The sequence below is a fragment of the Etheostoma spectabile genome, chromosome 12 (assembly GCF_008692095.1).
Source record: "Etheostoma spectabile isolate EspeVRDwgs_2016 chromosome 12, UIUC_Espe_1.0, whole genome shotgun sequence".
NCBI classification, from domain to species: Eukaryota; Metazoa; Chordata; class Actinopteri; order Perciformes; family Percidae; genus Etheostoma; species Etheostoma spectabile.
Window position 1 is genome coordinate 10,359,612 of NC_045744.1, and position 72,089 is coordinate 10,431,700.

Consider the following 72,089-nt stretch of genomic DNA (forward strand, 5'->3'; position numbering starts at 1 on the left):
TTTCTTTTGCCATTTTTGTTTTATTTTATCAGGGAGTACAGAGTTGACCTCTATTTCATCAAATATCAAAATAAAAGAATAGTATATGTGTGTAAATTAAACAAAAATATAGTGGAGATATCCCTTTTATAAATAACAGTTTTCCCCACGCCCATTCACATGAGACATTGCTAATACTGATAAAAACAAGGAGAACATGCTTCATATTTCTCAATGGGACACAAGTGCTGACCTTTCAGATTCATTTACAACTCTCTGACCACCTCAGACTTACAGGGTTTTTTTCTTTACTTGTCTTTGGTCGTAACTATTGATGTTGTTCAAAGCATTGTTACTTAAAAAAAAAGCTTCCAGTGTTTTTATGGTGTTTCACGACAATGTGCAGACTGTATATTCTTGTTTTGCCGATGTTCAGTTGATGTGGCTCATGTTTAGTCTCAAGATAAAATTAGTAATTGAAAGCAGATGTTAAGTTGTTAGCTTTAGAATATGTAAACACATTGCAGCATAATAACTACATTCACTCAGATGCAAGTGCATTCTTACCCAGACATCAGTAACATTAAAACACTAAAAAAACCTCATTCACACAACAATGTTAGTTTTCAGATACTTATAATGTTGAGAATAATGCATGCTGTTGAGTGTCTGATCATGTAAGTTGCTCACAAATGTCCCTTTTGTGTGGCAAAAACAAGTAATGATTAAACATTGACGAAAATGTGACACTTTCAGTGTTTGCCCCGTAGACTTAAAAGCATTGGCCGTGCTGTACTATTCTCAACAAATGTAACTATTTGGAACACAGAAAAAAAATCACCAATATGGTGTTTGTCAATTGGCCAACAGTTCTCCTTTCCTACGTCAGTACATGAAAACGCTTTCGTCATCGCTGGAGATATAAACAGGGTTGTCATCATCACCATCATCACTGTTAATATGATGACGATTTGTGATGTCAACATCTACTCAATCCATTCAGTTGATTAGGCAGCGACTGGCTCTTTTTGGCACAAAACACAAATCTGCTACGTTTGCCACTGGAGTCCAAGGACCAATCAGACAGCTCTTCAGTCTCTCATGTCTTGTAGATAAGTTGCTGTATTTGTTCCTCTGCCTACTGAAGTCATTTTGGTGAGAAAAGGTGAGAACCAGACGTCCTTATTTGCAGGTGTGCACGTCGTAGACCCTCACACACTCCTGACAGCTGACGTAGCAGCACCAGTGGAAAATACAGTGACACTTCTCCTTTCTCTTCTCAGTCCTGGTGTTGTGGCCTCTGCCGCAGCAGAGGAGGTCACACCCGTCTATGCCATGGGATGTCAGATTGCAGATGCGATCGCGGGTACCAAAGGAGCCGGTCTCTGGATTGGGGTCACAGAAATTGGGTGAGCTTTCATAGTAAACCAGGTCGCGCTCTGTGGGGGGTTTGAAGTAGTTGTACTTGGGTCTCAGGGTCTCCACCCATCCACGCGACTCCTTATGTTTCTCCACCACCATCTCTGATGCGCTGTCATACTTATCCTTCATGTAGTCGCCAATAACTCGGAAGTCAGGCTGAGACCACCAGCATGTCTTGACCTCACAGCTGCCTGACAGTCCATGGCACTTACACTTCAGGAACATGTTGTCATCAAGGGACTAAAGATAACAAAATCTAAGTGTTAATCAAACATCTGAAAGTAGAAAAACTGCTACAACACAATCCGCAAAAGAGCTTCTTTTTCTCACCATTCTTCCTGCCTCATTGTTTTGGCGGTTCATGGCTGAACGTGCATCTGGGCGATTCTCTCGCGCATCAGCAAACTCCCGGGACACCATGCTCCCAAACTTCACATCCTCACTGCAGCCACCCCACTTCCATCCCTCACCAGGGGGGGGCTTGTGGCGTGTGTCACATCCACAGATGGTTGCTGAACCCTCAGCGCAGGCACGAGTCACTGCAAATGCCACTCCCGCAGAGGCAATAGCATGGACAAATGCTGACTCTCGAGTGGCTGGAAAGAGAAGTTCAGAAATCTGTAAGACATGGAGCATTGGAAAAATACTCGTAGGCAACATCCTGCAGAGTAAGAAATAAATTTCTAATGATTATTTTCTGGATTAAATAGAAACATTGTCCTATAATTGCTAGAGAATGTAGGTCACTACCTGATTATATGGATAGCTCCTTGTTTTTGGTTTTGTATGATTGCATAAGCAAATGTTTCTCAATCCAAGCTAGCAACAACAACAAATAAACTATACATACTTTAGAGTTCATTACTTTTGTTGACTTCATGTGTTTCGGTTGTATACACCAAGGTGTATCAGAGTGTTTGTTCATTCAGCTCAGACATCAATCGTCCTGTCTCTGAATAAAGCCAGCAAGGCCTCAGTGCCTCTGTCTGACATAGCTAACTGATGACTCAGAGGGATCAGGATCTTCCAGAGAGATGAGAGGAAGAGACAGGCCTGACAGGCCTATAATTAAGAGACTCAATTAAGCTTCTGAAAGGTTAGGAAACAAATCATAGACACAACAATAAGATGAGACTGCAGTGTCCAGAAATGCAATCCCAAACAACATTTTTTCAGTTATAGGAGGGAAGAAGACTTATTATTTTGCGTTAGCATTTAACAAAATTCATTATGGCAGGACTTTTGCCTTGAATATATGTGATTGTATGATCTTGCACAATCACAAGAAAAGATCCAGAGAGAACAAGAAAAATAAAGTAAAAACACCAGGTGTACATATAAAAATGAACAAACAAAAGAAGAGTGAAGAAATTGACAGAGAGGGTTAAAGATCAATAGGGAAATTTGGGATTGTGTGTGTGCATGTGTGTGTGATAGGGTTAGGGTTATAAAGAAGCAGTCCATGCTTCTGTCCAAAGAAGAAGAATGACAGGGAAAGAAAGAAACGAAAGAAGGGAGGAGTATAAAGCTAAAGGGAGTAGAAACTCCTCCCTTACAACAGGTTCCAACCAGTTTAAGGACTAAAGGGCATTTGAAACAATGATGCAAGAGAAAAAGGCATACTGACATCCTTACCACCCACTTATATCGCTATTGTATACCCTCAAGGTTACTAATGTTCACGATACATCTGAACCTCTGCTCTCTTTCCTAGAGTCACACTTACTGCATCCACCACAGATTTCACTTGGATATTGTATTATTTTCTTTACAATCAAGATAGCAAAGGGCTGTAAGATGTCTAAAGTGATTAATTACATATCCCCAAATATTCTCTAAAACCAACAAAGTAAAAGCTACAAGTGAGTTCAAATGAATGCATGTGGTGTTTATCTTACATCCATCTAAAATGTCAAGATGTCTACAAAATGAATTGCATTTATGGATAACAAGGATGATAAGAAATTCTGTATCATCAGCATAGAAACATAATTTTATTTAGTGCATCACAAAACGTTTGTCATTATTTATAAAAAGTGGGAAGATATGTTGACCTTAACCCTCTGGGTAACTTGTTCGAAAACGTGGCCTTATGGGTGACTGGCTATAAGGCTTTGGAGCATAAAGGGGTGGAGGAGTTCAAATGGGAGAGGAAAAGAGGATTATCTCGAGTTAAAATTACCAAAAGAGAAGGGCCGGGGAATATTTATTATGTCTGTGTGTGTGTGGGTGGATCAGCTAAGGACAAATAAAACATGTCTCTTAGGGCCACCACACTCTATTAAAGTGACTTGATTTTCAAAGAAATGCAGCTCCCTCTTTAAAAAGGAACAGCAGAGGATGTACTTTTTAACCGGAAGTTTAACCTGCCAAAGACAATGATGTGGCACTTCTACTCTGCCATCATTGGGTCCATCCTCTCCTCCTCCATCACCTTGTGGTACGCTGTTGCCACCACCAAGACTGCAGCATATCATCTGTTTTGCTGGGAAGGTAATTGGCTGCAATGTGCCGTCTCTCCAGGACCTGAACGTCTCCAGGACCCTGAGGCGGGCAGAAAAATTTGTGGCTGATCCCTTCCACCCCTGACACAAACTTTTTGATACACTCCTCTCTGGCAGGAACCTGCGGTCTATCAGGACCAAAACCTCATGCCACAAAAACAGTTTCTTCCACTCAGCAGTCAACCTCATTAACAAGGCCCGGATCCCTCTTAACCTCCACCCCTATTTACTACATGTTACATTAACGACCATCCTGGACTATAACTACCCTGACCCTTCTCCATTGACAAGTGTTAATTTCCTTGAAGGCGGGCACTCTGTTGAAGTTTAAAACTACTGGATCTGCCCAGAGCCACTCTGGATCTGCCATAACCAATCACAAACGTTTGGTTGTGATATTGGCTTAGCATCGCTAACGTTAGCCTTGGCTAACTCCTTCACCGTTGTTGGAGCGAGCTGGAAAATCAAACTTTTAGGAAGGAGGGCCACAACATCATGGCCACCAACAAAACTCAGCAAAGATCATCTTTCTCCGCCCGCATCTTTCTCCACCTCCATTAGTACGAAACTCACCGAAGGTTACCATCGTTCTCTGCCACTCCCTCTGTTCGGTGATTGGACCGCCAAATATTTGGCCGGAGAAAACCTGCGAATATACCGCAAACCCAGACGGAGTACTGAAGGAAAATGAAAATTGAGCGGAAGTTCTTAGGAGAGCGGAGCCAGGCTAGACTGCAACCTGTCCACTGCACAATATGTACTAAATTCTTTGCACATCCCCCCGCATCTCCATGCATCTTACATATAACCATACACCGTTCTTTTCCCATTGTTAAGCAGTTATATATATTTGTTTATTTATGTTATTGTTTCTTTAAAATGTCTTGTATATTTCCTTTTTATGTGTAAATGTTCATTTGTGCACTATCCGCAAAGCCAAATTCTTTCCAAGTCTTACTTACTTGGCAATAAATCTTTTTCTGATTCTGATTTTGATTTCCAAGGAATATTTTCCCCTGGTGTGGGGTTGAAGCATTTACACAAAAGTTATATAAGTGTTCCAATTTTGAAATATTATTGAGAATGTCTATGTATCATACTTTGTGTTTCATACGACACGGGCTACACACCTGTAATAACACTTCCTTTACCTGGAAAGCTCTTACAGTAGTTGCTCTGCTTTACTTGATTTAATGACCAATTTATGGTATTTTAGGACCCTCTTACTCAGACAATGCTCCTCCACCAAACTTTGCCAGACCCTGGCAGGCCAAGTGGTCCCTACAACCTGCTGGGGGGTTGAATCCCCTATTGTGCTGCCACTGTCACGCTGTGTTAGTCCCACAATGGCCCCAGATATTTTATATGAAATTTGCCCTGGCCAGTGATTAGTGGGGACCAAGTTAAGTCATAGCAACAGAGAACTATGCATTGGCTGAACCCTGCTTGTCGGCAGACGGGGAAATCCCTATTCAAATGGTTTAATAAAACAATCTAAAGGGCGTGTGAATTGGGAAAAGCACTTTTTCTTCTGCTTAATCTCATGGTTGCAAAGATATTGTGCTCTGAGCAGTGCCCAGCAGGGAGTGGGGCTAAGGTCCCCCCATCAACTCCATTTACCACACCCCTTCTTTCTTTCTAGCCTAGAGTTAATGATATACTGGTGTGCTAGTTTCCCTCCCCCAGCATGGAGAGACATGCGTCTCATGAGAAGCATGGACCTCTTAGCTCATCCTAAATAGTTACACCTTCTCATCCTCAGGTCATAGGTCGTAACCTACATCCCCTGACCTTTTCCCAGTTAGTTTAGTTGAGACTTAATGATTTAGGTTAATTTGTTAGGTGGATTTCCTGGTATACAGACTTTGCAGAGGCAGAGGTGCCTACAGGGAATGGTTAGATAAGTCAGTATTGAACTTTGCAATACATTCCAAATGCTTTATATATTACGTAATAGGAGTGTCCTGTAAACCTTACGTGGATTTAATGGTTTCAAGTAGAATACTGGTGATGCATGTCTATACCTGTGTGGGGTGGTGACACCTGCACAATTGTGACTGTCCGCTTTTCGTATCAAAGTTGCCCTCACTCATTTTATCATATGACTCATAAACTGGAGCCTGATCATACCCATATAGTTGGTAGGTGCTCTGGAAACACAAAGAATGCAGGAATGGTGCTGGAATGAGTTCTGCAGACTAAGTACACCTGCACAGCTCTGTATTAGCTTTCATCACAGGCAGATTCCAGCAGTGCATGTTTTGACACTTTAGTTAATGTAAATTAATGATTGCTGACGCAGACATAGCCTAGAGGTAGGGATTGTGATTTGGGGTGTGGAGTGAGAGAAAAACATTGAGAGACAATCAGGCCATGTAAAAGGGAGAAAGAACATGCACATAGAAGAAGTATGTAAGAATTTTAAAGGCAGGAGAAACTTAACTCTTCTATGTTTTGGTGCATGAGGTTGAGTATGCGTGACAGTCTGTATTTAGATAGATGAGTGTTTGTGTGTGGTCAAGCCAATGTATAGTCCCAATTTGTATAAGCATGTTTATGCATAAAAATTTGAAAGCAGGTTGCGTAAGTGACCAAAGCATTTTTCCACAAGTAGAAACTAAAAAAGGTTTTCCATTATATTAAACTGTAGTCTCAACTCAATTCACAGAATGCCTTCTCTCTTTAATGGTAGTTTTCTTTCATTCTTCTAGTACTTATGCAGTTTTTAATCCACCTCTGTAAAACAAACTTTTAATGTCCTCAGTGAAGGTGAGGAGGACATGGGCAGTCATGGACTAACTGATAGGAACTAAGCCCCTGAAGCCTATAAAGGCACCTACTCTTCCTTTCAGCTTTGGCTCCCAAAAAGACAGGAGGAAACCGACACAAAACAGTCTGATTCACAGACAAACAGACACCAGTGAGGACAATGGCCCTGTTGCACAGACAAACACCAGCATCAATCAAATCCAATGAAATGGAAGCCCTCTCCTACTAAGCCCTATCAAAGGCCTGTGAGCCCAAGTCACTTTCATTGGCCTCTGACAAAGGCACTTAATCCAGCCACTTTGACCTCTCACATTATTAAGGGCCTCAGTGACCTTAATCCAATCAAAATGATTTACTAAAGCCCAGTAGCTTCAGGCCTGGGAGGGAAGGCAATGGGAGAGCTGTGGTGGCATTTTGCACCACAATAGGGCTCGGATTGAGAACCCCATCGTTAGCCACCTACTTGAGTTCAAGCCTCTTCTATTAACTGGCTCAGGAGTTTATTAAAAGCAATTGCCCTACGTAACCTACGACCGTCTTTGTTTCCATCAATCTTCTGTAAACTATGTGACAGGTTTAGATCCCCAACCTTCCCTATGTTTTGCGCTCATTCTTCATTTCTGAGCCTGTAACTCATTTTAGATTTAGCAAGACGTAGCACAGATGGAAAAAAGAAAACCCAGAAAAGAGCATCTTGGGACACCATATTTGGTCCACACCATTCTTGGACATTTTTCAGGTGGAAACAGCTGTGCTGGCTCTGCTTGGAGGTAAAAAAAATATCTACCTACCAGCACAGTGGGGATTTCTGCAGCCTGAGCCCATTTGTAGATCAAAATTGACACACAATTGAAAGTCTCAATATATCCTCACAGAATCTAATTGAAAAAATGTATTTTGAAATACTCCATAACTCAGTTTGCAGTGTTGTGCAAGGCACTTCAGAGGATTGTACAGAAGAACAATCCCAGGGGATTCCCTCCTGAAGAAAACTCCAACAAGACAGAACTCACTCGTCTCTATTGTGTACATTATTTCATGCATAAAGGCTGCTCAGAGCTTGTTCAGTCTACAGACTATTTAAACAAGGGTTTGAATGAGCATAATGAATGATGCACACAGGGAGTGCAGCTCTTCCAATGCAAATATAAGACGGAGAGAATATAGAATTGTTAATGGAAGAGTAAATCAGCATAGTGATACAATAAGTATCTTTCATTTTTTTCAGTGAAGTCTTTTTGCAGGTGGTTTAAAGAACTAATAACTTCTAAGAACTTAACTAGAAACTTAGAAACATAATTTGAGGCTGGTAGGGTCAGACAGCATCACCAAAGTAAAAGTATTTTTGGTGAAACATTACATGCAGTCACTCAAAGCATTATATTTTCCTTCCAAGACTATCTTCACAAAACTAGGTCTTGCCAATTCATTTGTTGTGGTTGTTCTGTAGAATATACACATTTTGGTTATGTGTGTCATATTTTTCCTGGTTATGTAGATTCTTGACAGCCGCTTACTTTGAAATTGGGCAAGTACAACTTTTGCAAATGATCTTTCAAAAGCTGGTTTAAAAAAGGTAAATATCGTTGACAGCTTTGACGTCTGTTTATCACAAATGAGCCAAGTAAACCACTCGGATGGTGCCAAAGTAAAAACACCAGTAATCTTTTGGGGGAGTTGAAACACAAATATCGGCTACCTGCGTTTTAGTTTTTTTGCATGAAAAAAGGCTGCACATGTGAACTATGATGATGTTAAAGAAAGCACACTGCACATGTTATTAAGTCCACATGGATGTGTTTGTGTGTGTAAAATTACCTTTATCTAACACTGGCCCAAAAATGGCCAGATTGTCATTGACCGTGGTGCAGTTCCAGCGTCGGCCTCGGAACTGGTGCTGGCACTCCTGGATGCCAATCTTCACACCCTCGGCCACACTGGGCATGATTTCCACGTAGTTCCGGCAGAAACGCAGCTGCTTAGGCACCAGACCCGGGATGCTGCCACAGAGGATGGGTTGAGTGCCCAGTGATGAGTACTGGTGGCCCACTGCTAGTGACCTTCAAGGTGAGAGGAAGTCACATTGTCAGTACATTTTCATGATTGCAGTTTATCTGTCTGTCTTTGTCCATTTACTTAACAACACAGAGGTAGAGTTGGTTGTTCCTCAACCACAAGATTGGCGGATCAATCCCTGACTCCTCCTGTCTGCATGTTGAAGTGTCCTTACACTAGACACTAAACCCCGAGATGTTACCTGGGCCCTATGTGGCTGTCCACTGCTCTTAATGTTTAGGATTCTGGAGACTGACCTTCATTACATTGTACTGTACTATTGTATGTGACGTATAAAAGGTTTCTTAAGTGGCAGACTAATTTCCCTCTGCAGGTGCAGTGTAATTCTATGTCTGAGTTTGATTGTGTGTGTTTATTTGCTGTATTAGATGCCACCATTAGGCATCCATTCTTTATCCCTTCAACTACCCTCTCTGCAGACACCTGCCCTTTGTGTGTATTGAAATTGTAGCCCTGCTACCTAGAAGCAGCCAGTGTTGCTGTGTAAGATGAAAGTCCACAATGCATCTCGAGGTCTTCATAGACCTTAAGCTGACAACTTGGAAAACTACACCTTGTTATTAACTGTCCGCACACTTAACAGGCCTTTGGCTTAGGGTAATAAGAGTGCAAACCCTACATTGAAACTTCAGAGAGTGTATTAAGTGTAACACAGAACCCAACCCCCTTCTTTTCCTTTGAGGAAGATATTCTGGGATACAACAAGTGCAAACTTGGTTCACTGATTACATCTCTCTGTCTTGTTCTATGTTGCTTTCTCTAGGTCTTTCTGTCTTTCTTTTCTGTGTCCTCTCAATTAGGACTTTTAGTAAGTAGTAATCATTGAAATGGGATATCCATTGGATCATTGCAGAGTATGTAATTTAATCAATTTTGCGGTACTGTGCTTTTACATGACCATTTATTGGAATTTCCACATCACATAAAGCCTTATTGGCTCACACTAAAGATGGATAATTAGCTTGATTTGTTACGCTCTTTATTAAAAGGATTTATATGTTGTGCATGACCCGCTGACCTGAGTTGCTCATTTTTTATTGAAACATCACCAAAATCAATATTTTAACTACTTCATAATTTAATAGCACAGTTCCTATTATCTTTGACAAGCTTGTTGGAATTCCAGTCTACATGTCACCTAAACTGTCTATTAAAGAGTGAACACTGGCAGCAGTAATCTGCTGATCCGCCCCTCAGTGATGTGGGCTTGATAACAGTTACTATGGCTGTTGCACATAGGCAAAGCCAGAGCAGTTGTGTAGTCTTTTGCCACTCAGTTAGCTCGCTGTCTGTTGACCCGTTCACTGTTGTTCAAGGACTAATCGCTGATCACATCAAGATTACCAAAAGTCCTGACATTGGCCTCAGGCTGCTTTCTTTAAAAACACACAGCTCAAGAAAAGATCTCCTCAGCCACCTGACCCCTGCCTGACCATGATGGCAGCAAAACATGTTGACCTTGAATACCTCAATTATAAGTTGAATTTAAAAGGCTAATTTAATTTAATTTTTAATATTACACTTTAATGTTGTCTGTTGTCAAGGTGTGTGTAAGCCATACACTGACCTGTTGAGTAAACCCCTGTTATTTCCCTTGAGCAAATGTCAAAGTTATGTGTCACACTGGTTCAAACAAAATTTCTCGCCTAATTTCAACAGACTAGACCACTATAGTTAATCATAAATGAAACATCCAGTAAGCGAGCAATGGCAAGTTGAGTCCAGAGGAAATCACATTTGCCTACAGTTTGTTTGCAACATCCATCAGTAAACAAGGGCACTCCGATTACACACTAACCTCTCTTTGGCCTTTGTCAGTCCGTACACCCTGAAGCACATCTTTCCCTGCAGAAACCTGAGTAGACATCGCAAACTGGTGCAGACTTTTTGTTTGCCTCTGACATGCACAACAAACACTCAGAAAACCGTGTACAACAATCCATCAGAGGTTCATCGTTGTGAGGTGCTTAGTAGGACTGAAGGAGGTGAAAACAAGAGCTGCAGGCCTGCAAATTCTTTTTAAAGATAGTAGTCCCCTGTCAGTCTGGTCTTTAACCTCCTCTGCTTCTTTTTGCTCTACAGGGAATAAATGTGGTGTCTCTGAGGTGTTCTGGGGCGCTTTCATCAACTCCATCATTGACAAAGATTTTTTGCATTAGTGAATGAGCACAAAACGTGTCTGAACAGCAAAATTAAGGTCATGTACAAGTTTCCTCTTTGATCAAGAGTCTATAATGAGCCTAACTACTCATCAGGACTACACCTGTGAGGGTCTTTTTGGGTGCATTTCTGCAAGGTAGTATTCCTAAACCCTGCCAAATAAAACCACCATGAATCAATGTGCTTCAGTTGCTCCACTCATGAGCGTCTCTGTGTCTGTCTCAATGGGGCTGAGTGATCCATGCCACCTCTTACTGTGTTAGGAAATGGCCTAAAAGTGGAGGCAGGGCTTGTTCCACCAAGGATGATTTATGATTTTGGTTTTAAGGAGCTGTTGCATAAAGACCAGAACTGTTAGATAGCTCTAACAAATATTTAAAACTTAAATACTGACGTTGCCTGGATTTTAAGCATCTATTGAATGCTTTTGCCGTTGTTTTTTTTCATAATTTCACCAGAAAAATCCATTTATCCACCTCACACCTGATGCCCTGCAAAGAAAGGGCAAGTGTAAGGGGTCATACAAGAAGATTCACTAATGCTATTATTAATATATGTTGTCAAATGAACACTTTATTGTAAACTGACTTGCAAATAAATATATAAGTATATATCATATTCAATTTTTGTCTCAGTACCGACTTTCCCACTCTCATCTAACTGCATCCAGCATAGGTTTAATGCATATTTCAGCAAGCCCAAGCAGGGTACCTTAGAATTACCACTTTACTTGTGGGCCCTGGGGCCTTGGAGCCGACTTTGACATCAAGAGAATATGTTTGGGAAAAGGAATGTGCGGCAAGCTTTCTCCTCCAGGTATTTATCTTCTAAGGTGGGGTGGACTGGGGAAGGGGGCGGCGGGGTGGCGGGTGCAGCTAGGCTATGTCATGGCAGGTCGAGTAGAGACAGACAAGAACCTGTCTTAGTGCATATCCCTATCCCCAGAGACTACTGTGGCACAGAAGTTGAATGTGATGCAGCTCCGATGGCCACTTGAAGCAGAGTCTGTCAGCAAAACATCACCGGTAGTTTTTCACATAAGTGAAAGCTCATGGTAGCTGACATGCTGCAGTATTGAGCGCAATCCAAAAGGAACCACGCTATTTGACTTGGGATGAGTTGCTATGAAACAAAAAACACAGCAGTAGTCCTGCATGAACCCCCCATTAGTATTACGTCAAGAATGTTCAACTTAAGGTGACTTCATGTGCTACATCTGCAGATTGTTTGCATTAGTAGGAGTGATACAGCAAATTTGCTGCCGTAATGTTTACCTGCCACTCTTTTGCTTCTGTAGTTACACTCTTTAATCAAAGACCTGACCCATCCTCCAAAATCAAACCATGAACACATAAGCTAGACTTGGTGTAGTTTTGTCATGACTGAATGGAAACCTACCTTCCATTGTGTCATTTGTAACAAGCTCCACAAAAAAATAAATGGAAAAAAAGAAGCTCTTATGGAGATTGAAATTCAAGGCCAGTGTGCATGTGTGTCAATCAGCAGAGCTATAAAATGGCTCACACACACAGGCATCAACAAAAAAGGAGCAAAAAATATCAGATATCATGATAAAACACAAAATCTTAGTGAACATCAAGTTGGTAGAGCGTCCTGTGTGACTGTATAAACTAACTTTCAGTTTTTTTCCCCACCCACTGTTATATCAGGATTTCCTTCCAGCTGTGCGTGTAATTAGTTTCACATCAGTATTACCACCGTTAACTACATTAAGAGAAGTAGTGGGAACACCCAATAACTAAGCAAAACCAAATACAGAAAGATTTAAAAAAAATATAAAACACACATCAGTTGTTAGTTTAGTGTTAACAAGACATTTGTGATGGATGTGTGTCGCTGATGGATCAAGCATGAACACTGTGAAACCAGACAGCAGCTTCTAAAAATGAGACAATACATTTATACAAAAATACAATGTGAAAAAATAGTCTCAGTTAGTGATGTTTGTCAGTTTCTTAAATATGAAGAATTATAGGTTGCTTTATAATTGATTTACATTCTCATTAGTGCATGTTGTGCAGTGGCTATGTGCTACCTTGGGTGATTAAAATTAGAAAGAAGATAATGCAACAAAAGCATCAGTTTTGATTTTTTAGGACTTTCAGACAGCGAATAAATTGATGGAAAAAACAGTGTTGTATTCGAGACGTCCATGATGTTCATTAAGGAAAAGGTTGCTATCACACTGCAAACTGTGAATTTGATTATTAAGCCCACAGTTATGTTTCATTAAAAGAAAAAGAGGATACCAACTCTGAAAAAATGAAATGATTATATTTCCAATAATGTAGCCTACTGATTATCCTCATGACATTGCCAACGTGCAGCAAATTACATATGCACATACAACATGTTTTATCAGTTTGTCCCAGACATTAAGGTCAAACCCAGGGCAAGATTTCATATTTTTTCTGTGCCATTTGGGCCCTATATGAGTGGACACACACACACACACACACACACACACACACACACACACACACACACACACACACACACACACCACCACACCAACACACGCACGCACGCACGCACGCACGCACGCACGCACACACAAACACACATTCAAGCGCGCGCGCACACCCAAACTTTGCACCTGCTGCACTATGAAAACGGAAATTGCTCCGTTAAATTGCGTCGTTAATATTGCAAACATCGGGCATCATGGCATTAAAAAATAAACATAAAATTCTATGTAATTATGCTGTTTCGTTTGTTTTCTGCAAGTCCGTTTTCTGCTATATTTTTCAATTTAAAAACGTCATTACTTTTCTTCTCGTCTGGTTGTTAAGCCATCTTTTGCAACTCATTGCTCTAAACAGCTTCACCATCAGTGCAGCTAAATGTTCCGCTGCTGCGAGAAATGAAATTAGAATCATAAGCACTCAAACTGACACACAAGCGGATCATCAGATACTTCACAACGTTTCAAAAGATTCGTTCCGGCATATGGCCTAATGAAAATAAAACTTACCACCAGATGGGATAACTTGCCATGACATGCGTAAGCCCACAGAGCAACAGGAAACATCCAAGGTATATCATCCTTAAAGTTTCGCTAAAACTTCTCAGAAAGCCTACATGCGCGCTCATACGCTCACTGCGATTTTACAAAGATAAAAGAAAACGAATCTGCACGGCTGGATTTTAATTTCTATCCTCCAAAAAACACTGAGGGATAATCTATTTTACGCGACTAGCCTACTCGTGGCAGAACTCGGGAGCCAAATATTAAAAGTTAAAAGCTGCTTGCTTTTTTTTTTTTTTAGGACCCAATCAGCAGGTATTGCCAAAGGGGGGATTCTGATGATATGTTTCCTCTGTTGCCTAGTCAGGCAGTTTGAACTCAGACAACGAGCCAATTTTAAGATGTGTTTTAGTGCTCATTGAGAATTGGTCGCATTAGCATGCAGTGTGTGTGATATATAATGTTGTTTAAAGGAGAGAGGGAGGGTCTGAGGGGTTTTAAATAGACATCGGAACCCCTGTGGATTGCGTAGCTATAACAACCTGTCCGGATTTCACTCCCTGGCTTGAGGCTTCTAAAATGCAGAAATAAATATGTGTGAATTGCTTGAGACCATTATAGGCTCCCGTCCTTATTTGTACCTGCTTGCCATAAAATTAGAAATTGAGAAGTTTTTTTCTACGGACTGATGGATTCACGATGAACTGAATAAAACGGGATAATTGACAAATTGCTATCGGATTTTTCTGAAGAAATCCTTACTTATTTGGCCATCTATTGCATGTATTTATTTATTCTTTAATATGTGAAATAAAAACAAAAATAGTCTGGCTGTCACTATACTGTTTGCTCTTTTAAAATATGCTGAGATTATAAAATGGCAAAAATCATTACGCATCCAGGTTCAGATAAAAGGGCATATTTTGAGCATTACTTAAGGAAGGAAACGTTTTTTTTACCCACGTGGTATTACTTCCTGCACTGTTTATAACTGTTCACAGCTTGAAGAGCCTGACTTAAAAGCTGCCTGGATGATGAGCTGCCAGTCTGTTTGTTCCAACGAAAATATTCGATCGAATTGGCCGCACCACTGAGTTTAAATGGCAGTCGTCTGTTTCTCTTTCTCAATGTCAAGTGGCTGTTGATAGGTGATCTAATGGGAGGCATCTCCATTTACAGGCACTGATGCATACATGACGATAACAAGAAAAAACCTAGTCCTCCTTGTGCAACATCAGTGACTGTGTGAGACAATTTTTGAACACTTTCCCTGTTAATTTCATTATTTTTAGTCAACACGTGTTGTTGTTTAGTATACCATATAACAGGCTAATAATAATAATAATAATAATAATACATCAACAACAACAACAACAACAACAACAACTACTACTACTACTACTACTACTACTACTATTAATATTACTACTACTACTACTACTAATACTAATAAAAGTGTATTTAATACATTTTTATTTTACATACAATGATATAAAATTCAATTAGGTTTTAATAAGATTTAGTGTACGTTTCTGGCTTGGTGTGTATGAAAAATGTCACCCCAAGGCAGCCAATAACAGCAAAAAAAAAAAAAAAACAGTTAACGTCCAATGAAATTAAATGTGGATATTAATGAAGCTGCATTGACTGTTGTTTTTTCACATTGCTGTTTAACACAGTCAGCAGAAGCATGCAGAAGGACATGCATTCTTAACTTATGTTAATGTCAGACAGCTGTCAATCAGCCCAATGGTAGACTTTGTATTTGTAGGTTAAAACAACTGTAACCAATTTTCTACCATCAAAACAGAAACAAATTTTATTCTAATTTTTAATTTAAATATTGTGGTTTATTTGGTCGGATTCTGTTCTGTGAGCTTTTGAGTTTTGTTTACTTCACCCGTTCGAGTTAATTTGGATATCTTCATATTTATGCGACATTTAGTCAAACAGTTCAGTCAAACCTGTTATTGTTGTCATTGTCTAGTTTCCAAAAAGTGTTCACATGCTTAACTTTAATGACTCGCTTGGAGGAGACAAAACATGGTGCACACGCCTCGAAGCCTAAAGATGGTAGCGCCATCTAGTGGAGATTGTTATACACTGCAACCCTGGCAAAGACAAAAAAGACAAAAAGACAAACCGACTGAAGTTAAAACTCTCATGTGACAGTGATACATAAGACTGAGGCACGCCACCTACTGTATATGCCTGCTTTATCATCCAGTAGTGGAATGTAACTAAGTAAATTTATTCAAGTTCTGTACTTTGGTGAAATGTTAAAGGTATTTCATAGGAATATATTTTACTTTTTTTCATCACATTTATTTGACAGCAATAATTACTTGTTACTTTGCAGATTTTACATGGAAAACCTATGACCACTATATGAAATATAATGCATTGTTGCAGATTATACAAAGAAGTTTTCATTATGTCTTAAAATAACTCCCCAAATCGGCTACACTATTAAAAGGCTGCTCAAAGGTTTATGCATAGATAATAATAATCCAATACAGCAGTTTATCATCTACCATGGCAGGGAAAGTACAGTCAGTACAGATGACAATACTTCCCAGATTTCTTTGTTTACCCCAATGCCTGCCAGTCTTCACACCCAAGTCATTTTTTAAGTTGGTCAACCAATCTATTACCTCGTTTATTTGGGAGAATAAGGTTCCAAGGGTTAACAAGGTCATTTTCCAAAGAGATTGCGAGGTGGTTAGATTAGGCCCTCCAAGTTTTATCCATTACTATTGGGCATCCAATATATAAAAGAAATCATTTTGGCTCCATCAACCAGGTACACTCTGGTGTCTACTTGAGGCACAGTTTTGTCTCTCTCTAGATTGATATCCAATCCTGTTGTATTGTCCACTCTCGAAATTTTCAATCAATTTTGTTGTCACTATAAGCTAACATCAGTGTCGGTTCTGGGCCCTTTTTATAAGAACCATCTTTCCCCCCCTTCTACACTTGTTTCAACATTCAGACAATGGAGTTTGAGTGGTCTCATATCTATATCTCATTTCTATATATAGATAAGATATTTGACAGTTTTGATAATCTGTGTAGCTGGTATAACCTTCCTTGTAGTTTTTTAGGTATCTACAGATTTGTCACTTTGTTAAGAGTGAATTTGTTTGTTTTCATGATCTCACTGCCGTCACAGTGTTGGACAAACTTACTCTCACCCCTGTGTAAAGGACAACTCTCCCTACTATATTCTCAGCTGAGGTCTCTTGGTGATCAAAGCCTAAACACAATTAAAAGCATATGGGATGAGCTTGGTATAGACCTGCCTGAGGAATATTGGGCAAAGGCACTGAAAACAGTCAATTCTTCATCTTCGTGTGGTAGATTGGGGCTCATACAGCTTAAGGTTTTACATAGCGTGCATTTAAGCAAGGCAAGACTTAACAACATATACCCATGGACAGACGCTATAGCTGCTTTTTCTCCATTCAACCTAGTGCATTCTTTCTGGTCCTGCCCCCAACTTTCAGGCTACTGGACAATAGTTTTTAAAACACTTAGCAAGGTTCTTCGAGTGATACTGGAGTCCTGTCCACTTATAGCAATATTTGGTGTGGCAGATGAAATCCTGAGTTAAATTCAAACCAGTCAGACATCATTGCATTCACATCACTTTTGACCTGTGGAGAATTTTGTTGGTTTGGAAATCTTCTTCTTCCCCATCAGCTTCTGCTTGCCGGAAAGATGTAATGTTTTGGTTTTGGTTGACACATTTTAAATAACTACTGAATTTGAGCCACCTAATATGTTAGACACATGTGGGCCTATGCTTTGAAAGAATATTGATGCATAGCTGTGAGAATGTACATTCATAACAGAAATGTTTACTTTTTTTGTGAACATACTAGCTGCCAGGAAGTGTATGGGGAGGGTGGGTGAGGTTCTTGTTCCTATTTACAAAAGAGGAAAACTGGAGGAAAATGTACTTTTTGATATATTGTGCAATTCCTTCAATAAAATAATAACAATAATCTTATACAGTACGTGGTAATATTTAAAAACACAACTCTGACATTATGCATTATGAGTACTTTTGATTTACTTTAATTTAGGTAATACCACTTTTAATTTGACTTTGAATCCAATACTTTTACTGGTAGTGGAGTGTTGTTTTTACATTTTGGTATTCCTACTTTTACTCAGCCTAAATGTAAGGCATCATTTCCATACATAGAGTTAATACTTGGAGTGTTGCACAGAGGAGCCAGAGAGTTTGGGCAGCTGCAAAGGGGGAAATCTGGAAGTTATAGAAAAGCTATGAAATGAGCTTTTTTCTCCCCAGTAGCTGTCAGCACTGGCACTGAGGCCAAGGCAGCAAGGGTGTTAAATGCATGTGAAAAATGTGATGCCTGTTCAGCATATGGCTACTGACTGTAGATCATTTAATACAACAAGAGATTTAATAAGTGCTAAAAGGGGTGTAAAACATGTTTAACTTCTGTATACAATAAAATCAATCAAGTTTTTGTTTTTTATGAAATGGTCACACAGTGAATACACTTTTACAAATGAAAGTATTCAGCAAACTACTGGTTTATGTTCAATTCATCTCCATCAACACGTTTGTCACCATGTTGTCTCTGCAGTCCATCCATTCAGGTTTTTCCCCAGAGCAAACAGAAGGACATCATGGCACCTACGTGTGCCCATGTTGACCTCACTGCGATGAGGTCATTAAGCAAAGGGCCTTAAGGAGCGAGTCATGTTCGACATGTGAGTCTTGTCATTGCTCTGCATCACAGGCCTCAGTCAGACTCCCTCTGTTTGACAAAACACAGCTACACCTACATCATCAAATACACAAATATTGAAATAATCATATTTTCATTACTTCACTGACTTTTCCATGAATATTTTCCTGAGGTGCCACAAAGCCGTTAATGCTCATTTGTACATTCACGTGTGTAAATAGGACGCAACATACAAATACAATTTTTAATTTAACCACAGCAATAATTTAAGATCTTTGTTGTGTACAATTGTGACAGCACCACTAGATGTCAGCATTGTAATGGAATTACAATGTCCATTGTAAATATTGACCTTTCAAATAGGAAAAAACTGGTAAATACTACCTGTCAAAAGTTTGTGGTCACTTACAAATCTCCATACCACTCAATTATAGACAGAGTATCAGCTGATCAGAGTGGGTGGCTGATATTTAATGCACCTACATTGCCCATTATCAGCAACCACTTATCCAATGTTCCAAAGGCACATTCTGTTTACTAATCGGATATCATTTAAAAAAAAAAAAAAAAAAACTAACTTGAAAAACATTGGAGAACCCTTTTGCAATTATGTAAGCACATAATGTAATTTGAAAACTGCTGCCCTTGTTAAAAAAAACAATGCAACAAATCTCAGCTGGTATTCTGTCTACAATAAAGTGGAATGGAAATTTATAAGTGACCCTTTGTGAGTACCTAAATTGTTATCCCTCAGAATGCATTATTCAATCTAATCTGCTCTGCTGCTAAATGCTAATTTTTTGTAGATGTTCATCAAAAACAAACGTAGATGTTCAGTAAGAGACAGAGAAAAGATGAATTAAAGCAGGCCAACAGGACTTAATTTTTAATTGTCTTTGAAATACAACCTTTCCAAGGGAAAGAGAGGAGAGTTGAGTGCCTGAATAAGTTACACACCCCACAAACTCACACCTGGAAAAAACTCATCACTTTACCCTGTACTCCTTCGTTGTTCTCCAGACATGGGAACCAAAGCAAAGTGTCTGCCTCTGCTTTGACTTTATCTTCAGGATGGGCATTACCACAAGTGTTGACGTCCCTATCTCGCCTGCTCGCCTCTTGGTAATACAGGGTGTAAAACAGCTTCTGATAAGAAAAGTCATGGGAGACAAATCTAATATAAACAATCTTCATAGTCCCGGAGGTCAGATTAGTTGCTTATAAGCTCAGAATACACCTACACATGTCATGTAATGTACGTTACAGTATCATGAGGATAGATAGATATCAGTTCAACTACGGATGGTTGGCAAAATGGTTTGATGAGTGTGATGTCAATCTATTGCTGTCACAGTCACCAGATCTCCATCCAGTTAATATGGATTTGATAACCCTATTCCCTCACCGTCTTGAGAAGCTTTGATAGATTGATGTATAGAGAGTTGCATTAATCCAATTGAGACAAAAGTATAAATTACAGTGCTTTGCAGATACCAACATTTAATTTTGGAAAAGCAGGATGCAAGATTGGACACATGATGATCATTAAATGTTATGCCTATTATGAAATGTGATCCTGAGCTTTCGCGACATTTAAAAACTTGCCAGTTATCGGAGTTTAACTGAAAGAAGTTATGAAATTATTTAAATCAAAAGAGGGGTAGAACTACAATCATCTGCATACAAATATGCTTTTGAAATATTTTACCAACAGCCACCATGTAGAATAAAGCTTGACTTAAACTTCTGCGTAAAATCCACGCTGTGGCTACATTCCTAGGTAGGTAGCCTGACGTGCACCTCTCAAACTACATGCCGCGGTGACGCACGTCACTCGGCTGTGGCTTGGTATTGTAGCATTTCCCCCTGCTCATTTCCTGGTTCTCCCTCTCCATAAACAACATGAAATCAGGGAGAGGGTTTTCTTTTCCTGCAACAGATTTTTGATAGTGGTCAGAAAGCACAAGGGAAGACACTTTTTTTCAATCACTAATCCTATGGAGTCAGTACTTGCTCCAAAGTTAATTGCTGTCACTCTTTCACTCTCTTTATCACCCCCCCCCCCCCCCACACACCACACACCCACACACACACACACACACACACACACATGCCGGCCCTGCAGAGATTGACACACACATCAACGCACGCAAGTATAAACTTCAGAACACTTACGTAGGCTACGGCCAAAAAGCTTTTAGGAGCCTTAAGAAGAGTAAAGTACTGAGGACTGATCCCTGTGGTACTCCATGAGTGTAACTGAGGATTTATAGTCCCCCATAGCCACACAAAAAAATGTCCTTTTGATCTAAAACAGTATCCAATATACCTTACCAGTACTTAAGACCTTAGTTTAAAATCAATTGTGCAACTCTATCAAAAGCTGAAGAAAAGATCCAAAAGCAAAATCATTCTATCTGTCAACATTTGTAGCCTGTTAAGTCTCACTTAGTCTATAACTAAAGTCTTGTAGGTCACAAGGTTTTTCCTTAGAGGGACTCAGATAGTTGTGTTAATGCTGAGGTCACACATTAAGCACGCAGGATGAAGCTCAGGCCAGAAAACAAGAAGAGGCAACACAGTTTTAATTATAGGAACAGCCCTGTGTGTCATATTGGGGAGCAGTGTTTTTTATCAACTGATGAGAGAGAGAGAGAGAGAGGATGTCTCCACCTTGATCCAGTCTCTTCTTCTTCTCTGGTCTTTTCCACACAGTGACACTTTGCTCTGGGTCATCCAAGGTTGCAATCAGCTGAGAAGGAGGCTGCACAGACTGCAGCTGTTCAGCTGGACCCTGTCTTGTTTCATTAACGCTAAGTAAAGCAGATCATACCATTCCATCAACACCACCTGCTGGTCAAGAGCACGACCCATTAACTACAGTATATGTCTACCATATCGTCTGTCTTCACACAGCAACCTGTACTTTCCTGGCTCCAACTCTCCACATGTCACTACCTTTACTGTTGAGACATGTTGTGTCATTGTAGATGCTTTCTCCGGTGAGATGAGGTAAACCTGGATAAATGTCCGTGTTTGTTCAAGGGCAAATATAAAACTACAATTCTGTAAACTCCATAAACACCACTTAAGCCAATGAGTGGATTGTATGTTGCAGTTTTGCCAGTGAAATCCTCAGACTCTGGTTTGACATTAATGTCAGATATTAATATAATTGTCTGCAGGACAGCAAAGCTGTTAGTCGCCTACGAGACGAGTTATTAAAATGAACCAAAATATGCTTGCAGAACGAAAAATGTTCTAAAGTCACACCAAACTAAATTAAGTTTCGTCCCACAGTTACACAGCAGCAGCAACGGCTTAGATGTGCCTACTTAAACACTTTCAAGAATGGACAAGCCGCCACATGCTCACATATAATTTGGCTCAAGTGTGTCATAACATGTCACTAGAAAATGTGCATGGACCAAATGTTACATGCTACAAATGAAGCACCAGGATTAAGTTCCACTATAGTGTTTTTGATAGCAAGGTGCTCTTTCTTTAAACATCAGCTACTGGTTTCTGCCCAGAAGGTAAATACCAGAGACAACAATTCTTGTATCATCTAAGCTCTAAGGACACCTTTAAGTGATATCTTTTCTAAATTAAGTTACTTTTTAAATGGGAATTGTGGAAATTATGTTGGTTCTTGTTCTCTTTAAACTTCTTTAAAATGTGTTCATTAGTAATTGATTTATTTTCTCTTAGGGATGCAAACAAGCCAACATAGGAGGTGGCTGCACTTTTACTAAGAATTTTAAAGACAACAGCTACCTCTCCAGCCCCTAAGGACAGGCTTTCCTGAATCCTGAGAACTGCTGCAAATGGTGCACCTTGAAACAGCAGAGTAGCGCAGACGCACCGTCAGCCTCCAAACCTAAGCCACAAATTATGTCTGGTAAATGGAAAAGATCATGTGGCCCTTCAGCGGAGTAGGGGTGGTGAGAACAAGGAGTTTGGTGGTAACTGGGTTGGGATTGGACGGATACGATTTACATTCCTCTCCAGGGATGTGATATCAAGATAGACAAGGTCAGACCAAGGCTAATACATCAGACTGAGGAGAGGGAGGTGGAATTTAATCTTTGCTCTTTATTCAAAATGACTTTTTCATGTAGAATACAATACAATATTTTATGTTAACTTTGTATGTTGCATAATTTTTAACGAGATACAATCTGTCTTGCATTATATTAATTACCTACATCTTTCTAGATCTCTTTATTTGCCTAATTTATATGGACATACAGCAGATGCTTTGCACACAGTGTTTGTCAAACATATGGTACATTGACATTTTTTAAATGCATTTTTGGAGATTTTCTTCAGGAGTTCTTTTCAAGGAAATAACTCAAACTCCATCAAAGTCCCATAGCACATTCCATCTCATTTGAATAGCTGGTGCAGACTTACCTCAATGCCCAGAGGAACCTCATCGTAATTGCAAAAGAAATGTAATACTACAGGCTAACACTCTAATCTGAACTGAGTATTCTAGTCACACTTGGAGCTGAAACAAAGTTGACTTCTTCTACACTGTTACTTAAGGGGCGACTTTCTCATGGATATCTGACACAACTATTTTCAGAAAGATCCATAGAAAATTATCTAAAATGCATTTTGGTCAGATATATATGCATTTTAGCTTCTAAAAGAGACGTAGAGGAGGTATCTCCAACAGCAGGCAGGGGGAAATATCCTGACTGCCTAAAGAGATTAGTGTCCATTACCAAACAAATTTCTGCTACCACCTACAACACTTATGACAGCCCTGAGTTCAACCCTCATAGGAGCCCTGTTAGAAAAAACAAGCTTTTGTCCTCATGGCCATGTTCCCTCGACACCAGAATGAAACAAGCTCTGTTTTCTTGGTTGCTGGGTCTGAGAAGAGGGGGCGAGTGTGTTTTAAGAAGGGTGTGGGAATCAATTATCCCACTCAAGAGACATGCAGGACCAGTGGGTAGTGCTTGGGATTAGTGTCCATTCTTGTCATGTACTGACAAACCCTCCCGCTGATCTTCTTAAAACCAGGTGTTATTAAGAAGCATGGCCCTTACTGGGGGCCTGTAGGCTTTTGAATAACTGCCCTTTAGGATTGACAGACAAGCTTATAATGTTAAAAAAGTGCATTCCTGTGCTTTCAGTGCTCACCTGTGTGAATTATATTGAGCATGAGATTAACATTTAGTGAAATCATGCAAACAACAAATTCATAAGTCTAAGTAAGTTATAAGCGGTGACTGCTTTGAATCCTGTTATACAAGTACATATTTTCTTCTTTTGTGAAAAAGCAGTATTTTTTGAAAATTTTAAGGCAATAGTTTGACATTTTGGGAAATATTTGCTTTGAAGCTACAGCCAGACGTCAATTATCTTAGCTTAGCTTAGCACAAAGAAAGTAATTAGTGTGAAATAGCTTGGCTCTGTTTGAACAAAACAAATTACGGCTACCAGCATCTCTAAAGATTCAAGATTCAATAGTTCATTGCCATGCAACTAAGTTGCTAGGAATTTGGTGCAGTTTGCTCATTACAAAAAAAAAACAGAAAGCATTCATAGCGGGACAGTCATTAAATCAAAAACACATGTAAACACATATAGCGCCCCCATCCCATCCATAGATGCTTACCATTATATCCACAATAAAAATGTAAAATAATATGTTTAAAGAAGTAAAGTGCCAGTGCTGAAGAGCCGCTTACATCTCAGTCAAGAGTTATAAAGTGTTGTTTCCATGAGGTGATTGAGACAGTGTGTACAGTTAAAGTGCAAAGCTAAAGATATTTATAAAGCTAAAGATATGTCTTGTATGTTTAAGTGTAAAAGTGTAAAGTGTAAAAATGTAAATTTGCCATTTAACTTTGAGCAGTTGGGGGGGGGCCAGGAAGTAAAGAAACAGTCCCACCCATAACCCGCAACAACATATTCTCATGAACTGGTTTGTATTATATCATATGAAAATGTTTGCGCAACAATTCGTATAAAATCCTACGAAATTACGCAACTGGTCACATAAGTTAACTTTAGCGGTGTTTACAGTAAAATTTAGCTGAGAAAAAAGTTACTGTGAGCCAGGTACCAGTCATCATGAGGTGCCGGTTGTTTCAGATGATGTTGCAGTTGAGTTTAGCTGAGGCAAAAAGACCATCATGCAATGACGACAATTAAGTTTAGGCACCAAAATGACTAGTTGAGGGGCCCTTAAGTAGTACTCTTGGGACACAAACCCGCGTTTCCTGGGTGAAAGTTGTGTATTATGCCTGGGAGAACTCCGCTTTCCTGCTTGAAAGCCCTGTGTTCCATGACCCAACCAAACATCTCAACCTCCTCCCTACATGGACCAGAGCGGTCTCATAGGTCTCATACAGCAGCAGTCAAAGTGGTGCGTGTAGCAATAAATATGTGCAATACATATATGTATTGCTATATGCTATATGTACAAATTGTTCGTGAAAAAAGCCTGTGACATGACATAAGGCTACACATGCAAATGCACAGAATGATTTTAGGCCTTCAGGTGCTCGTGTTTGCTTCTCAGAAATTAGGCCTGGCCTCTTCATTCATGACAGGGTGACAAATGAGGGAATTGTTTGTCATTTTGGGAATTGTACTTATTCTCTTTTTTGCTGAGAATTATGAGAGAAGATTGATAACACTCTCATATTTGTCTGTTAAATATGACACTTTAGCCAGCAGTTGAGCTTATCTAAACATAAAAAATTACTAGCCAGGCTCTGTAACTATTTCTGCTTACCAGCTCTCTAATTTAACATGGTTTATCTTGTTTGTCTAATCTGTACATACAACCTACTGTGAAAAAAAAAAAACTTCAGGAAATCACTGCACCTAGCCAAGAAATTGGCTTACACATAAATTCCTGTCTAAAACCCCAAGATGAACTTTATACACTTTTTTGTTTTTGTACAGATTAATCAAATGAGTGTAAGGTAACCGGCTGCTGGCTGTGGACCTACACTTAATGAACACATTTTCCAAAATGTCAAACTTTGGCTTTAAAATAGCCTTCCACAACGCAACAAGTCAACCTGTCATGTTCACTCTTGCTCGGATATCATTATGCAAAAGCAGAATAACAGGGGATCTGTTGATGGGAGCGCTCATGAGAGATCCAGTTTCATGTGAAACACGCAACTGTGAATTATCAAGTTTGCTCACTTTAATCTCTAATTTGAGGTGCTATTTTGTTTACACACAGTAAGTAGAAACTTGGCTCTGTGAAGCCACTTGGCCCATCTGTGACTGTTTGTGATCTGCGGTGAACGGGCTCGATATTGTTTGAGATTGGGAATGAATAGACTTCATCCCGAATCCTGGAAGGAGCGCTCCCCAGGTGTAGCTGAAAAAACCTGGACCCTTCCCAATTTCAGATACTGTACCTCTCTCTCTTTACGTGCCAAAAATCAAGGTGTGTGTGGACACAAAAGATGTCAGGTGGTAGCTGAGCCACTGAAAGGTGTTTACACAAGAGTTAAGTAGGGTTGTCCCTAACTAAAACATTCTCAGCTGGCAAACAGTCAGTGGATATGATTTACAAATCAAGAGGTCAGCAACAACAAACCTACTGCTTCTAGAAGATATTGTTGTCATGCCAGTAAAGAAGTTTTAGGTAATTAATTTCATTCAATCATCTAGTCTGTTTTGAAATAATACATTAAAATGGTAGTATCAACCTTAGTTTTAGTTACATTTATTGGTGAAATAATCTACTGTTTCAAGCTCACTGTATATAATATGTTAATGTATGTATTTTCCAGTCATGTACCTTTATCTATTGCAATCTACTCAATCTAATACAAGTGAGGGAACAGGGTTTGCATGTTAGGGAATCTTTTCTGTGACAATAACTAAATATTTTGGTAATCTTCAAATCTTCTGCAATCAAATGCGTAGGAAGAGTAAATATTTTTCAAGAGCTGGCGTGCCAAAGCGTTCCGATTACTTGCCAGAATGATTGATAGTTTGCCAATTGATTTATGCTCTTAATATGATATTATGCAAAGTGATTAAAGGTTTTGTCTTCAGCTCTTGCGAAATCGCCTACAGTTATATTTGCGGATACATTTGCTGTCTTCATTATGAACTGCGGATGAACTCATGGTTTAGGAGAAGTGATCGCTGTGTCTCGCAAAAAGGCAAGACCAGACTGATATTTAACTTCAACAGACAATCTTTAACCAAAAATCCACCAAACATGGAGCCTTTTCTGGCAAATGATGTATTTTTGACTGATAAAATCAACACAGGTATGTATATGGGGAATATGAGTGAATTATTTTACAATTCAATGTCTGGAGCAAAACTTACAAATCTAGACAATTTGGACTATGAAACCCCGACATGCAAGGAAGCAGTGGTAGAAAAAAGTTAGAAGGTAATTTACTTAAGCAAACATAGCAATACTACAAAGTAAAAAATGCTCCACAACAAGTACAAATCCTGCATTTGAAACCTTATTTGAGTAGCTATTTAAGCAGAATGCAGTATCAAAGTATCAAAAGCAAAAGTACTTGTTATGCAACAAAAAGTACAATATAGAAAGTAGTACAAGCACATGGAAATAGTTCACTCCATATCCTACTAAATATGTCAAAGCTCAGATTTAAAAGTTCATTCTTGTTCTTGGAAACAGTAGTTGACAAAACTATTTTTACATTAGATTAGATAAAAACTTTGTTCATCCCACAATGGAGAAAATCACTTATTACAGCAGCAATAAGGTCCACTTGTGTAAATGCTTGAGTATTTGTTCTGGAGCTTTCAATCGTATCACAGGATCTTCCTCAGCAGATGGTGTTGCCCTGGTGGTGAGCTTGTTTGGCCAGATAGCCTATGTCAAAACTGTACTAAAGTGCAGTACTTAATAGGGAAATGAACTTACTTAGTTACTTTCCACTACTGCACAAAAATAAGATAACATAAGATGCAACTTTATCTCTTCAGAAAATTGTTCATTTTGTAGTAAGAATTACAGTTTTAACATTTTCTTTTTTTTTTTAGCCAATAAGGACTTCACATCCATACAGTGCAGGACATGGGCTGCATTTTCCTGCTTGTGCTGGATTATACAAATGCAGGGTTTGCCTTTCTGGAAATAAACTGTCACTGACTGATGATAAACAAGTATTTGATCACATACAGGCCAGCTGAGACTGACCTCAGTCTGCACAAACACTGACGGTATGGTGCTTGAAACGCCCACAGAGGAGAAACTGCCATGCCAATCATAAATGAACCCAACTGAGAAGATGTGTCTGTCTGGAACCTGAGAGCGAATTGTGAATCAATTCAGCCCTCTGTAGTATGTATTGCCAAATTACTCACTCTCTCTCTCTCTCTCTCTCTCTCTCTCTCTCCTCTCTCTCTCCTCTCTCTCTCTCTCTCTCTGCTGATGGGAGGAGCGCAGCGCAGCTCCTCTCTGTATAAGAAGTGTTGGACGTTCAACAAGGGATTTTACACAGCTACTCAGGAGAAACGAAATGATCTGCCCTGGAGCCGCAGCAAAATGCTGGATGGACACCTACTCCTGGGATGGTTATCGTTCACTGTCATAGTGTTTCTTCTCAACTTGCCTGGACCAACTGCAGCATATTTCGGGTAAGGACTGACAGACACAGCCAGCAGACCCATGATGCTGCTTTCATTGATTTGATTGGTTCCTGAAATACAAAGCAGGTAACAACTTTGTTCCTACTTTAAACGTAGGCTACTAAAACTTTTTTTTAACGCAATTTTATCTGGAGCAAAAACAACATTTGATTTGTTCTATGAGTTGTTGCATTGATATCCACGGGTCAGTGAGATGTCATTTGGCGGCGGTTGAGCAGCGCTCAGCGGCCTCGCAGCTGGAGGCTGCAACAGGTTGTCTGCACATGATTTGGCCTCACTAAAGCTTCTGACAATTTAAAAAGAAATGTGACAAGCAGGGTCAGCTCTTAGCAAGCCCATAAACACAGCATCTATTATAGGAAAATGCTGTAATGTTGGCCAAGGAGAGTTCACCCCATTCTTACCCTGACAATTGAGCCAGCGCCCACTGTAAAGTAACCCCTGGCACGTTTGAATGGCAGGTAGCGGTCGAGTGATTATTTTGTTGAAACACTTGTAAAATCATATCGACTCTGAAAACAGCCGCGGAGCGAAAGGTGAGTGTTTATGCCTCAGACTCCACAGCTGGTAACAATAAAGCAATCTGACTGACTGAACTGGTGGCCGAAATGTCTGCTCAGCTTGCACAGAAAATTCCCCCATCCAGCATAAACATCACACAACTCTGGCAGGGTTTTTTTTTTTCTTCCTGCTGCCTGCATCAACTTTAAACAACACTTGGAACACGTGTTAGGAAATTAATCAGACAAATTAAGCTTTTCATGAATCATGTCCTATAGACAATAATGTTTAATTTACAAAAAGGTGCATATTTCAAAGTAATTCCCAGGGAACGCCTTGGATTATAGGTGTAGCCCACTGTGACCTCCACTTCAGAGTGCCTACTAAGGCACTGAACTCCAGTTTGCATACTCACAGGAACTGCACTCATAGCTTTTTCTTAAGTTACAGAAGAGCATTAACCCCACAGGGAAGCCAAGGTTGTTCAAATGAGGTCAGCATGTCAGGTGGAAGAGCAGCCATGTTTCACCTGCAACTGAAGAGTTTTTATCCAACACATAATCTTTAAAAACTGACAGAACAAAATGTACCAAGGTGGCACGTCACACTAAAGAGAAGCAAGATCTGGGCGCTTTTCCATAGTATCTAATATCTGTGTTGATGGGTGTTGTTAGTGCTCCCCTTGGCTGCAAACAGTGCAGACGTGCACAGAGACAAATGTCGACTGTAGACTGTGGAGACACTTGAAGCCTCTCAGCAGAGTCAAATGTATAGTTCTGTAGACATGGGTGTTGTGCAGGATCCAGGAGTGTTAGATGATCTGGGAACAGGAAGTGTCCCCTCAGGGCCCGTTAGACTCGTGTGATAGACCTGTCTACCTGTTGAAGTGAGTTTTAGCTTCTCCTAGGTGTATAGGCTATCGTCTCAAGGTAAGGTATGTGGGTATAAAATAATAAGTTATGTCGGTGTAGTAGTAATTTTGGGAGTACCAAGTCATTTTTGAGATATCAAACTGTCTGAATAAAACTTATTGTTGTGATTTACAGACAGTTTTTCACATGCCTGGTTAAATATTGTTCTCTTGGTTGCTGGACCTTAGAGTACTCATGTAAGTGATGTAAACATGCTGTATGACATCTGTAATAGCTCTGTATGATGGAAATATCTTGGCCCTTCTCAGTACGTCATTATCTGTAATGCTCATGAACATATCAAGTATTTTGTCTTTGGTTTCAGCTCCAAAGTTGCATAAAAAATACAAATGTAACCCTGCACTCTGTTTCTGTCTCCCTCCCTTGGCAGGCAGTATGTATTAAGGCTGACGTGCCAAATTGGCACTCACATCAACCTTAATGGTCCTAATGGCAATGCATATTTACTTATTCAGTTAGTACTTGTTTTCAATTCCCTCTGTCAGTCTGTTTTTTATCTGTGGCCTGTGTAGTGCAGCGAGACATGTGGTATTACGATACTGCAGATTTATTATTCCACGGCTCAGTGAGGAGGGAATATGAATGAGCGTCAGTGAAGTATTTAGCCCTGCAGCTGAGGAACATGAAACATACTAAAAAAAACCTGCACAGGTGACACAGATACAAAATGTGACTGCCCTGTGTCCAACTTCCCAGAAACTCAACACAGGTGACACTCCAGCACAGTCTAGCTCGGCTTTGACTGTGGGACACACTAGGACAAACCTGTTCAAATAAATATTCCATGAGCACGAGGCATCCTAGGGCCTCTTGAGTACTGATTTACTCAAAATAGAGGGTCAATGTTGCATACCCAATTTCCAGAGTGCGGTGGAGCGTAAGTGTAACATAAACACAATCTCTCCTGCCCATAGTCTGCGCAGTCGAGGGTGGGGTGGGATTCCTGGCGTAGTCAAGCACCCGCTTAAATTGTCATCCTTTGCCACAAGAATGTGAGCACTCATTTTCTTTTCCTCAGCCTGTTGTGGCAGGTGCTGGTTCTGCTTAATCCGTTATCATTAGAGTTTGAATCAGAGATGTATGCTGAGCTTTCATTACTTGATTTGATAGGTTGCAGCACCTTGATGAAATATTGTGTAAACTGTCAGAGAAGGAAGTAATTTGTTTGCGCAGTTGACCCTGTCAGGGCTCAGAGGGCTCTCTGAGACGACTGTTGGTTTAAATTTGAGTTTTTGCAAAAGGCATGCCATTCAGTGGTCTTGTAAACTGCGCTGAATGCGAGTCCTAACACTGAGTCAAGAGTTTGTTTTTATTTAGTTCATGTGCGACATATACAGGAAGGCAGCCCACAGTCATGCAACTGGGATTAACCAATCACAGAGGCACCGCAGCATTCGGAAGAAGCAAATATAGTGGTTGCCTTTGCTTGCTGTTTAATCACTGCAATATCCTTAAACACTCTATCGTCATTTAGTTCCTGAACGGAGCTGATGCAGAAGGCATTATTGTTTTCAGCGCTCCATCAAGTGAGGCAGAATGCCAAAAACAACAGGATAACAAATGGGATGTGTGTAAATTTACTGTGGAGGAGGGATTTTTTCAGTTTGCAGCTGTAAAAGGTTTTTATCACTGTGTTGAATTAGTTCCTGGTGTGTATCAAACGGTGTGTGCTTTCAATTTTAAAGAAGCCACATTTCTTTCACACAGAAATGTTACAAGTTGTTTTTGAAAAGGCTCCATGTGAGTTTTCTTTGGTTCCCTTCTCTTTCTTCCCTTCCGTTTTTTGGTTTGCCTGCCTCATGTGCGTGCCGGCATCCCTGCGGTGGTTTGTGGGGAGCTGCTGGGTGATTACCACTCATTAGAAGCAGCAGAGTTAGTGTGGGCTCAGGGTGGTGATGCCTGGCAGACAGTGGTGGCGGGCGTCTCATTACCCGGCCTTAAGGACTGATTAGCCCTGACGCGCAGCAGGGCGGGGAGCACCGTTGATAGAGGGATTTCCCAACTTCATAGGATATCCTGTGGCTACAGCCACACCTCAAAGGGTATCACTTTACTGTGAGCCAAGAAGATAGGATTCTCTCAGCACTGGCGCTGTGACCATGTAGCGTGGTGAGATCATGCAAACCTGGAGGCTTAGATAACAGACTGCATGGCCTCTGAAAAGAGAGAGCTTTGTTTTCTTTTTATTTCTCTTTGATAAATCTGGATTTGAGCTAGGCTGTGCTTTGAGTGCTCTGCTCTGTAACGTCCCTGTGGAAAGGCCTGCTATGCCAGTGGATGCCACAGGGCGGTGCAGCGCCTTCTGGGAGTGCGCAACCATGGTCCTCAATCAGCACTTTGTAACCTTTTTGTGTAACAGTAGGAGAGGGGGAAATGATAAAAACATAAAATGTAAAGGCAGCCAAGTCTGGGAAAAAATAATTTAGGAAAAGGAAATAGTTCTACTCATGCTTAGTTGTGGTCAACCTGCATGACATGTACAATGTGTCTTTCAACTAACAAAGCAAAAAATCCCCTTTCTGCACAGAATATCATGTCTTCTCTAAACTAAATAATGCATTGTCTTACTGTTTATTTAACAGGTTGAATTGTCAAAATTTGCAGAGTAGTACACACCTTTTTGTTATGGAGGTTTCGGTGGTGTTTGTAGTGGGTTGTCATGGGGCTCATGCTGTATTACAACATGGTTGTTATGAATATTTTTTAAGATTGTATGGTTTGGTTAGGCTTTTAAAATTTGTTTGGCCTGCTCACATCACACTTACAGTTCTGGTGTCAGCAGCATGCCGGGGAGACCGCAGCTAAGACATATTTGATTTTAAAAGGACTGTCCCAACAGTCAGCTGTGCACTTCATTGGTGGATAGTGAGAAGATATGGGAAGGAAAGTCTTATTGGTAACGCATGATTATCTTTGCAGATGGAGCTGGAGACATGGGCAATTTGCAAAACAGGAAAACTAATATAAACTCAAGATACTTTTAGTGGTCAGTCATTGAGGAGATGCTGCTAGTTAGTGTGACCACTATGTCCTGTGTTTTCCATCCTTGACCACAAGTGTTTTCTCTGCCTGGTTTGTGGGGATAAAAGAGACACGGCACTTTATATACCTGCCAAGATAAGTAGATTGACAAACCCTAAATAAGGCTTTGGCCTTTTAGAGATATCTCTGCAATTGCCATGTCTAACATTGTTTTATTATTATTTTTACTCAATTTAATTTTCACAATTTAATGTCATGCACCTATTTGCAAGATTAATAATTTAACAAAGGATGAAAGGAATTTGTCCATATCATTTCAAACAGCAGGGTTAGACTTTCACTGCACTTTATCAGGACGTACATCTTGCATAAACACAATCATTTAGAAGCCTGACCTGACATGCACTCAGATACTTGACTCAAATGGTGTGTTTGCAAAGTGGGTGTTAGTACATAGACTAAGGTTTGCCCTAAAAGACATATTTATTCATAAAGCCTGAGCTTTAGTTTGAGAATGGACACAGTCAGACGTACATGAATGGGCCTCGGCATGGCAGGCAAACTGTGCTGTGATTAACCCTGAAGTAGATTAGTTCACATTAAAATGGTCCATTTGCATGACTTTCAACTGGTTGCTGCTGCTTTAATCATCAGTCAGTTGTCAAGAGTCAAACCTTTTCACTCCAGGCGATAAATTAACTGTGTGGACATGCACAAACACTCATGCTTCTGGGTAATATTTGTCAGGCGAGGAAAATTAACAACACTTTCCGTCTTTAACTTTGAAATCACTGTCATGATGCAAAATTAATTCCAGTCCAGACAATAAAGTACCATACTGTATTGTACAACAAGTGTTCAAACTTCAATATTTCAGATTAAAAACAATAGCATGATGCATTTTTGGTTTAGCATGTGGGTTCTGTGGGCCTTTAGGAACAAAAGTAATCATTCAGTAGTAAGAGCAAATAACCGTTAATTAACTCAGCCACTTGTAATTACTGAGGCATGACTGAATCAAAACAGCAACTGTTTTGTTTTGGATTGTGCGGTTTGACTTTGCATGCTCGGTTTATTCACAGTAGTGCTTTTGCCCAGTATAAAAGGAATGAACAAACCTGATATTTCCAGTCTCTGCACACTTAAATGTAAATATCTTCTCTATAGGTTATAGTCAAACTGTTTTGCTCTCTCACTAAATTACCATAGTCAGAACCTTGTGTCTGCATGTGCAAAGCGGTGAAAGCCAAATACAGTATGTGTGCTTGAACGTGTTTGGTGCGTCGGTGCGCTGGTACAGGGCTGCTCTGTGCCATGGTGTAGGCTAGAACAGGGGAGTCATGCGGACACTGCTGCGCGCCCAATCTGTGCCAGTCACACAGTGACTATAACTGAGCTGCTGACCTTAGAAGCCTTGAGTTCTCACATAGCAGTTAAACCTCTTACCATGCCCCACGCTCCCATTCCCAAACCTGGTCCTGTAGTCCTACTGCTCAGCTACCAGCGCATGCATTCACGGCTGTGGATTAAAAAATTAGGCTGAGCAGTAACGTTTCCCCCTTTTTTTTTATGAATTAAAAGACAGATATTTTTCTGGTTTAACTTTTTGTGTGGCGTGTCTGGCTTATGACCAGAAGGGACAGCAGATGATATAACATTGGGTCATATCCTGTTAAGTCATACAATATAGTTGCCACCCCCCCCCCCCCCCCCACACACACACACACACATTGTGAATAGCAGTGCTTCTATGTTGCATGACATCCCCACTACTCTGAAAGGCTCATTACTCAACTAATAATTACTTACTAAGACCCAGGACAGTACCACTTGGTTTTCAAAGTCGTTTTGTCATGTTACTGTACTGTGTCAACGCCAGATTGTTAGGAGTAGTCACAACAAGCACTGCTTTTCAACCTGTGACTAATCTTATCTTAGCCTCTTAGATAAGCGTTTACTCTTTCCTCTATCTCTGGTTTTAAGGACTTGGGGAATGAATTGTGTTGAGGAGAAAATATCTGAGTTCAGTGCAGAATTTCGTCTCTTCTGAACTTCTTGGAGGTGGACAATAGCCTGGAGACTCCTTGTACCAGAGAGTCATTTGACACTGATTCATGGGTTTCTTCAATTATTCAAGTTTAAGCTGTGGAGCACATTGTCAGCTATAGTTAGAGTGGGCCAGAGGGAAAACACCACACACATACACATTCCTACAACCTCTGGCATGGCTTGGGCTGTGATACACCAGATGGGACTTGGGCAGGGTGGTCTGAAGTTCATCCAACATTTCTGAGAAAAGCACACACTTCCCCCCTCCCCAAAAGGAGCATTTTAAACACCGTGAAGGCAGAAGGAAAAAGTTAAAAAAAGAAGAAGAGAAAAGTAGATCAGCACTGGCAAGTTTAATTTCCTACAAAAACTCAAAGTTTGATTTTTTAAAAATATGCACAGATTAATCTCAGGTGAGCGCGGTAGTTTGTCTTCATGACAGCTGAACTGTTCCTGACACATGTTCATGTCTGTCATTGTCTTGTGTAGGTTACGTTTGTAGACATCGGTGGTTTGGTCTACAGGAGGCTTTGTTTGAGCCAACAGCTGGGCGGAATGATTGGCATTCGTTTGGAGTAATTGACCAATGGGAATAGGGGAAGTTCAGAGAAGAGGGGAAAAAAGAGGAGAAGGAGGAGGGGGGTAAATTGTGATCTACGAGACACCAGACCACACAACCTGCAAGTTCAGGCTGATGGAGAAACTGCGGCTTTTGTGCTTTTTCTGCCTGAGCTCGTTCAGCCACAACTGGCTCTTGTAGGTGTTGACTTAAGGTAGTAAGTGCCTGCACGCATTTGCACACGCACGCACGCATGCACACACACACACACACTCACACAAACATACACACACCGACGTGTTTATGGTAAGGACATACACAAATGTAGCCAGCACATGTTAGCCTCGTGGAGTGAAGATGGAACTCTTTTCCATTTTCATTTGGGTAAAAACTTGGTATTTTCAAACATTTTTAGAGACTTTATTCAACATTTGAAACACCAAAAAGAGTTTTCCCTTTGGAAATTATTGACCTTGACATTGTTTTAGTACATGCTTAGAATCTTTAGGATTGGTTCACAGAAGATTGAGTATCACAATCACAGTACATCAATAAGAATGTAGAAGGGACAGCTGCCATTTCTGTTAAAGCCATTTATTGTTAGTATGCACACATTAAGAGCGATAGGAGATGATGAGGCTTGATGGTTTTTATTTTTATTTTTATCATGCACAGGGGGCCCTCACATGCTGCTTCATGTGGCTGCCAGCCAGAACAAAGGAAATGGGCGGGACTTATAGAGTAGACTATTGATTAGGAGTGAGTGACGTCAGGTGGGAATAGACCCTTAATTAGAAGTGAATGAAGTCAGGTGAGAATGGATGGATCCATGTCATGGAAGTAGGCAGAGGGTTACTTAATAGAAAAACTATATATATATATATATATATATATATATATATATATACACAAAACAATTATTTTGTTGTTAAGGAAAGAAGGGGACATTTTACAGTTAAAAAAAACTCATTACTCTCTGTTGGACATACGTTGTAATGGTGACACTGTTTGTAAATACCTTAAACATATTTTTGGGCATTTCCGTACTTCAGTTTCTTAACTTGGTTTATACAGTATATTGTCCCGTTTTATAGTCCAGCTGTGAATAGTTTTTTTTTTATTACTTATCAACTGTACATCTTTTTATTTTAAAAAGCTGGAACCAATATTTGAATGCACGAATGAATTATTTGCACTGCATTTAATAGATTATTTGTAAAGTTTTCTGTTTTGCTTTAGCATTCAGAGATTAAGCTATTCCACATGGACTGAGCCGCCTTTGTTTATATATAGTTGTGGGAGTATATGAATAACACCAGCAGTTACAATGCTACAGCATGTGTCTTTGAACCCTATACACGGAGCGGGCAATTCAATTAGGCCAAAAAAGTTAAAGTAAGAAAGACAACGCTTGCCACTATCTAAGAGTTTAGGTATTATTACACCTCCTTAACTATTTATTTACCAAACCAGTGAGAAATGAGCAGAATTACCAGCCGAGGGTCACTTCCAGGCCTGTAATGTAAAGCCAGAGAGGGAGTGATGATGGCAAAGTTTAGTACTAGTCAAGGATTTCCTTGGGGGATCGACTCCGCGCTGTGAAATGAGGCGTTTTCACTGAACCCGCTGCCTTGGAAAATGTACATAAAGTAGACGTTACGGGCAATGGGAAGTGCTGACATGTAAAGAGAAAGGACTAAACAAACTCCGGTGTTACTAAGTGAAAGACAGTGGAGGAGGCGCAGTGTGAGAGTGGGTCAGTGATGTCTGCGAGTAGTGTGTAGAGGCAAGTGTGTGAATGGAAAAAGCAAAGCTGAGCAAACATCAGCAAGAATCCCACCTCACATGGGATAATAATGAGTTTTATATGTTGGTGTTATATTCCACGTGTAATTGGTGTTGCTGTGCCAACACGTCAAACAAAAACACCTACCATTTTCAGTCGATGATGTGAAAACAGAGCTACATGTTCTTACTTTCTTATTCAGTGTGGCGGAGATACTGTGTAGGTCCTGAACATCACTTAGTCTTTAAATATGTTTGATAAGCAACTGTAAACTGTACTTTCTAATAAGGTGCCCTTTATAACGGATTTATAAGTTGTAACCAATGGCTGTATTAATGGCAGAAGATAATTCATTAGTTTTTATTGATCAGTTAATAGTTTTTGAGTTTCCAGGCAGTGAAGAATTGTATATTCTATTTTGGTATTTATGTTGTACAACTGAAAATGTTTGCTGATTAATTGAATATTTGATCAACAGAAAATCATTTTAAAAACAGATACATTGTTTATATGCTTTTGAAAGCAATAAGCCCCAAAATTAGATTTTCCTCTTTTTTAAATACTCAATTTCTTTGTTGTATATTTGTAGATTAGTGACTATCGTATAGTTGTTTGTACAAAACAAGCTGATTCAAGACTTCACCATGAGCTTTTTTTCTGTTTTAAACACCGTTCACACAACCCACTTGTAGAAACAAGTATGAGCCTGAAAATGAGTAAAATATGTCCTCTTTTAATGCCTTATCCATTGGATTACAGTCCAGGTCCACAGCAACATTTCGGTCTGGTGATATGGTTCAGTCAAAGGGATTTTTCCATTTCTGGCAACTTCAAAAACTGTTTGTATTAATGTCTTTTAACTGATCTATGTAGCTTTAATACAACATTTATTGACCCTTAATAAAGCCATGAGTTATTTATTAGTCTATATCCACGACGTTACACTTCCGGGATTGCTACGGTGCTGCAGGCTGAATGCATTTCTTTTCACAGATGTCTGTTTCCTTCCGCTTTCTTTGTGTTGGAATTTTAAACTCAGGTGGATTTTTGATGATTATTGTTGACTGCTCCTGGTAAATCCAGACAGCTAGCTAGACCAATTTGAGTTTTCTCTCGCACGACTTAAACAACTTTTGAACGTACCTTCCACCAAAACAAATTCCTTCCCAAGGCTATTTGACAGCGGCTCTCTGTGGAACTTAGCGCTGCCCATGACAATTGTGATTGGTTTTAAAAAAATGCCAATCAACCAGAGCACGTTTTTCTCCTATCCCAGAATGCTATGTGGACTAACCAGACCCTCCTCCGCAACGCTGTGGAGGATGGTCTGGAAAAGCTAGACTACAGTTTAGAAACCCTCTGTAAATGGTCCATTGTCAAAGATGGCATGTGGTTGGGTTTTTACATGTTTTATCCTAAAGGTCGTAATTGTTATGGGAAAACAAATTATTTAATTTTGACAGAAGATCTCAAGTTCAGATTTGTAATGATCTTTGTGATTCAGCCACTGTGTTGTCTTCCAATTCTCTTTTCCTCTAAGTGAGTTGAATAAGTTCATTCTTTAGCAAGCAGCAGTGTAATATTTCTTAGCAGATCACCATGTTGGAATGTGGGACCCTTTTGTGTGACAGCAGGGGTCATGGTCCTGCATTCAGTGAAAAGGATTTCTTTGATTTCTTGTTGAATTAAAGTCATCACTCTTTTTGTAATGTTGTAGAAATCAAAAAAGGGCATCCAGTAATAGATAATAGATATACACAAGAAATGGAATTAGTTTACATCTGTATACTCTCACTGACTATTTTCTGTGGAAACATGCACACAAGGTTCTTCTCTGGAGACGGGAAGTGTTTCTCCGCTCTCAAATCTCTCCCCTCCATGCTTTGCCTCTGGGCTGTCTGTGAAATTAGCTAGAAATATGCCTTTGTGTAAAAAAGCCACAGAGACAGTAGCGCTGAGATCAGTCTCATGTCATCTTTGGCCTCCCTCCAGCTGCGCTCAGACCATCTTTTTGTCTCAGACAGGCGGACGTCACACAGACAGTTGAGGCCTGTCACTCTAATGGTCTCTTGTTTTTGCAGGCATGTGGGCTTTTGGAAGATTTCACGCTGATACGTGTAACTATGCATGCCTTAACGAGGAATCTGCACGTCAGATTGGTGGTATTGAGTAAATTAAGACCACCATTTGATTGTTGAATCTCTTTGCTAATCTATATGTATTTATAGTAAACATTTAATTCCAATTTTATTTTAATATTGCAGAAATACGCAGTAGTAAACTGCTTCCTGGTGTAGTGTGAATTTGAAATACATCTTAAAGTTGACATGATTCTTAATTCACCACTGGTATTTTAAATGGACTTAGGCAGGCACCCCATGTGGCACCTACATTCAATTCCTGACTCCTTGCTTGCCATAAAAATGTTGCGGAACGGTTGTCAGTTGTATGTAACATACTGGGTCAGTTGAAATTGTTTGTTTTGGCACTTTGATGTATGTTTCCTTTGCAATGTTAACAAATTGTGGAACAAACAAGAGGAAAATATTCACAGCGAGACAGTTCTTGTGCACTGTGCATGCTTCACTCTGTACGCCTCAAACCATACATCTTTATACTCTCTAAGTGTGTTGGGAGAGCAATCTCTGTCAAGACACAGCTTGCCAGGTTTCCATTTGAAAAGTCATAGCTGTCAGACAAGGTAAGGAAAGGCAAACACACTTCTTAAAAAGGAAATCATTTGACCCAATCAGAAAGCAAATCCTGATGCCTCTTTTTTTAATTTGACTGCTCTGATTTTAAACAAGGCCATGAATGCTCAGTAAAGACAATATCATATAGCATATGTGAACTATTAAGTCCATTGGTATGAAACCGAAGACTCAAGGGAAAACATTTCAGTCAGTTATTGGACTTATTAAAACAAATCTCTTGTTGAAGAACTCCTGTGACCTTCTGCTAGAGGCTGAAGTGAATATGAGTGGTGACAGAATCTTCTCCGAAAAACAATAATGAAGTCAAAAATTTAAGTAATGTAGGTCACCGATCAACACTCCTGCTCCATTAACTAAAGCAGTGTGGACATCCAGCATGTGCTCTGTACCTTTTTACAAAAAATATTGCAGAATCATTTCTGTTAGACTGATCCATTAGGTTACTCTTCACAGTCTTATAGTTGGACTTTTATTAATTGATTTAACTTTTCCGTGCAAGAAGGGATGGACAACAATACATGATTGATCACGGGTGTCATGTGGTGTTCTGTCGAGACATTCATATACTAAACTCTGTCCTTTAAATCATTGTTTTTGGTCACTTTTTTACAAAGATGGAAATATAACACTTCATTTTCCAGTGAAATCAAAAAGTAGTTGTGCATTTTATTAGGGCAGCATTAGGCGAGGTGTCAATCCATTTACGAATGTGTCCTTTTAATGTCCAAAGTCCGGCTGTGAAGGCACGTTGGTCAGAAGACTTGTGCTTTTGTGAGTTCTGTAAATCCATTTATTCTTCAGTTTCACTTAAAGGGTGTAAAGGAGGCCAGAAATTCCACATAATGAACAACTACGGTGCCAATCCTGTCAGTTGGTGTGACCAAAATGGTCACAGGCTGACAGTCATGTCCCCTGTGTGTGTTTATGAAAGTAATGCTCTACTCTCCCCATCACAACCTCAGAACCCTGGTCGTTGGTTTTGCCAGCTATGTGGCAGTCCCTGCTTTGTGTGTTTTATATACGCTTCCCTTAAATAAACTGATGAAAGGAGTTCAAGTCTACCACATGTTCTCCATACCATGTTTAGAACTGAAACTTCTGCTTGTTATATTTAGTTATATTTCATTTTTGTTAGGGAACATCTATAATGAGAGAGTAAATCCTGCAGTGTGATCATGTTTAAATCTATAAAACGCTGCCCCCCCCCTGCTCGGGATATGATATAAACATTAAACCAAGTATCCGCTGGCTACTGTTTCAAATGTACAGTATGACTGTCAGGTTCACTACATGCCGTTGTTTAAAATATGTCTCCATACTGTGACTTCATTAGTGTGTGAGGTCTAAAACGGGGACAAAACGGTGTGAGGAACTTCTTATGTAAAGAAAGAACTCTTCCACCTTTGCAGAGAATTTACTCTATACACAGACACGCCTGTGCTGGAGGTTGATCTCAATCTCCAGCAAATGTTGAATTCCCCAGAACATTAACCAGCGAACAGCTGAATTCATTTGAACATTAACCAAACTTTTGAGCATTATATGCCCCAGCTACGCTTCCTTTGCTGTTTGTGTAGTATATCTTTGCAACTCTTTCTGTTTATCCAAGAAGGTCAGCATCCTGTGTTTTATTGGAACCTTTTATCAAGATGAATCCACTCCCTCTCGCTGTGCTGTTTTAACTGACCTGAGTGTTTCTGTGATCTTTCCTCTAGGTTGACAGGTAATGAACCGTTGTCTATCCTGCCACTGAACTCTCTACCAGAGGAGAACGTGGGCAGGGCCCACTACAAGCTCTGCGACCGGCTCAAACTGGAGAAGAAGCAGCGCAGGATGTGCAGACGAGACCCGGGTGTGGCTGAGACCCTGAGAGAGGCCATCACCATGAGCGCTTTAGAATGCCAGTATCAATTCCGCTTTGAGAGATGGAACTGCACCTTAGAGGGGCGCCACCGAGCCAATATATTAAAGAGAGGTATGGGATTTAATTTTCTTTTTTTATTAACAGACCTGGTATCTCCCCTTAATATTACACACTTAAGAAGGCATCTGAAGAATATGTGTATTTTACTCCCCTGTGGTAAAAATTGAAAATGAAAATTATTATTAAAGGAGCTCTCTGCTAGAATTTGGTGCACCACACTCCGTTTCCATTTTCCTGCCTCTCATTTGTCACTTTGTCATTTGGGCTTTTCCAGGGTTTAAAGAGACAGCCTTCTTGTATGCCATCTCCTCGGCAGGCCTAACCCATGCGCTGGCCAAAGCTTGCAGCGCAGGACGCATGGAGCGCTGCACGTGTGATGAGGCCCCGGACCTTGAGAACCGTAAGGCGTGGCAGTGGGGAGGCTGCGGAGACAACCTCAAATACGCAAACAAGTTTGTCAAGGACTTCCTGGGCAAACGCTCCAACAAGGACCTGCGCGCACGTGTGGACATGCACAACACAAATGTGGGCATGAAGGTAAGAGTGAGAAGATGGCGATGGATTATTTATGGGGCACTGGACTAAGTTTACGTATCAGTCATTCTACTAATAATGAGAGGTACTACACAGCCCATGAAAACCATTATTTAATGTCTTCTGTGGTTCTGGCGGTATCTTACTAAAAAACTGAATATCATTTAACTTACATCACTTTTACTTAAAGCTGCTTTAATAAATATTTTTACATCATCAATGAATCAAACTTGTACTGTATGGTTAATCTAAAAGGCATCACTCATAATCGCAAAACCAGGGACGAAAAGTTAAAATATCTCACCCTCTGCTACATCCATTTTGACCGCTCTTGCTTTAATCTGTCTCTGTAATCTATTGTGAATCCCAAAACTTTAAGGGCGTGCAAAACTAAATTGTTGGAATGACCCTCTCTATTTTGCCATTCACTGCTTCATTGATTATCATGTTGCTTGTCTGTGACAGCAACAGCAACAGCATTTTATTAGCTAATAATTTGTGTAACACATTAAACGGTGATTTAGGGACTCAGTGATGTTGCATTTTAGGGAGTAACATTTAAAGGAAAGAAAAAGTAAATTACACAATCATTTTATAGCAGTATCTTTACACCAACTGTCATCTTAATGTGCCTTTTAATTAAAGTAATAATTTCAACCATTTGAAAGCAAAATTTATGTTGAGGCCAACCAGGACACACTCATCAAGAAAACTGTTTGAATGGGGTCAGTGTTCATTAGGAGTCACAGATTGTATTTAAACTGAAATGTTGAATGTTGCTCAATTGAATCAGTTACATGGTGGGAAAACTGTGATAATATAATACAGGTTGAGTTCTGTGCAATAATGTAGACAAACAGCAACATGAAGTGCCAAGTTATGTGCGCCTTTTCCCGGATATACTGTACTACCATATCTTTGGTTTTGCTTTTGTGATGCTGGAGTTTAAACATTAGAGCTGGTAAATGACTGCTGTCCCAGACAAAACACACTAATCAAGTACACAGTTTGAATGACCAAAGAGGAATTTAATACAACCGCAGATAGTTTCATGCATCTCCAAGAAACCTGAAGAAAAGAACCTGATTAAAGTAATTGCCACTGTAAATTTGGTGAAATCTAAAAGTGCTCATTAGTCAATATTTGGTTTTCTCTCCAAGATTAGATAGGCAGCGACTCACATTGTTGCTCTGGCACAATTCGGCAATTGTTTGTGGTGAGCAAATGTGGGCTTTTCATCTTGGAAGTGTTTTTAATAGTAAAATAAAATAGAGGGAATGTTCTTAATCTGTCAAGCCAAAACAAACTTAAGGTTTGGAATATGTTGCTTTTACTCTGCTTTTCTCATATTGTAGCCGTTTTCATTTTGGTTTCAACATGAATTATAGTAGAGGCACACTTCCCAAATGTTAGCAGACACAAACCTCTCCCAAAAGACCAATGCAGGCTCTTCCTTTTCAGCTTGGCTCTCCAAAATCCAATCTCTCAGGAGATTTAATTTGTGAAAAAAGATTTACAACATTGTTTTTGCTCTTTTTTGTGATCTGCACATGTAGTGAGGTATACCGCAGTCTTTCGAGATGAATTCCCATACAGGACAGAGCTGGAATGTGCTAGCCTCTGCATCCCCAAAGCATTTAAAAGCTGACCTATCAAATTTTCTTGACCTGCTGGTGTGATGAATATGCACTTCCTGTTCCCCGATCTCTTTCACAGTCTGAGAAAAGAACTGTATATGCTATCCAAACTAAGACAATGTGTTATTGTCAATGATTTTCGCACATGCACTGCTTTTACTTTGTGGTCGATGCTGAAGTGAACTTTGGCTGACCGTGGAGAGGTCAAGTGTTTGTGGTTACGTTTGCTGACGATTTCCATGTTTCGATTGCATTTATGAACAATTTTCTGTAGAGAGAACTTTCTTTACTTTTTTAACTTTTTGCATGATTTATTCTCTGGGTAGTGACATAAATACAACACTAGAAGATTGAGACGATCACGTCTGGGTTTTGAAAATAGATTTACAGTTAAAGAATAGTGCCCAGCATCTAGATACGCCGTCTCTTTCCCATGGGTGTCTGAATGGATTGTCTATTTGAGAGTGCTTCTCTAAGCAGTAACCTTCCCTTACTTATCATGATAACAGTCATTGAGTTTGATGTTGTCATCCGTGGTTATCTAAAACAAAATCAATCTTTCCATCAGCTAATATTCTTTTGCTCTTTAATTCAAAGGTTTAGACAAAGTGTAATATTGTTCTCCTTCTGAACTATGTTAATCATGGTTCACATGCAATATGTGAAGCCTCTGTTTTCCCCTTTTTATTATATCAGAGAGAGCGGTGAACGTAATATTTTTCCACAGTGTGTTACATTCCTCCCAAACCACTGCACTCCACCCTCATCATCTAATTGTGTGCATATTTGGGTAATCTTGGCTCTTTGAAATACTGCTTACTAAATACAGGCTCATTAAATGACATAGCTTTCATCACATGTCTTTAATGTTTCGTGGCAGTTAACAGTATTTCATTGTCTCTTCCCCAGGTAATCAAGGCCGGAGTGGAGACCACTTGCAAATGCCACGGTGTCTCCGGCTCCTGCACCGTCCAGACCTGCTGGAGGCAGCTCCTGCCCTTCCACGAGATCGGCAAGCAGTTGAAGCAACGCTATGAGACCTCCATTAAGGTCGGCAGCTCAACCAACGAGGCCACGGGGGAGGGAGAGATCTCTACAGGCCGGAGCCAGCAGCAACAGCAGCAGCAGCAGCAACAACAGCAGCAGCAGCAACAGCAGCAGCAACAGCCCGTGCCTGGCCTGAATGATCAGATCCCTCGCACTATGGACTTGCTGCACATTGAGGACTCGCCCAGTTTCTGTAGACCCAGCAAGTACTCGTCGGGCACGGCAGCCCGTAAGTGCTACAAGGACAAGAACTGCGATGCAATCTGCTGCGGGCGAGGCCATAACACTCAAAGTAGGGAGGTGACCCGGCCCTGCCAGTGCCAAGTGCGCTGGTGCTGCTACGTTGAATGCAAGCAGTGCACACAGAGGGAGGAGGTCTACACCTGCAAAGGGTAAACCAGTGACCTGTCAGCCCCTACGATCAGTGGAGAAGGAAAGATGGTCGTGTTGAAGAGGAGTGGTTGTGGATTTTGCTTCCACTGTCGGAACAGTGTTCTGCATACAAAAGAGGAGTGAGCTGATGGAGGAGCAATAAGCACTTTGAGGGATTTCTGTGGGTTGTGTTTCAGAGATCTTGTGGCCCCCACGTCTGGGGTTTGCAGATAAAATAAACCTTGTCAGACAACTGGGTCAACATCTCAAGCCTTTTTTTTTTTTTTTGAATCACGGCTTTGCCTTGAAGAAAGATGCTTTTAATATTTTAATTTTTTAAAATCCAATTGCATCTTTTCAAAAGAAAACAGAGATTAGTGTCCAGCTAATGAAGATCCAACACGAGGACAGTAACACCAACAGACTGGTTTCTGGGGTCTTGCCCAAAGAAGAATAGTGTGTGTGCTTGTTTGTCAATCTTTACATGTGTGTTTGTGCGTGAGCATGTGATAGATAGTGTGGGGGGAGGGGGGTTGGAATGACGACTTTTATGGCGATAAAAACCATATTCAGAGACTGTTGAAAAAAAAAAAAAAAAAAAAGACAGGGTGTAAGATTTACTCTACACGCACATATTACACTCACACACATTGTGTGCTTGCATATGTATGTACATAAATTCAGTTATATTGTAATGATATTATACAAGCCACTTATCTAACTATGTTAAAACAAACCACTAACCACACAAATGTTTTATTGTTTGTGTGCTCTCGCTCATTTTTCTTCCTGATTCATGTTGACAAGGCCATTTGGAAAGCAGAACACTTGTGTCCGTTGTCTTGCTGTGGATAATTTATAAATCCTTTGGGACTACTCCTTCACAGGAAAAATAATCTCTTTTTTTCTTTTTCTTTTTTTTTCTTTTTTTTTTAATATAATATGAAGCTGTTAGTAATTGCATTAACAGAAAATAACCAGTCAGTTTAGGCTATTCTTGGCCTTGAGCAAACCAGTGTTCAGGAAATAACTTAAACCACTATAACTATTTGGAAAGAAATAGTGTAAAGACAAGAAAATCCAAGATGGAAATGACAGTGGCATTAATATTAAAGCCAACAACATTGCAACAGGTGACTCACACTAGAAATTGCGGAGCTCTTCGGAGCTTAAATCTACTTTATTTTTGTTTGTTTAACTTTTAATACTTTTAAGTTGTAAAGAAAACTGGGGAGAACTGGAGGAATGTAGCCCCCTACCATTTCACATCCTGCTTTCCTCTTCAGCTGCCACAATTTGATTGAGCCATATTGAACATATGTAGACATGCAGCATGCATGTACAGTGGGAGTTGCATCTGTCAGTCCAAACAGTATGGAGGCAACTGAGACGGAAATCTAACTTGACGGGTCTGCAGAGTTGTTCAAGTGAAATTGAATGTGTAAGTCTCACGGCTAATAAAAATATATTTTATAAGACTAATATTTGTTTAATGTTCAGCAAATTGAATTGGGGTTTTGCAAATTAGCTCTCTTCATTCAAAAGTCAGTGAAGTTGTTATAATACATGAGTTAATTAGCATTTTTATTTTGTTGCTTGGCACAAAGTAACATAGTTGACACAATGCAGCATACTAAACCCTGCCATGCACCTACAGTGACAGTTTAAAGGAAATGTTTTGGAATATACTCATATTCACTTTCTTGCCAAGAGTTAGATGATTGATACTGCTCTCATGTGTAAAGCTACAGCTAGCCAGTTAGCTTAGTTTAGCATAAAGACTAGAAACATGAAAAATAACATGCTAATCAGTGAGCTTTAGAGATGGTTGTAGGCAAATTGTGTTACCTGTCAGTGTGCACATAGCCGGGCTAGCTGTATCTCCGTTTCCAGGCTTTGTGGTAAGCAAAGTTAACTGGCCGTTGGCTGTAGTTTCATATTTACCAGACAGATATGAGAGTGGCATTGATCTTCTCATCTAATGCCTCTGAACACAAAAAAAACAATGCAGACAATAATACTTTATTGTGTTCTCTGCACCCAGCTTCTGGAAACATTATGTTATAAACTATAAGATACGACTTGTTTTAGATTGGTGTGAATTTAACTACTGAGTGAGGGACCCAGCTTTGTATTATAGCGTCAATCACGCACTGAAGCCCAAAATCCCTTTAAAGTATTTTAAGATCTGTATTTATGGATACAGTGCAGTGCAGATATTTTTTTTTTTATAATTGTAAATAGCAAAGGTTTCTTCTCCTGTGGTATAGAGACAAAAGTGAGGCACATGTTCAACTCTCACAAGCAATTGAAACAGAAATTGGTAGCATTGACTAACTTAAGACATTTGTGGAAACAGCACACAGATGCTGTAACAAGATGGTTACAGATTGTAATCAGCGATGCAGCAACATGCCAAACATCCCTAAAAGTGGCTTTTACCTTTTAAGAGATGGTTTAGTCTTTAAAGTTGATTAACACAATATTTGAAGTTAAAGCACCCTCCTTGACAGCAGTATCATGCTTTAGGAAGAAAGCCTTGCATGGGTTATTTGTCCCAAGGAGATGAATTCCAAGCATTTTGATATGAGAAGGCAAGCCAAATAAAGACTGGTCAAAACATATACATAGAACTTTGCACGCTACATGGAAACCATAATAGCTATGCTGAGACCTGAAGCATAAATGCCTGCTTCCCACAGCTTTTGGAGTGTGCGTTACACACACACACACACAAACACACACACAAACACACACACACACACACACACCACACACACACACACACACACACACACACACACACACCTCAGCCCAAACACACTGATGTTCTCTACTATTGAGTGGTTTTAAAACAGGCATGACAGGAATACCAAATGCACACCAAGTGCATTTTTGTTTGTTTATAGATTGTACATAGACCTAAAAATTTCTCCCAAGAAAGAGAAGCATGATGCAGCAGCCAGTTGGTTTTTAGATGTCACAGTCATCCATATTCTCAAATCTAACACTCTGCACTGTGGAGTCGTCAGTGGATCATGTACAAAATTCTGTTTTGTAGAAAAAAATAAAGATAAATTATTTTTAAATATATTATGAGCATGTGTTTAGTGTAAATAACGTCAAAGTCTAAATTGATTTTATATCCTGTATTTTTTACTTTGTTTTTCTTTTGGGTGTTTGTTCCTTTTTGGGGTGAAGGCTTTGAGAAGCAGTGTATACTTCAACATATTTAATTTCATATCTCACTGTTCATCTAAGCACTAACAAATCCTAACGAATTTAGAATCAACTCACCTTTAGCTGTCTTTTATACATGCGCAGGATCATGACACATTTTTGAGGGTATTCAAACAAAATCACAGTCATCAACAATATTCTTTATAGGATTTAATCTGTTTGTATAATCGACTATTTTTGTGAAAAGACTTTGTAATGTTGGTTATCACCATACGATGTGCTATAAACTCATGATTGCATCAGCATGGACTAGTTCATACTCACATGTGGATCACTTTACATGTACATGTACTTTTTGTTAGGATTTGTGCTGTGCTTGTAAAACAAAGATAAAACACATCAACCATGTATTGCCCTTTGTGATGATGCTACACCAACAAAGCTTTGTCCATGTTCACTTATTAATGTCTTATGGGATCCCTAAATTATTTTCCTCTACCTCATGTGTATAGCTTGTAGGTATAAACAGATCACAAATGACTGGTAAGAATGTATTTAAGTTATTTAACATCTTTGTATAACAAAGGCGAAAAAAATCTGAAATAATAAATGAATTTTTAAATTATTTCATGTGGGGTTTCATTCTTTAGTGGTGCTTAGAGCATTTATTTTAATCAGTTGTTTACTATAAAGGAAATGATAATCTTGAAATAATCTATAATCGTTTCACAATAATCTTATATTAGTGCTTTTATAGTTTGGAATGGCACAGTGACATGTACTGTAGGCTTAACCAAATTAATCTATTAGGTAATTGAAAAAAACATAGTGGACATCAATTTTTTAAATTAAATGACCTTTTGGCTTTTGGAAAAGTGCATTTTTCAAAACTTTCTGTTTATAGACTAAATTATCAATAATTTTCTCCCCTACCGATGCATATTTTCAAGTCGTTCTTTTTTTTTGCAAAAATTAACAGTACAATGCAACAACTCGCAGGCTTAAATAAATACATTTACTGTACAGTATCACACTGGAGGATCATCAATGTCAACTCAAGGTTAATTTACTGACTTGTTTTGGAGCTTTCCATTGGATAACAGGGTCCTCATAAACAGGGTTAGTTTGCCCAGTCATGAAAACATACATATTCTTTTGATGATTTATGTTGACTTAAAAGTAAGTACCTTGAGTGTAGGTTGTTTTGTCTACATTTTAAAATGAACTTGAGATAATAAAGCCTTTGTGGATTGGATATCATTCACACATTTTCTGCAGGGAAACACAGGCACAAATCCTTCTCCAAAAAACATGGTCACTTGGGGGTTTTCTACTTTGCTAGAGCAGCAAATAGGATGTGACGTGACCAGAAAGACTCCTGTTCAAATCCCTGGACTAGCTGGGAAAATGTCTGCGGCCAACATTTTGTTAGAAGGATAGTGACTGCAGTGACTTCTATTGTATCAGATGTTATTGTTGAGGTTAGGTGTTTATGGGAATCTGATACAGACATTATTGGATTTTCACAGCTTCATGCAGGATCGCCCTCATTCATGCTATGACATTTTATTTTGATCAAGTGTAAACTGATTACCAAGGCCTTTGTCATATTACACTGCACAGTACAATGGCAGTGATGGTCTTTTACTTCAATGTCAAACAAAGTTATTATGAAACTCATTAGTGCAAGATGTGAACATTTCTGTTTTGGGTTTACAGCGTTCGGACGGACGTATGTGCCGGAGATTTACCCTGTTAACCTGATATTATTTTAACAGGCTCTATTCCCTTAGCAGATGAGTGGTGATTTCAGGGAGTTTTCTCTCTCAACAATCTTGCAAATATCTTGTGGCCTCATCATACAGTACAAGCCCTAAAGCTTGACTAATCCAAGAGAAAATGGGCTTTGTGATCCCAGGCTTTGAATAGGAACACACGTCCGGTTGTGAAAACAACACACAATTATGAAGTGTATCTGTTCTAATACCTAAAACATCAGTGAAAAAGCCCTCAATATCCCTGACACGTGTACCTAAAGTAGCAGTGCAGGAGTAGAACCCTCTTGGTATTAGCTATTCCCCCCCTGGGTCCTAGCTGCTTTGCGCTGAGAAACTGAGAGGCTTTAATGTATCCCGCTTGCTGGACCCCTCCTAACTTCCCGACCTGTACCAGGCTCTAATATGAGCTCTAACTTTGCGGTGTCTATGTAATCCAACAACGTTTTGACAGCTGTTACCATGAAGGAAGTGGGTGCAACCATAGCACATACTGAAAAAAAATGTAAAATGAAAAAATATCAAGCATTTATTGCCCCCCCAGCTCCTCCTGACTACCTACCTCCCATTCCCCCTCTCATCCTCCTAGTCTGCTTGGACATGCACAGAGCTGTCAAGCAGAGAGAGTGGATAGTGAGATAATTCTTGAACTGTTGAAAGCGGCAGAGGATTTGTTATTCCAGTATCACCCCACTGCACAGGATGTATTTGTGCTGCCTTGTGGAGGATTTGCTGAGGAGTGTTGATAGTGGTCTAGTTGTGTTGGATCATGTAACTGGATGCAGACTTCATGGAATTAAATGCATATCCAAAATATGTAGAATCGGTAACACAGAAACCAGTGGCAAAGAATAGGCAATTAAACTGTCTCTTAAAAACAATTATTCAACATTTTGGAAAACACACTTATTTGCTTTCTTGACAAGAGTTAGATGAGAAGATCAATACCACCCTCATGTTGTTAAATGGTAAATAAGAAGCTAAGCTTAGCTTAGCACGGAAACAGGAGAGCCTGGCAACCTCCCAGTGATAATAAGACACCAGGCCAAGAATTAGTCAAGCACTCTCTAACTAAATGTTGCTAAACTTTGATTGGTGCAAAAAAATACATCAATCACTATATTCAGACTGAGACCATCTCACTTCAAACCAGTGAGAAGAGCAATATACAAATTACAGAAATCATGTGAAAAAACCAAAACAATTTGAACTTTAGCTGAAATTGTTCAATTGTTGTCCATTGCTTCTAGTATGCTATGGAATTAATACCATTCACACAGCAATATCTAAAGGTTGCTCATATACTGTAAGCCACTAGATAAGCTACTGGAATAGATCAAAATGGCGGCGCAACCAGACGCACCAGCTTTGCGGTTTCCAAACTGTCCTGTCTTCCTTTTCTACTATTTTACTGTCATTTGTTGATACTTATTACCTATTTGCAGTTTACCTTATTGTTAATTTTTTTAATTTTATCTTTACCTTATTTAATAGTTTGTAAAGCCTTGATATGGAGGTTGCAATTTTAATCTTATTGTACTTGTAGTACAATGGCAATAAATATATTCTATTCTATTTTATTCTATTCATACCAGACCAAACAAGGCTGCAGCAGCAACACCTCAGAATATACTGACCGAAGTGAGGGTTGTATTGGTTGTGAATTCAAACTTTTAATAAAGAAGTATCATGCATCATCGTTTCCTTCAAAAGTAACATTCGTCTTACTTTAATTCAGTTTTGAATACTTGAAAAAAACAATGACAGTTCGACAAAAACTGTATAACTTGAGGGTAATTAAACAGAATCCAAGCATTAGCTCCTCAAAGCCAGACTCACTTGGTTAACATATGTGCCGAGCACTATGAAAACACCTTTGCTCATGCCGCAGGTCTGTGGAACTCACAGATTTATGATTTTTTTTTTTTTTGTTGCGCTTTGGGAAAAAGCGAGTTCCTCTCTGGAAAGTGTGATAGGGGTCTGAAGGGTATGTGCCTTCCTCGACTCCTTCCTGCCCAATAGCCTACCATGTTTATAACTGTTTTTGATTGTTGTTAAGTACCTGTCAAAGCTCCCGCTTGTCCCTTGCGCCTGGAAAAACAAGTGAGCTCAGCATCTCTCAAAACAGGAGTGAATTAAGAAAATGCATTGCATTGAGTAAAAAAACACGTAGTGTACACTATGTATCTGCTGATGAGAATCTGCTGTTCAAACAAGGATGGCTTTGTTTGAATCATTTTGCAGACTGTCACTCAAGTTGAGTGAAAAGCTTTACGGTGCTGTTAGTGACACAGATACATATTTCATTTATATACTCCTTGGGTAACAGCAATATTAACTCAATAATCACTTTGGTTAAGATTACAGGACATGCTGCTCAAATGATTAAACACCAGGAAGAGCATTCAAGTGTAATATATCTTGAATATGTCTTTTGATACATCACTGTGAAAACTATCAGTGTTTTTTTCCTACTGTAAGTGGACCGCGCCATATTGGAGACAGCTTTGAACATGTCCGAGGCCTCCTCTTTAGATGCGATGGATAATGATGATAACTGGTTCAGGAGCTTTTCAACACTTGCTCACAATCATAAAAATGCCAGCTTCACATGACAAAGCTCATTTCTCAAATATCCCTCCTTCTATTATAATACGCTGCACTCCTACCCATGTCCAAATGAAGAATTCAACACAGCGTATACATTTTGAATTCTCCTTCAGGAAAAATAGAATAATAAACATACAAAAGATTCTATAAATAATGATAATGGAGCATGTGTTTCTTTCATTGGCAAACACGTTTGGACAGGGGGGAAAGCCCCAGAGACCCCATAGCAGGGTTTCTAGAGGGATGGGATAAACATAGATCTGTATAGATGCCTGGTTTTTTTGGCACGCCTGCTGCACTTGCAATTGCACCAGGAGAGTTGGAGCGCTTGCCTGGAGAGGTGCAGGGTTAGAAACACTTTATTCTTGAGGAAATTCCTCCTATTACTCCATTATTCATCAGAATCTCTGAGGAGATGGATGCTCTAACTGCTCTAGCAGAGACTGTTCGGAAGAAAACCGTTTATCATGGTAGATATCGTAGACAAGAGAGTGTTTTGATGTATTACCAGTATGATGCATGCGATGGACACATACTCCTCAGTTCATCAATTTACTTGGACAGTAAGTACTTTGGAGATTGCTGAATGGATATTCAATACCATAACTACACAGCATTAAATGTCAGAGTAGAACAGCCATTTACAATTGTGAAGGACGTTTTCTTCAACCAGGTCACCACCTGTTTTGTGCATCAGGGATGTATGAAATATTAACTACTTGGACAAACTTGTGGGTTTTGCTTTCTTCCAAAATGTTGATGTTATATAGGCACATGAGGGAAAGTTGTACAACAGCGAATCAAGGTGGACCTGGAAGTTTCTATCAGCAGCTGCGCTGACCTACGACTACTCAATTGTGTCTGCATGTGGGGTGAGGGTGGGAAGTTTGTTGTAGTCGTGGTGACTGTGTGTGTGTGTGTTGGTGGGAGGAGAGTTACAATGGAAGGCTGATGAAAGCGAGGGGGTATACAGAGATGGGCCATGAAGCTGATGTCCAGCTCATGCTTCAATTGTGCAGTAAAGATTCCCCAGCTGTCCTACGGATTAGCCCGTGTGCTTATGTGATTAGGATACATGGCACCGCGGCTAGACCAGGCGCCTCTGACACGGAGAATGTAGAATGAGATGAGATGGGAGGAAAAAGGATGGACGGGTGATGCTGCGGAGGCCACAAACAATGAGTACCCTACATAAGGCATGGGTTTGTTGAGTGCATGAAAGGGCCTGTTGCTTTCTGTAGGTATCAAAGGCAGGAGAGTTTTTTGTGACATTTTAAGAAACATTGATTCGGAAAAACAACATTTGCCAATATTCATTCTTAAAGCTGGAATGATATCTGTTTGCCAATTTGTGAAGGCCATGCTGTTGATGTCCATAGTTTAGCATTACATTTTGCCTATTGATAGCGCCGCTGCAACACAAGATGAATATGTTATATTGTTATCAGGTCTCGGCATGCTTATATGTTGTCTTTGTGAAATTCGATGCAAACTTGTCAAAAGGCTAGCAATTCAACATATACTGTGTAGACAATTAAAGGGGTAATTTGTTGATTTTAAATCAACTCAGTGTTGTTTTTGTGTGTGTTTAAATGAAAATTTTTCGGTTTCCCTTCCTGGCACCAGTGCAGGAGCAGAGCAACGGAGGACTTCCATTGCTCTGCCCCGCGGGGAGCTCCTTGAGTTCTTTGAATGCAGATGAATTTCTGAGGTGGCAATCTGATTCACTAGCATGGGGCTGTTCTCTGCCCAACAGATTGTTGGACAGATCTCTCTCTCTGTAACCCCTTTATTCACAATTATAAAATCTGTTTATGTCACATGCTGCATTCTTGAAATCCCATTGGACATCGTTAAAGCATGCAGTTTTAGTGTGGCATGATCTATGCAGATCATAAAAAATTAAATAGGGGCTCAGACTTGTATTAACTGTCATGAATGGTAGCTCCTGGTACAAAGTCACACTGTAAACCATGGGAAAGCTTTAAAATATGGGAAACATGGATGCTAACACAGGAAGAGGCAATATTTTTCCTTTTGCATCCTCTTACTAAAATGTGCTCTTGTTGGCTTGAGAGACTTCAAAATGACTGACACGTGGAATGACAAACAATGTAACAACATGGTGTGAGCGGCCCTACAAGCCTGTATCCTGCACAGCTGCACATTGCCCGTACCAGACGCTATGGCATGGGTTCAACAGTAACGCTGACCTCATGGGTCACAACCAGAGCTGCCTGCAAACTGGAAGTAGTGAAACCATTGCTATTACCCAATAATTAAGACAACGTAACACAAATAGGCTAAAGTCGTAAGACATGCAGAAGGGCAACTCATTTCTTTACTCACCATTACTACCAATGACAAATTTGGTGTGGGAATACGAGCTCAGAAGTAATCCCATGTACAAATGCTAAATAATTTGTGTTAGCTGGATTCCCACCCATGCTGTTTTTCTTACAAGCATTTGCCTACTAATCCCAAAGGATAGTGGGGTTTCGTTTAACAGAGAAGTACTTGAGTATCTGTCACCAAGATCTCAACAAGTGTGGCTGGCTGTTTCAATAGGAGCCTCTCATAAGGACAGAAGAAAGGAAAAACCACATTGTCGGTGGGGGTGGTTCTCCGGTTTGTGTGAATTTGGTCATTTGTTGGCCGAATTCAGCTCCTGAAGATTAGTGTTGGTGGTGGTGGTGTGTGTGTGTGTGTGTGTGTGTGTGTGTGTGTGTGGTGGGGTTGGGCTGAATTGTTAATCCATTGATTTAGCTGGAGTTAACATGCTGGCCAGGGTCCAACAGAGACTTAAGTCACAATTGGAGTTGGGAAGATATATTGAGAGGAGATGGTGGGAAAGTTGAAATGCTGTTTTTCTTTGACAAAAAGGGGAATTTGAAGAGGAAATTGAAGCAATGGTCTGCAGTAGGCTTGTCTAAAAGTCCTTAACTACTGTTTAAACTACTTTGTGATTTGCTTTTGCCTTTATTTTGAGATTGTAAATAAAGAATACAGAGGAACCTTTGACATACAAAGCAAAGCAGGCCCCATTGGCAGTATATGAGGCTTATATGCTGAAATATTGACAAGACAGCATCAAAATCAACCCAACATTTCTTAAATATATTTTCCCTTTGTAGCACAATGACAGAACAGTATTTCATTGGCAATGTAAACATGAGAAACATTGTCATTGTGAATGAAAACAGTAATAAATAATTTTATTTTACAGATAATAGAACAAGGGGTGCATTGTCAAACAGGTTGACCTGTAGACAGATTCAGAGATTCTTGGAACATGTTAAAACAGGACAGTGAAAGCGTAACCTTCCAGGACAAAGGAACATTCCTTCCTTGTGTTTTTTCATGTCCATGTTTTCAATTATGTTTGCAGGCTTGTTGAGAGAGACAAGCAAGATTACCATGGAAAAAAACACTCATCATGCTAGAAAGCTATTAACAGAGCTGCTGTAGCCTCACAGGAATGGTCCTCCACCTTGAGTTATTGAATTATGGAGAAGCTGTCGACAGGTTGAGCAACTGTCTCCTTCTAGCTGTGTTTCCTTACATTCACTTTACTCAACACGGTGCTGCAGCTGTCAGTGTCTGCTCCATTCCTTGACTGCAGCCAGCCAGGGTGGATGAGTGCACCTTGCAGGCTCAGATCACAGTGACCTAAGGTTGTCATCATTCATCCTGCTCCTCACGCCAGTCAAATGTCATACCGTTATCCTACAAATGATGTCCACATTGGATGATTCTGCACTAACTGATTTGACACTCATCATCTGTTTCATTATAATTTAATGAATTCACCATTTTCCAACAGATCAGCTCATCGGCTAGTCTATATAGTGTGTCAGAAAGAAAAGTGATAAATGCCCATAAGATCTTCCAAGAACCCAATTTGACATCTTCAGATGCAGCTTGTTCTGTCCAAAAGTCTAAAACCTGTAACGACTCAGGAAAAACAGAAAGCTGTTGGGGGTCAGGCGGAAACAAAAACAAAAAATTTTGGCATTTTGGCAGAGTATAAGTGGTTATCGCCTTGTCAGGTGATGGGAATAGCGGTAAAAGGAGTTGGGATTGGCTGGATCTGCAATGGTCAAGATATTCAATTTATGATGATACAAAAACAGAGAAAAGAAACAAATATTTAATAAATGATTGACATTTGTTTGATTACATTTTTGTTGATAGACTAGAATGGACATGCATGAATTTTGCATCTTGGCAAAACATTTTTTTATTTTCAAAATCACAAAAGTTACTGGCCTAAGCAGGTGCTTCATTGTTCCTTGGTTTATCCATATGTCATGGCCATCTCTCAGACAGTAGGCTACAAGTGAAAGTCTGGTCAATGAAACAAAAACATTTAGAAAACTTATTAAACATTGTGCTGATGCTGTCAGCTGTTACTGTATCGGCTGTTGGTCCAGCCAAAGAATAAAAATAATTAATAAAACAGGTGTGTTTTCTTTAAAATGACCTCTGACATTTAAGTTCAATTCACTAGTATTAGTAATGTGTTGACTCCTGTCAGAGTGCACAGCTGTCTTTTGACAATCTGCTGAGCTTTCCTTTCTTGGGCAGTTTGTTGTTCCAGGTTTGTTGTTCTAAAAAAACTGTACATTTCTTACCCTGTATGCCTGCAGACTTTACAGGGCTAGTTAAAAAACAAAAACACAACAAAGAAACTGAATAGAATTTTATTGAAAAAGTGTGTTAGGTCACTGTTTTTGAAATAACATTTTTATGTTAAAGCACGTTTTCAGTTCCAGTTGACTAACCAGAATGTTTGGGTGGCAAATATGCAGTATATGTGCAAAAGCAGAATGCATGCTGAGTTTAGTGGTAATAAAAAAATGGAGGTCTTTGAAATCTGAGCACGCGGTTCAAGTTGTGATTACTTTTAACTTGTAGCGAGCTCTGAGCTGTGACTACAGGGAATAATGATGTCACTGAGCGGCTGGTGAAGAGGGTGGCTTGCGAGGACCAAGCCCATGGACCACATCCAGAAACACTGAAACCTTCCAGTTAAGCAGTATGGTGGTGTTCAGTTTCATCCAAGTTGACAATGCCTCTGCCAAAAAGGCAAATTCGTGTGAAGCGGGTCTGCCACCTTCCTGGCTTTCTCCACCGAGCCCCAATCCCCACACTCGATGACAGGTATTAGTTGGTCATGCGTGAAGCTGAGCATGGCATCCTTTAGAGGAGCGTGGCCCTGCTGGGCAGGAGGGAAAGGTGTGGCAATCAGATGTTGTCTTATTAACTGGGAATATCGGCCAGCGGAGACCATTACAGATTAATGTGCAGCAGGTGTTGGGTGTCTAGACAAGCAGAGAGAGAAGTACACTCACTGAGTAATTGAAAGTGCAGGTGCATCTTGGGTTGCTGCCAGCACGTGAGGCTTCTGTAATGTTTTTAGCGGCATGACCTCTCACTTTTAGGGCTTGCGGTATTACATAAAATGCCTCCGAGCTGTGATGAAAAACACAATGCCTAAAGAATGCAGATCTGCTTGTAAAACATCTCTCAGCTATTATGGGCTTTTGTTTCTTTTACATTGACAGCTATTAATGTAATTTTACAAGTTTGGTTTTGTGCTTGTTGAAGTGATATAAAATGACTTTGCAAGAAGTCTGGAATAAAACGCGTGTGACTTTGTCCACTTAATCATAAAAACATGGTGGGTTTGGCTTCCTGTGTTGACATAAAACAGTCTGAGCCAAGAAATGCAATCAAATGTTCTTGAAAAAGTCAGTCGTGGTGGGCAACACAGACAGGATAATATCACCTGATATTCAATGATATTGGGATAATGGTGTGAAGTTACTGTCTCATACTAATGGTGGCTTTAGTGTTGTTGTAGCCTGGACAGGGTGGGAATACTTTCTTCTAATTTACTAAGGGTTGATTACTAAAAAACAATTGCAATGAAAAATTTTATCCTTTATTTTTTTTCCACGCTATGGACACACATATTTGCTGCTTTTTATAGACCTAAAACAACAATTATTGTATCCAAAGGTTTTTTAATTTTTTGTAATTTGTTCTTAAAAAAGGGATTTTTAATAGGGGAAGAAAAAACCCATTATTAAATTTTTTTACAAAAAACAAAAACCCCAAAATGTGCAGTTTACAGCTTGCAATGGGTCATAATCAGAAGGCAATGTCTGGCTGATTTTAAATTTTACTTTTGGTAGTGGTGCCTTTATTCCCGACCTGTTTGGGTCCCCCTGGCCCGGGGCCCTGCTGGCTATCAGTCTCCAGGGCTAAGAGGATTTGGGGTTACTAATTTTCTCGGTTGCTGAAAGGGGAAAAGGGGGATTTTGGGAGGGGTAATGATGGACCATTTTTTTTCTACAAAATAGAATTCAGACCCAACTTCATTGGGTTAAGAAAAAACCTGCAGAAAAAGAAAAAACAAGGGTTTCCACACATACTTGTTTATTTTAATCTCCGGTTTGCCCTTGATGAATGAAACTTTACGTTGTTTTTTTATTTGGCAATAAAGAGTAAAAAATTTTAAAACAGATTGTGTTAAGACTTTAGCACAGTGCCTGTTTTTGTTATTTTTAACCCGGAATATTTTCCATTTAAATCAAATCTCTTTTAAAAGGGGCTCTGGGAAAAAACGCATCAAACAAACTTCAACAAAAAGAAAAAACAAAAGATTAAAAAAAAAAACAAAAAAAAACGGTAATTATGGGAAATTTCAGAAACGTAACTTGAAATCTTTCCCTGCTAATCAATTACTATTTTAAAGGGGGTCGTGCTCACACCAAGATGAGGGGAAAAACTTTAAAAGGGACTTTCCCAACCAAAAACAGTCGGGGTTTGAGGAAAGATGTTTTTTCATTTTTTCCTGGACCACAGGGGTTTCCGCTCCCGAAAGTTTTAGGCGTCAGTAGAGAATATAAATAACAATTTGTGCAATACGGTCTTATAAAGAAAAACATACCAGTGCTCCATTCTACAGTTCTGTAAAGAAGACAAACCAACTTTCTGATACAAATTACAATGATCTGTGCGGAAACTCGAATCAAGTGGAGTGAAATACGTGTGGATGCGGTGCCAGGTGAGGGTCCTCTTTCTCTCCTAACACTGAGCCTCTCCAGTCATGGATCACAGAGCTGGAGAAGCAGCTAATAGCTCTTTCTAGCTGAGCCTGTGCTAAATACTCCCTCCACTAAAATTATTCCTCTGGGAATCAATGGGCCCATTCTTTTGTAAGCTGTAGTTTGCTTGATGGACCCAACCTCAATGTGAAACATTAGACAGCAATGGGGAAAACATAAAACATAATACTTGTGTGACCAGCTTGTCATTGGCTCTTCGGTGGTTGTGTTAAGAATTTTGCCCAAGATAGTAGATTCAGCGAGGGAGAGGCTAGTGAGGGCAAAAGGCTCTCCACAGATCGAATTGCAGCGCTGATGCACAGAAAAGGAGGGGCTTTGGATGGAAATCACTGTAAATATTTTGGGTGCCTTTTTAGCAAAAATATAAACACGCAATATTTAATTCCAAAGTAATGTTTTAGAGGCGTAGCTCTAGGCAGGGCAATGTTGGTCTGCCCACCACTTTGGTAAGACTGAAATATCTCAACAGCAATTTGATGAATTGCGATGGAATTTGGTACACACATTCATGGATCGGATGATGAGTGCTGATGATAATGATCTTGTACAGTCATTCATACAGTAGTTACCAAAGGATAAATCCTAATGAATTTGGTGACCCCCCCCCCGAGTTTTCCTCCTGCACCATCATGAGGTAGACATTTTTGGTTTTGAGTCAAACCAATTGGATGTGTTGCCATGAAATTTGGTACAGACATTCTTGCCCCCATTAGGATGAACTGTAACAACTTTGGTGATCCTGTTTCTTTGTATGTTGTGCTATCATTACTCTACTCTGGTTTTTGACCAAATAACATGGACAACATATACATCCCATCAGCCTCACCTGTACTTTGTGTTTAGTGCTAATTATCCAATGCTTAACTAAGATGGTGAACATGGTAAACATTAAACTTGCTTAACACAAAATGTTTACATTGTTGTGAGCATGTTATTATGCTGACATTGGCATCATGCTCCAAGCACTGCTGTTCCTAAGTACACCTCAATGTGCCACTAGCATGGACTCTTCGTCTTGTTGAACTATTTAAATTATGTTATTTTCTCATAAATTATCCAGTGCTTGGTATAAAACACATCCATAGAGGTTAATTTGTATAACATAATCATATTCCCTTTTTTGCAGTGTGGTCAGAGCCAGCACCTTGAGACCAGGGATCAAAGATTAACCACAGTATTTTTGTCTGCATCCGTTTTTCTGATTGAGATCCACAAAAATGTCTAACGTCTAAATGGAGTAAAGCCTTTGGTGGAAAAACAAATATCTCCATTTCAGCACTTTATACTGCTCATCGTGTTTTGTCTAGAAGTCCTTTTTAATCTTCCAGTAATTGTTTCTTTCAGTCAAACCACAGGGATCACTATTCTTCACCCAGAGAGTTTAGCCTAGCCCTTGACCACAACATCTCCGCTGTCTTGCCGCAATGACCTGGCATTGTTTACTTACTCACCCATAACTCTCAGCTGCCAGGATTTCTGGGGTCTTTGGCTTCCCAAATCAATTATCACAGATCTGCTCAGACTTTCCCAGCTAATGAGGAGAGCCGTCTTTGTAGTCAGAGCCTCCAAGAAACTCAGATCAAATCTTAAGAAACTGTCAGCAGCGAGCTTCATAGCATTTAAAAAAAAAAAAAAGAATGCAAAACTCGCGCAGAGTGGCACAGTACAAATTAAGCAGATTTAGACTCAAGTGTTCACAGCAGACCAGCAGAGTAAAGTACTCAAATCAGCTTAATGTGGCTAAGCCTAAATATTTATAAAATCAGTTGTAATGGGCTACTCCCCAGGCAGTACCATCTTGTCCAGTCTCACTGTGGATATAAGCTGGAAAATTGTGACTTTTTATGTCAAATGTGAGCTTGTATTGATCAGATTATATCCATAAGACAAGACAAAAAGTTTATTTTTTAATGAAAATGATTAAACCGCTGCTGCTAACAGACCACTTATCCACGATTACTGGGCATGGACACCCATTTATTAATGTTATATATTGGCTTTGGTCATAATAAGTGTCTAAATGCAGTCTGGATCTGCCTCATGTTCATAATGTTCCCCTGACTCTGCCAGACCTCTGCTCAGCTTGTCTATTTGGTTACTATTACTGAGCCTTTGTTTGTACTTCAATGGAAGCTGATATGAGTTGTAAGAGGAGCCTGTTGCTACAAGAGTCTCTGCAAAGGTCAAACATGGTGGTTTGTTTTTTCTAGGATTCCTTTGGGATGCAGAGTGAATAACTTTAAGGCTCTTTACCTGTAGGCAATAAGGAGAAACAGCACCCCTGCCAGTTGGTCAATTAGAGACAAACACGTCTTTATGGTCCTGCCAGATTGGTAAGTGTAAACATTTCATAACAATAGTTAAAATGGAGGAGGAGGATAGAAGGGAGATTAAGTAGAAATGCCGGGATCTTTATCGCCTACTTTTTACAGTCATGTTTCAACAGCAATCAGGGAATGGTACTGTTTTGCTTTAAAGTCAAACTAAAACTATATATATATATAATTTTATTTTTGTGTTAGTTTGTTTTGACTTTGCCATTATCAGGTCAAATTTGTAACATAATTTATTGTTGCTGTGTCATTTATTCATTCAAATAGCTCATTTTCAAGACCATTTGGGCAACATGATTCTTTTTATTGGATTTTATAAAAGGTATTGATAGTGAAATTGGAACAAATGAACAAAGATATATGTCCAACATTTGCCTCAGAACATGGAGGGGATTCCTCATACCACATAACTGAACCGGTGTCAATTAATCCATTCTATTCTGAAGGTGTGGCTGTCTGTGTGCGTCCCAAGTCAAGAGTACTCTCACCCCACCAAGTCGGCCTCATGCGTCGATCAACATCATTAAATGGAGACCTTATCTCAGCGGTTTACTGTAGGATGGCAACAAGCCAAGAATGCATGCATTTTCCTTACTTTCCTTTGTGTTTAAACAAGTGTGTTTTGCATGGGACATATAACTTATTTGTAAAACGTGTCAGGCCTAAGAGTGGTGAGAAGTCCATGTGGAATGTTAAGTGCAGTGTATCAGAAAACATCAAAGAAGGCAGCTAGCCCCAGGGAGCCTGTAAAATTAATGATCCAGATTAACTTCTGCACAAAACAAAGAGAGGAGAGAATAGGCTGCTGTATGAAGAAGGTCACAGTTTAAGTTCCTGTGTGTTTTACAATCTGCTAAACCATAATGTTTACCTATTTTGAAATTGCCAGGGTTTACATCTTGTATGTGGAGTCAGCTTAGGAAAAATCTGGGCACCTGCCAAGAAAATCCAACTTGACAGATTTTAATTTAAAACTCTCGCTCTACTTCATGTCAGCAGTATTGTTAAACTGATTCTACCAATCTGTTTAATAGAGCCAGTTTAGAAAATTACCTGATCGACAAGCTTGTTTTAGACTCATTTATGATCCCACTGACTTGTTTTCAGTGACATTATGGATCAATAAAGTCAGTCCCTGTTGTTGTTTTATACTGCCACATTCCAGTGTAGTTCCTTCTCATGGCAATGTAAGTGTGTACCTGGTGAACGCATGTCCATTTCTCTGAGACAGAGAAATTGTTTTTATTACTGAATAACTTTGTTGAGTTGCTGAGGAATGAATGTTGAGACTATTTGTACAAGAATCTGGAAAACATCCAAATCCAACCAGCTGGCCAGATGCTTCTGTAGTGCCTGAGCGCCGCTCACATCCATGGTGACAATCTCTGCCCACCAAGCAAGAGAGAAAAGCCAAAAAAGCTACTTCCTGGGGGAGCTGTAGCGCCACTGGCGCCTGCATGAGTGTGATATAAATCCTGGCTGCTTTGAAAATAATTAGTGCGGGGATCAGGGCTAGCAGGGCAGTCTCCCCGGCCTGGCGCTGAAGAGGAGACAGGTGCCACCAGTGGCCTAAGCCACTGGAGCTGCACCCATGTAGTACAGAGCAGGCCCAGGCTGGGAGAAAGAATGCAGAGAAAGAATGCCAACCTCGATTATTAAACAAAAGAAAGAGCCCCACTGGTCAGGCAGCTCTTGTTCCTTTTTTTGTGCTCCTGCAGCACGTATTTCAGGACTGTGGGAGGCTACTGGGTGTGGGATTTGTATGGCTCTTGGAAGAAAAAGCTGCAGGAGAATTAGGTTTGAGGGTTGGGGTGTTTGTGTCCACCCCTGTGACCTGACCATTGAACTGACCCCCTAGTATGATGAAAGCTATGTTTTTATTAGGCCAATATCTCCAGACAGAAGTGGAGTCCAATGCAAATAGATGATGAGGACATTGGAGGAATGGAAGACTTTCCAAATAACAAAGCAAAATCCTGAGTACAGGGCTCAAATAGAGATTAGTCAGATAGGTCACAGGAAAAAACAAAGAACACATCCACCAAAGGCCTCAGTACACTGTGTGAAGGGCTGCCTACTTTCCGAAACAGACAATCAGACAATCTCACCCACTTCCTCCAGCAAAGGGCCAGGTGTGTATGTAAATTTCATTCTTTACATAACTACTTCTCTTGCTTTTGTGCATACAAGCAACCATAAATGCCTTTGAGGAAAGACTGTCACATTTGTATGATTTGTCCCATCAAGTTTACAAAGACACCCAAAAGAGGGGTCTTGGAGGGTGATCAGGAGGGCTGTGCGATGCAGAAGGAGGCTATGATGCCAGGCTTTTTAACTTGGTTTTAGGTGTGGCCATTCTGGACAGGAATAAAAAAAAATTCCTTTAGCCGTGGTCAAACAAAATTATGAATTTAATTTGTTCATTTAAGACTAAACCCTTAATATATTGATATCAATCAATTTCAAATTAATGGACAAAAGGTCATGAATATTTTAATGAAAGGCAAGGGGATTAGTTAAAGAGATAATTTGCCAATTTCAATCCAACTCTGTGTCATCTTTGTGTGGGCAGTGTGTTTAGATGAACAGTGACTGGCTTCCCTCTGTGGCGCCAGTTCCTCTGCTAAACTCAGCTGGGCCCTTTGCTGAGGCCACAGAGGGAAGCCCAACACCATTCATCTGCACACACTGCCCACACAAAGATGACACAGAGCTGGATTTGAATCAGTAAAATAGCTTTTCAAGTACCATCTTGAAAGGCACATTTTAAACACACAGGTAGGACTAGGTTAAATCCAGAATCCAATCATTAATCTTATGAATCCCCATTATGTTATTCACAAAAACATAACTTTGATATGTCATTATTAATTTAGTGATTGATTTAAGACATCAATTAAAATGTTCTCATGACTGCAATGTTTTCAAGGGATCAGCACCTTGAAAGTGTGCTAAACTGACCAAGTCTCCCCAGCTTGGTTCTGACTTGTAACAGAGCTTCTCATGTCAGCTTAACCTCATGGAAATTCATTTTCCCTCACAGATTTGCAGTATGTGGAGAGACTGTCAATCAGTGTCCAGACAAATGACACTGGACCATCATTTTCCACTTTCAAGAAGCATGGGGATCCCTGGCCATGTTCACCCGGAGGACAGGAAGGAAAAACAGGATGAGGGTTACAGTTCTCTCAACAAAGCGAAGGCTCCCAGGTTGAAACTGGGGATCCCCTTGCTGGTGTGACTCGTGGTGTTCAGTGTTGGAGAACCAGAGAGTTGAGACGTTCCCATGTCATATTCTCTATTGTCTTTTGCACTTGGGTCAGGGATTCTCTTTCTGTCCCATGTTGGTGGAGATACCACTGCTGCGGTTAGGAGGGAGACAGCTGTCCTTTAACAGGAGAATCCAGGTTCAAGCCCAGCGTTGGCAAACATCCACCCCGCTGCAGAGTCCTTGAGGATGTCACTTAATACTCTGTCGTTGACTCTGCACATAGACCTCCCTGTGAGGAGGGGTTAGAAAAAAAGAAAAACCTTGATTTTTCGATTTCTTGGGACTCACACCTGGTGACTGAAAGGCTTGATAACATTCACAGTAATTGAAATTTACAGTATAGTAAATTTTGCTTCTATTTTAGGCTAGCTGTACTCCACTACATTTCAAAGTAAAATATTGTACATTTTACTCTACTAAATTTAACTGCTATGTGTAGTTGCTTGTTACAAATATATCATATATATAGATTCACATTTTGTGTACTACACAAAATGTGAATCTAACTACATTATACATAAAATATGATCAATTGTTATAGATTAAACTACCAACAGTATATAAAGTAGGTAGAATTTTCTCCACCTTGACTACAAAATTAGCTACAATATCAACATGCTTCTTTTATGTGAATGCTTCAATAACAATCCAATATAACACTCTGAACGTGGTCATTTTACATTATAAGTTTTACTTTTGATGACTATATTTGGTTGCAAATATTTCTTTACTTTCACTTAAGTCTTAATCTTGAATGCAGGACTTTAACTTGTGCACTAATGGAGTATTTAACAGTGTGGTATTGCTACTTTTACTTAAGTAAAATGTTCCTCACCATTCAGTACACACAGTTAAGTAATAAGTCATTATGTTGCAATTATTTTATTGATACTGTCAACTGTAGTCTGCCTTACTTTTATGAGTGGTAGAAAGTTTAATCGGTCAGATACCTTGCATGTGTAACAAGACCCAGGATGGCTTTATTTAGCCTGTGGAGGTGACATTAGTCACAGGGATGTGAAAGATGTTTCAGTCCTTCATGCCAACAGCCTCATACTTTTGATGTCGTCAGGGTTAAATTTTAGCTGGCTGCAGGTAGCTTGCCATATTTGATTTATGGTATACAGAGATGAGCAGGAACAATTGGACTGATGGCGTTAATTTCTAGCTTGACATTTCTTTACCTTATGCTCCAATATGTAGTCATTGACTCCATACTTATGACCACAAGGTCAGTTCCTATTATAACCCAGGAAAAAACCCTCTCACCCTCAGTTGCTAAGTGTCAAGCAAAAGTATGACTGCGCAAATACACCGTCTTTGCCAGATCGTCTCAATAACAGAATAGCAGCACCTGGCATATCATTGTTACATGCATGGGCCAAACACACTTTTCTCTCATTAACTGTTGAGGGATAATAGTACATTTTGTTTATTGAAATAGTGAGTTGGGATTTATTATTTCCTCTTACAGAGGAAATGTGAACACTTATTAAACACCTCATACTCAGGACATTGGTACAACATGGAAAAGAAGCCGGAAAAAGCAATAACGAGGGGAACCTAGAGAAGAATGGGGAAAGTGTGCCAGTTTTTGAGGACATTTAATCTGGAGACAACACCCTGCATTTGTCAAAGTCTTTACCAGAGGTCATGATGCAGACTTGATGAGGTGACAAAGTTCGCAGGTACTTCTCATGCTCAGTTGAAGCAGTGAGGCTGTCTTGCTTCCGTGAGGGTCAGCCATAGCAAACTTTCTGCAACCGGACGGAGCCAAGACACAGATGATTGAGGAAGACAGATGTACTTGTTAAAAATATGTTTTTATTGATTTTTTTGAAGTGAATGCCAATGTCCACATTCAATTCAGTGTCTGCTGCACTAGACTAGAGAGCAGTCATGGGAAAATATGAGCTTTATACAAATAATTAGCACTGAGGATAAAATCGGATACATTTTGAGCAGACATCCATTTCCAGTTTTAAAAAAATACTACAGTGATTGTTTGCTCAATTGGTCCGCGACCACAATTTGTCGGGACAAATCTTATGACTGAGATACTTCCTTTCAAAACAGTGTTTAAGGAACCACTGAAATACGAAAATCAGCCCTTATTTTCAAATTAAAGGGCATGCACATTTACAGTCCACATTACAGAGATTCTTGATCAATTTGAAGCTTTCAAGTTATTTTATATCATTGCAACCACAAATGTTTAATTTTTCGTCTGTTTAAAGTGCTCCAGGCTTAGCATAATGATTGAACATTATATGTACTGGAAGAGTTCCCATTTTTATACTGTGGGATATCTGCAGTAGCAGCCTTTCACTGGTTTTCCTCAGTGGATTTAAGAGTAGGAAAGATCATGGCTGTTAACTTTTTGTATGTACTGACATCAGCCACTGACCAAGGCTGTCAAATAGACATCAAAACATGCACTTAGGCAAACTGCACACTCCCTTTTCCCACATCCCATCCCAGAGCCCTTTATGTTGTCCACACAATGGAAATCCAAACACACAAGAAAGATTTTTCCATGCAAATGTGAAATCCATACAGGAAAAAGAAAAATATGCAGTTCGAGATTCACCATGCGCCCAAAGAAAACAACACTCTGTAAAGTGCTTGTGCCGCCAGCTCGACAACCTCCTGCCTTTCAATTATGTTGCCAGCAGTATATCAACTTGACAAATACTCAAGGATGTGACCTCTTGATCTGAGCTGAACCCAACCTTACCTCAAAATCGTGGTCAGTCTGGGTTGACGGACAAAACTGTAATCTCTTAAAAAAAGGTTTGGTCATTGCAGCCACATACAGTAGCTCCAATCAAATGGATAAATGATAAACAACTTCTCTTTTTTAATTTTACTTAGCGAAAATCGGACACAAACTTTGCTTTAGTGAATGTGACGTCGGGAAGGCCATCCGTAATTATATTCAATCACAGGGTGGGTCAGTGTTTAGATTAGCTCCACTTGTATCAGTTTGTAGATAATACGCACTTGTGTGGCATCTAATTTTTTCCTATAAATCTGTAAAACCCAAACAATCACCTGGTATTTTAAAGATGGCAGCTTAAATGTAATGCAGTCACATATTTTTTTTCTCACGTGTTCAACATAGTTTCAATTTTTTCTTGATGTAAGCTTTTAACATTTTATGTAAACACTTAGCAGTAGATAGCATCGGCAATCCCAGTGGGCAGGGGACAGGCTGTGGGAAAGTATATAAAAGTGGCACTGAAATGATGATCACTTTTCAGATGGGACTCTAATTGTTGCTGTCTGAACACCTCCTCCCAGTCTTAGAGAGACTGTCGTCTGAAACGACTGATGTTAACAATCGTCTGCTGATGTAGGCTGCAGTCCCTCAGCTCCAGAAGTTAGATAGAAAGCTGCTTGGCTTTAAGACAAACTTGATGTGACAGAGTCACAGAATCAGTAAAGCACATTTCTCAGCCTGCAAGCAGATAAAGACAGATAAACATCTTTGCTAGCGAGCAACTCAGCGAGTTTTGACTTGATTTAAAAAAAAAATTGAGACATTATTACGTGTTGCTGAACTTGTAGACATGCGCATCTGGGTACATTCATTCATGGGCATTTGGATTTTTCAGCATAAAGATGCACCTGCTTTGTTTAGTTTGTTGAGTCAGATTCTGTTTAATTTCCCCCCTGTAGTAGGTACGCTTTTTTTGGGGAGATCTGAATACAGTGATCATAGTGGAGTGGAACAAATTGCAAATGCACAGAAACCCATTGGAGGAAGTGGTCTCCAGTCCAGTCGCAAACAAATTCTGCAGCGGATCGTTATCAATCTGATCCATCTTCAAGGCGTACTCTGAAGGTTTGAGGTAACGACTTCCACAGCCAGGTGCCCTTCGCATACTGGGAAGGGAATGAGCGATTGGAAAACCAACAAAGTGTGTTGCTTTTTTGATATTTGGGACCTTTTTCACTCTAACAAGTAAGAAAGTGAACGTTCTTACATTACCAAACAAACTAAAGAGTCTAAAGCCATGCTGGCAACTGTACTTAGTATAGCTTTCAACCTGCCTCTATAAAACTATTTTAATTTCATTCCTTATAATTTTTAATATTCAAATTATATTCAAATATGTAATGCTCAAATTCAGCCTATGATTCACATTTTTTTACACTACTCAGGCTTAGGCATTGCCAATGCCACTATCAGCATGTGGGTTTTGAACATGTTCTCTCCACTAGAGGTCTCACAACATTAGCCTAGTGGGGGCAACTACGTCATTGTGCATTGCATTCTCATTCCATTGCCAGCGGCACACCGCTTTGTTTACATTCTCTTTCAACCATGAGCACACAGCGGCAAACACAAATCAACAGAGAACCCTGTAAAGAAATAGTATGTGTAGTGATGCTGCTCTGTTGTAAAGGCTAATGGTAGGCTACTTGGTCAGCACACTGACAGCATGTTTGAAAGCACGAAATGATAAGTCATAAACAAAGTAACATTAGTGTTAGCCACCAATAGCATGGATAACTTTGCCACCAGAGCTGTCACTACTTTTATTTAATTTATTAGCAACCTGCTTCTACATTGTCATATAGAGTGTCATGTTAATGAGAATACAGCTATTAAAAGTTAGTCACTTCCTTTCTACTACTCTGTCTCTAGCTCTGTGCCCTAAGATCTCACAATGTCTTGTGTTGCTCACTCCTGCTTACTTTTTGTTCAGACGAGACGTGACAAAAGCATTTTGTTTTACCATGCGGGCAGGCCAAGGAAGGCATAGATTGACGTTAACACATTTATAAAAAAATAAACATTTGAATAGTGATTTCAACATTGGATTAGTGATTTTGTCACTATTCAAATTATATTCAACTTTCGGAATTTGTAACAGTCCTAATACTTGCATGGAATTGTAATGCTTCGAGAAAGATGCTCACTTCATTAGCTTACATGGTCAAAGTAAAAATGTCAACATGGTAATATTTAGAATTTATTTCATACTACGGTCACCATCTCTGCTGGTTTGCAAAAAACTTAAAGTATGGATGGACTTGTCACATGTTTTGCAGGTTTGGTCGTCATAAAGTTAAGTATTGGAAAATTGACTTGATGGTGGAGCTAGTTAGATAGTTATTGAGATAATTCAGTCAGGAGAAAATTGGTGAGCCGAGCATCATATTTGCTGCTGAGAAATAGCCCACAAGTAGCCTCAGCATCTGTATTGCCACTGATACCAATACAGCTACAGATAGTATTTGTGCACCTCCACTTTTAAATCCATTGTTTTAAATTCACTTAGTGTTAATACTTGATGCTGTTACTCACTGCAAAAAACAACAACATTGCATGCAAAAACATGGAATCTTGATAATTAAATGAAATTAAATTAATTAAATTAGATATTAGTTTTGGCATTTTGCCCCACTTCCTCTCTTAAGACCACAGAGTAAAGCAAAGAGTAAAATTCTCTACGGAAAGATATAATGTACATGTCCTCACATTTTAAGACCCTGCATCTTTAAGGCCTGAACATTTTAAGTTTGCAAAAGCATCCAGAGATCCCTGCTGTAAACTTGATTGGCACTGCCATAAAACTAAAAAGGACCTATTGGCAGGGGCACCTTTGACAACTTGTAAACCAGCTGAGTTCGCCTCTTCAAACCTAACATGTAACACTTGTGAATGAGTCACAAAACAACGCTATGGATCTGCCAAACACATTTATGTGCTCAGCCAGCGTGCCAAATACAAAACATGGATCCACAAGAGTGTAAGTGAGACTTGCACATCCATATGAAAACCCTGAAGATTTATTTTTTGTATTTTATTTTAGAAAACAACTATTACTACAATGGACAATAGGATGTACTATTAATGCGGCCTTTACTATTTATAAAAGAGAGTGAGAAACAGTGAGAATAGAGCAGATTACACAGGCTTACCTCAAGTCACTCTTGTACTGAATGAGAATGAGATGTGCTCTTTTTGGCACTTCTAACCATCTTCTATCAGCCACCCACTTACTCAGCAATTATATTTGTTATAACTGAAGTGCAGGGTAATACATGTGATGACGGATCCTGTTTCATTCAGTTAAATCTGCTTAACTACATCTCTTTCATTTTCTTTCACTCTAGGTTTTGGTCTCAAGTACGGAAAGCCCTCAAAGTCAAGGTGAAAAAAATGGCAACGTTGGCCAAAAAAACGTACAAGAGGAGGCTTAATTAGGCTGTTTTGACAGTGAGAAAGCTGTGCAGAATGAACCGTAAAGCACAAGGGAAAGTTCAGCCAAATGCGGCATGAAAATTTAGTTTTACCTAGGTAACTACAAATGTCCACTTCCACTACATACATTTTAATGTATAGCCTATACAGTAGGCTTTTCATGATTAGTGTGATCTTCTGTTTATAACTTGTTTTGACTTATTTTCCTTCTCTCTATCTACATGTTTATAATAAAGTAGAAAGCCTATTGCCAAGTAGGTTTTTTACCTGTAAG

At 39.7% G+C, this 72,089-nt stretch overlaps 2 protein-coding genes across 2 annotated transcripts; one reads left to right on the forward strand and one right to left on the reverse strand.

Moving 5' to 3' along the window:
- Nucleotides 1-591: 591 nt before the first annotated feature.
- wnt3a (wingless-type MMTV integration site family, member 3A) lies at nucleotides 592-14,325 on the reverse strand. Its single transcript, XM_032532281.1, has 4 exons — nucleotides 13,906-14,325; nucleotides 8,493-8,734; nucleotides 1,732-1,997; nucleotides 592-1,641 (listed from the first exon to the last, which is right to left on the reverse strand). Exons 1-4 carry the CDS (start codon nucleotides 14,022-14,024, stop codon nucleotides 1,162-1,164), a joined length of 1,107 nt encoding a protein of 368 aa, XP_032388172.1. The 5' UTR covers nucleotides 14,025-14,325; the 3' UTR covers nucleotides 592-1,161.
- A 13,741-nt stretch (nucleotides 14,326-28,066) lies between these two features.
- Nucleotides 28,067-48,881, forward strand: wnt9a (wingless-type MMTV integration site family, member 9A). The gene is made up of 4 exons (XM_032532101.1): nucleotides 28,067-28,244; nucleotides 41,495-41,754; nucleotides 41,978-42,240; nucleotides 44,784-48,881. The coding sequence occupies exons 1-4, from the start codon at nucleotides 28,153-28,155 to the stop codon at nucleotides 45,315-45,317; spliced, it is 1,149 nt and encodes a 382-aa protein (XP_032387992.1). The 5' UTR covers nucleotides 28,067-28,152; the 3' UTR covers nucleotides 45,318-48,881.
- Nucleotides 48,882-72,089: the final 23,208 nt, after the last annotated feature.

What these genes read in the sequence shown, in the direction of transcription:
- wnt9a (XM_032532101.1), top strand. Translation starts at nt 28,153, where the DNA reads ATGCTGGATGGACACCTACTCCTGGGATGGTTATCGTTCACTGTCATA. An exon ending in CCAACTGCAGCATATTTCGG is followed by an intron (nt 28,245 to 41,494) that starts GTAAGGACTGAC and finishes TCTTTCCTCTAG; the next exon opens with GTTGACAGGTAATGAACCGT. An exon ending in ACACAAATGTGGGCATGAAG is followed by an intron (nt 42,241 to 44,783) that starts GTAAGAGTGAGA and finishes TCTCTTCCCCAG; the next exon opens with GTAATCAAGGCCGGAGTGGA.
- wnt3a (XM_032532281.1), bottom strand. Translation starts at nt 14,024, where the DNA reads ATGAGCGCGCATGTAGGCTTTCTGAGAAGTTTTAGCGAAACTTTAAGG. An exon ending in GCAAGTTATCCCATCTGGTG is followed by an intron (nt 8,735 to 13,905) that starts GTAAGTTTTATT and finishes CTCACCTTGAAG; the next exon opens with GTCACTAGCAGTGGGCCACC. An exon ending in TGGGCCAGTGTTAGATAAAG is followed by an intron (nt 1,998 to 8,492) that starts GTAATTTTACAC and finishes TTCTCTTTCCAG; the next exon opens with CCACTCGAGAGTCAGCATTT.